The sequence below is a fragment of the Frieseomelitta varia genome, unplaced genomic scaffold (genome assembly GCF_011392965.1).
Source record: "Frieseomelitta varia isolate USP_RPSP 00005682 unplaced genomic scaffold, Fvar_1.2 scaffold_173, whole genome shotgun sequence".
Lineage (NCBI taxonomy): Eukaryota > Metazoa > Arthropoda > Insecta > Hymenoptera > Apidae > Frieseomelitta > Frieseomelitta varia.
In genome coordinates, this window is record NW_025109450.1 from 240,224 (window position 1) to 312,312 (window position 72,089).

Consider the following 72,089-nt stretch of genomic DNA (forward strand, 5'->3'; position numbering starts at 1 on the left):
AAACCGTGGTCACTTTGGATTAAACAAATAGGAGCACATAATAATTTTTCCACCGTATTGTAGACAACATTGAGACGAATTCAAAACACATATTATATGACATTTTTATTAACATGTTACTCCATTTACAGTAGTGGAAATGTGAAACATTTAGCTTCTCGTCGTATTTGATTCTAAGACGGTGTAACATAGTTGACCTCAGATTAATGAATATGAACATAGGACTAGAATTTATTTGCAATTTGTCATTGCGGTTCCTTCGTTTCGTATTTTCAATACTTGGTGGAAAGTAATCGCTTGCAACAATGTGTTCTTTTTCTAATTTCGGGAGAGTTGAAATGTTGTTAATTTTTGGCAAATGCAAGAAAAATTCTCGAGAAGGTACCAAAGTGTACAGAGATAGATTTCCGCAACGAAAGCAACCTTCTGAAGCAACGATTTCCACTACTGTAAATGGAGTAACATGTTAATAAAAATATAACATGTGTTTTGAATTCGTCTCGATGTTGTCTACAATACGGTGGAAAATTATTATGTGCTCCTATTTGTTTAATCCAAAGTGACCTCGATTTAGCTGTGAAAACAAACAGTTTTCGAAATTTTTTTATCATCATCTATTGTACATCCTGTACCGTTCAACTTTTGTCAGATGGCTGTAAGTGAGTGAAAAATCGTGCGTCGCGTTACAGGTAATACCCTGTATATACAATTATTATATTCAATTTCAAAAATGTATAAAATAAAAAAATACGCATGAAAATAAATTTCAATTATCGACTAAGTTTATAAACGGTAAACTTCCTTATAGTATCACCAGGTGGCGATGCTTTCACTGTTTCAGTACTCCCATAAATTTTATAAATTTTTGTCCGTGTTTAGTTTTAAGAAAATTAGCAAATTGTAACTATTCAGTTTACAAAGTTTTATTTCAAACTTTTGCATAAAATGATTTAAAAGTAATTGAAATTGACTGTATATAAAATAGTGTGTAACAGAATCATTTGCGTATAATAGAATTCCTATTATTGGAATGTTAATATGCATGTTAAAACTTGAAAGATTAATTTTTGGAGGTTAATGAATTTTTATTAAACATCTGAATGATATAACAGTGAGGGAAAAGAGAAATTTCGTTAATTTGCAGTAAAATAGATTGTAAGTAATAATATAAAAATATATTATAGTTTTATATAGAAATAGTTGTACATACACACACAGATACACACACATATATATATGTAAATGTACTAATCGATATCATATCTAATTATTTTCGTATTTTTTCAATATAATATATAATGAATTCCGTTACAAATAATCGTATATTGTTGATACTAACATTGTAGTTAGTAATTTACGATAGAATATTTTTATTTTTATACATTGAATTTCATATTTCTTTCTTTATATTAAAAATTTCTGTACGAAAGACAGTTCTATATGCGCATGCGCTGCCTAGCGACTGAAACTCGAACTAAGCTTATAACTGAAGTTTAAACTCTTATGTAAAATAATATTTTCTTTCATTCTCACATTTAATATATTTAATTTTTATTATTATACAAATTCATCTGCTTTACAAAAATTTCTAGATATGTATTATGTTTATGTAGGTTTCTTTTAGAATATCAGAAATTTCTATTCGTAGCTATGTTAAACCTACTTTCTCACTGCTCTTGTATTTTATATATATATATGCACTAAGAATACTTATTTAATTCTACAATACAGTACAGTATTATTTAAATATAAATTTTTATACATAATTTAATTTGAGTGTAAATTAGATTAACCATATATCATAACAATTTGAATATCTTGTTATTGTTACAATATGCATACAATAGTTCATATTGTTTCAATAAATTTTAAATTAAATAATATATATACAAATTACATTTTAAAATATACATATTAATTCTATATTAAATTCAATCAATTATCCAATTAAATATAATTTTTACGCATTTATGTACTTGCTAATACTGGTTTTCATCAGATAATATTTATTTACATTTGAAATTTGAAAAAAAATGTATAATGTCAAATATACATCAAATATAATTATATTAATTGTATAAAAAAGTTTTAGATAAAAAGTAAATAATATATTCGAATATATTATTATACAAAGTAATAAAATACAATTTTCTAAATATTAAATTAATATTATTGAACAATAGATATTGTAAATAATTTATAGTTTTTATATAACAGGTTCTGTCTAATGTTTTCAGCAGAGATAATTATATAATTATTATATAAATCTAAATGAACACTCTTGTATATAAATGTTCCTTCAAAATTTGTATAATAGCGTTTAATTTTTATAATATGAATGTATTTTATATATGGATATGAAAGCTTTCTTAAAAATGAATTTATATTTAGGTATTTTCGCTAATTAGTAACTCAAAGAATGAAATAATGTTTCATGAATATTACGGTAATTTTCATTAACACAAAATCAGATTCTAATATTTTTATTTCATCAATTAATTTCGATAATTTCAATAATATAAAATTTTTGGATATGACATGTGTACATTAAGTATGCATTAATTATTTTATTTTATTATTGTAATTCATTACTAGTGTAATTTTCGAATGGAGCATTTGCATAGTTCTCATATGTATTTGACTTTCAATGATTGACCATTTTAGTTTTCAGTGGCAGTAAACAATTTCGTAGAGAGAACTAATTTGTAAGTCCATTTATTGCTGTCTCTGGTCGATAAATGTGCAATGAAGTTCAAAAGACAGAATTTTTGAACTTGGAATTCTAAATTCTATCGTCTAACAAGCATTGAATCTCTTTCATAATTTATGGACGATATGAAAATATAAAACACGGTTCGATTATTTATCGATCGTGTCGGTCAAAGCTGTAACATTTAATAAAATTGTAATGTCGGAAATTAAATATTCGAATAGAATAGAAAATACACATATGTTTGGACACTTTTTTTTTCTCGATTATCCTGCCATAATCTCTCGTTCTTTTGCTCGAAAGATAATTTATCCAGGGAGAGAAGAATATTTCTATTTTTTGTATACGTGAGCGTTATATATAATAGAAAATCAAGATTTGTCTCAATGATTGCAATGTTAGAAATATTTTGAACATTGTAACGAACAATTCTGGCAACAATATCGCAAAACTCGAATCGGCGTGTACAACGTCTCGTAAGAGCAGGAGAGCGGAACTCGAACTGTCTTCTCCTTCTATTTGTCGGACTGTGCTCTTATTTGCTGGTTCTTGCGTCTCTCTGCGACTCTCTTTCTCTGTCTCTTTCCTCTTTGTCGATATCTATATACATACATGTTGTTCTGTCTTTGTCTAGCTTACCTGTATACACGCGTTACTCTTTCTCTCTCGTTCAATAGGGTGAGATCGGGCCACGGACGTATTCGACAGGATTGGACCAGCCTCTGACGTCATTGCGTGGACCGACGTATCTCGTCGACGATTGTCGAAAGCATGCTGTTCTTGCGCTTCTATATATCCACCTACAGCAATCAGCGGCAAATTCAAACACACGATAAAGTTAGATTTCTCTAGAATTGCATTAATCGAACATTACTTTTTCTCGTGTCTGTTAATCATGAATTTACGATTATTTGTGAAAATTAGTTTCTCAACTCCAACGAAAGGTTATCGATTCGTGCAGTTTTTTCAAATTCCAACAAAATCTGAATTTCCCAGACAGAAGTCAGGACAGACTGGTATAAAAGTGGGAAGCAAAGAAAGAAAAGGGACGAATTATTAATTTCTTTTATGAAGGCGAAGTCCTGGTGTTTTAAATATGGATTTTTACGGGTCGTGTATTCTTTATATGTATTTCTCTCGTTTCTCTTATATATACATGTATTCTCCCATTCTTCATGTACCATCTACGTTATTGCTTGTATTCTTCGTGCTACATAGAAGTCATAATATGTTTTATAAAACCGCGGATTCAGCCACTCTTGGTGTTTACTGATATAACGTTTATTATGCAGTGCTAACATTTCATTAATACTACTACTAATTATAAGAGAAATTTCATTTTAAATAAGGAATGTCGTTTCTCCTAGATGAAGAAGAAAATTATTTTCGCTTTAATGATATAATACATAGTGAAATGTTAGTATTCCACAAAATATATTTAAAGATTCGTTCAAAAACTGATACAACGAAATTTATTACTTATATAACTAATATACACTTTTGAGAAATTCGACCAATTAAACATAGAAATGATTTTTAATATTTTTTTATGATTTTCAACAGGAGCTGCTGTGTTTCTAATACTGCTCGTAAGAACATAAAATACCCGAAAGAGAACAATAATCGACCTCGCTCAAGATGAATGACATCGAAGTCTGCGTAAGCGGCTACGTGCTCCGATGTTGAGGAACATCAGCAAGGGCGCTAGCCGCAGAAAACAGTAGAGGTTAGGTACGGCCAGGACGGTACGTTCCAGGCAGTGGAGAGAAGAGTACCCGGAGAGAGCACCCGGGCCGGGTAGGTAGGTAGATATACATAGGTAGGTAGAGCGCAGAGGCAGACGAGAAGAGACGACCGCTTGAAATCCCTTTCTCCTTCCCGCCTTTCCTGCCTGCTTCTCTCTACCGCCCGTCCGCCATGCCACTACGAGCGAGCGAACGTACAGCTAGGCCGGCACAGTCCTGTAGCCCATTTGGCATTTCCCCAGCTATAGCGGCGGTCCTGTAGCCCATCGTTGTTATCGTCCCGCAGCTGCATAAAGTCGGCTCTACCTCCCCTTACCCCTCTGACCCTCTCCCATGCTGTCGACCAACCACCCGTCCACTCCCCTCCTCATTCTGTTTCGCTCACCTCGCTGCTCGACATCAACGTTTCTTCCTCTATCTCTCTCTCTTTCTCTCTCTTCCCTTCTCTCTCTCTATTCTTCCTTCTCTCACCAGCCTGCCGACCTGATCGTGTTGCCCTCCTTCCTCCCCCCAGTCGTACCGACGCTTCGACCAATCCCCTTCCTTGTCGCCCCATGAGCTCTCGTTGTCCGCCGTTCACTTCTCTCTCCCACGAGCCTGCCAGCCTGACGTTTCCCCCACTATGTTCCTACTACCACCAACGTATCCTTATTCTACATCGTTACCACTAACTCGCACACAGATATACCATCAGCAGCATTGGTACCACGTTTCTACAGCGACGCAACGGTGGCGCCGCCAGACAGGGACGCCTCGAAACGTTTTTACCCTCCCCCCTCTCTCTCCGCCCGTCTGATCCAACTCCATATACCGCCGACGACGCCTGATGCTGCTGTGCTGCGGTATATACTCGCGCACCGTCCTTGTCGTTCTATCGATTCCCTCCCTTCCTCCTTCCTCTCTTACCCAACCCCTTCTCATCCTACTCGTCATGTGCCCCCTCTTTCGCTTTTCTCTCTGCGTCTCACTGGCAGCCAACTTGCCTGTCTGCTTGCCTGGCTTGCCTGACTGCCTTGCTCGTTTACTTACTTGCTTGCATGCTAGTCTGCCTGCTAGGTTGCTAGCCTGCTTGCTTGGCCCGCTTGCTTCGTTCAACCTCTGCGTCGGTAACCTTGGTGGAGAATAACCCGCCGTTCAATTCAAGGAATTATGACGGCCTCTCGATTTTTTCTTTTTCTATTTGCTAGCCCCTCTTTTTCGTTCTTTGTCACTAGTTTCTTTCTCCATCTTTCTCTTCTGCTTCGAGATGAGCAGAGGGTAAAGCCAGTTCTTTACTTTGCTCGTTGGCGCTCATCCGTGCTGATATTTACGCGCCTATGGGCCCCGTGCAGCGAGCGCCGCCATTACCAGAACTGCAGCCATGATGTACGAAGCGAGTTCTGCGTCGGGAGCCAAAGATTATAATTACAAAATCATTTATGATATTTTTCGAAGTTGAAACGACAAAAAAGAAACCGGATAATTTTGAAGTTGAACAAATACAGAAGAGATATTTGTCAAGTATTACGAAAACAGCGCCATCGTTAGATGATGGTGCGCACGAGTAAATTGGATACGATTCGAGGTTAGGTTCTTGTAAGACAATTCTTGCTATTCGATTTGATATTCAGCATTGAATATTCTGAAAGAAACTCATATTTATCATTGTAATAGTTTTATTCTTATTTATTGATCAATTCTATCTTTTGTAAGGTAACGATGAATAATGGTCGACCGGTTTGAAGGTTAGATAAAGAAGCTATAGCGGAAATCAACGAACATTAACGAACACAGAACGAACGGTGGCGAGTGTGCTGTTCGATCGTTAATTATAAATACCATGTATGTACCTCATAGATTCTTATTTTATGTGTGTGTATCTTGAAAATAATTGATGATTATGTTGAATACATTTAATCTTTACATTTATTTTTATTAATTTATTTGTACAATACTGTATAAAATCTATTTCATTTTCGAGCGACCGAGACAATAAGTACTTTTGCTATACTTTGCTATGTGTAAACCATAAAAGTTTGTCTTTGTTATGCTTACACATAATTAGATGCATTGTTTTCTTATTTTTAATATATGAAAAGTTTAATTTTTATATAAATCTTTCTACGATTGGTTATTCAATCTTACGTAACTATTCGTTGATTTCGAGTGTGTCATCGTGTTTGCCTCCTTTTTTTTTATCACATTATACAAACATATGTTTATTTCGCGATGTCGATCAGCATCACTCTGCATTTGTAATGTAATTACACTCGATGTACATATTCATTACAATGAAATTTACATTATCACAAAACGGCTGCGAGAAAAAGCAAAAGTTATTTCGTACTTGAACTAGTAAACGGGGAAACATGGCGTTTTAGGTTAATCCCCGTTGCTAGACATTGCTTGAACGGGCGAAGTACGTTGGCCGTATTTAAACGAAACTTTCACCGTAATGAAATTTGAATTTAATTAGGTAGAATGAAAATTTAGTTTTATTAATTATTTGAGTCGTAACTGGAAAGTAACGGCGCAATTTCGCCGTGCTCATATCATGCCGATATGCACGAGCTCACTCGTAAGTGTAGAGATCGTAGCAGAGGCATGAACATGGCCGTGATCGCGTATATTACTTCGAGGAATAGGTACAGCAATTATCGCTTCACGTTAATTTTTGGTTGCTTTATAGGTGGCTACGTTGGCGTAACCAGTCAATGATCGATCGGATGGAAATCTCGGCTACGGTATATCGGCCGGAATTAACCCTTGAGATGCACTCTATGTGTCTCACGGGCCCTTCAGTCACTTGAAATTATCGGCGAGCACGGTGAGTAATTGCACTTTCAATTGGTAAATTATTAACCCCGTCGCATCTCGTTTGTTACGTTCGCGTTTTGATTCTGTTATTGAAACCCACCGTGAGTTTCATCCTTCCTCTGTTTCCTCTTTTTTTTTATTTGTTATTTTTTCAATAATCATACATCCAACCGTATTCACCGGATTAATAACAACAACGATAGACTTTCGAGTTTCAGCTTTTTTTTCTTCTTCCTACGAATATATATTGAGCGTGTTTTTTTTTTTACGTTTTTAATTAACAAATCTATATCTTTCGTACGAACTTCGAACACTAACTTTTTAATCGAGTTCAGAATCGAGAATAGAGCATTAAACGATTTCAAAGCGTCCTATTACGTTTTATGAGGAACGTCTAGAAGTTGTTTTACTGTTGCTGATATTGAGGTTATGCGAGTACGCGGTTCAACGCTGGCTATCACAAGTATTTTAATACGCTCGTTATTCTGTTCTCTGTCTGGCGGACCGGCGCATAGAAATAGCGAACGTATACAATATTTTTTTTTTTTTCATGTTCTTGACCTTTCGGGAAAAACGATCGACCTCCGTCTCTCTCCCCACCTCTTTGCGTTCCTGTCGATGCAACCCTGTCGGGTAGAGGATGTAGGATATCGTTCGCGCGACATCAGTGTCAGTCACTTGTTGAATGTCGGCCAGCACGTACGGATGAGCATCCGGCGTGCGTCCTTGCAGTGTTTTTCGCTGCAGCCGCGCGCATTTCTCCTCTCCGTTCGTCTAAGGTGTTGTACGTTGCCTGGTAAACTTGGGTCGCCGTATAAATACCGGCGCACATTTCCACGAGGCAACCAGCCTTGTGAAATGGAAATAATTTTGTCGGGAAATATTATCGATCCTTTGAAATATAATACAACAGTAGCGTAGCACGTACTCTTCTATTTGAACAAAGTATATATCTCTTTCACGTCGAGTTAGAGTTTTCAAAAAATATAAACGCGCGTTGTCGCGAAAATGTCGGTAAATAAAATGTGCATATGAGTCGTCACGTTTTAGAGGGGAAGAATTTAAATCTATAAATCGTGTGCTGTTTATATTTCAAAGAGAGCGTATGTATATAGGATGGCGGAATGTTTGAATATGAAAAAAATATTCAAATACATTTTGTCCACAGAACGCTGTATATTACAGTTTATATATAAAATTATACGAAATGAATTCTCTTCTACTTCTGCCGGGTTATGGTTCTATGTGAACGTTATTGAAATCGTCATCGGTTTTTGATTCGGAGTTCAGCTTCAGAGGGAGACTTGAAATTGTCCATTTTCGGAAATGAACGAACATCATTCAGCTCTCGTTGATATTAAAAAAAAGATCAAATATCGAAGTTGCTAACTCAATCCTGTATTGTAAAAAAGAAATATCATTCCTCCCGCATCCAAATATGGTGTCATTTATTGTTAACAGAAAATCCAAAAACAATTTATCTATCATTACGCTCGTAAAATGCTCGATAATTCAATAAGTAACACCTATGTGCGATTCTTTTGTAATTCTTTGAACAATCTTAGGCAGCGGATTAATGTTCGTGGATCATTAGCCAATGCTAATCACGATTTTACGTCGATATATTATATATCTGTGTGTGTGTATATATATATATGTATATATATTTCGAAGGATAACTCGGTGGATTCGTTATTAATTGATTTCGAGAATGGATCGACCGCAAATTTATACGGGCAGATGTAATTCGGGCTTCTGAAATTGAATCAAGACCGCGCGATTCTATTTTTGAACGAACGTAGCGATGCACTCGGACGACGACGAGAAAACGGAGAGTTTCCGTCTTCGTCGCTCTGTACGAAACCTCGAGAGTTCACGATGACGTTCTACGATTAGAGATTGGATCGAGTAGGTATACCTCGCAAGTAAGTTCGAACCTTCAGTCCTTGGATTCGAGTCTTTCATAACTATTCCCTTATAAAATATTCAATGTAACGTAACTTGACTTGATCGCGATGAAATATTAGAAATTTTCATTCTATTCTGTTATCGTTTAAATATCATCGAGCATGAAACTTCACGTGATAATTAATGAACGAGAACATTGAAAAACAATTGACAATACGTCTTTTAGTTCGAGGAATCCTTGAATGTTACTGATGAACGATTCTTAGCCTGATAGAGATTTTCTTGCTTTAATGATAATGTATTCCTGTTTTTCAAACTTTTTCTCAAATGTTGCTGGACGAAGCTTCAGAAAATACAGAAAGAACTTGAATATCATCTTTTTTAAAATAAATCTTTTTTAATTTTATCCAGAAGCCAGAAAAAATTCATTTCACTTAATAATAGAACCTAATTTCATTCGAAATCGAAAATTCATTCTAGTATAAAATCAATGCATTGTGAGTGCATCAATTGAAATATTTTTACTTTCGAGTAGCATTTGAAACTCATACCTTGACTCGGATTTGCAAGTACACATTGAACTTGATCCCATGTCCCTATCTACGATGTCTCTGCTTTTACAGCAGTTACATTGATGACGAGGAACGTGAGGATTTTACAACTGGAAAGATTAAGCGGGATCCACGGCTGATTTTACGATTACGTTAATGATCCCGTCTTCCTCCCTTCCTTTCCACTTTCGGCGAATTAAATCTTAACTCTCTGCACTGTTTGCGTCACAGGGTAGTTCAACTCGGGCTTCCAGCGACGAAATTTCTGTCTCGTCTGTCGAAAACGCCGGGTTCGAGTTTACGTAAGAGAAATTTCAATCGAGATAACGTGTTCGATATTCGTTTAATTAACCCGAAAGCTTGTGTCTTAACGCGAACGTTGTATCGTGACGTTAATTGCGCCTCTTTTCGCGGTGTATTCCCTTGACAAAATTTACGCGATGAATTTAAGAGAGTTCCCGATCTATTATTCGATTGAGGAGATTCGAACTTTGAACCAACACTGACGCAACGTTCATGATAATTTCCTTTTGAATGAAGCGAACGTCAGACCAAGTGCATCTTTTTTTCTATATTTTTTCATCTAACGCTTCCTCTCCTCTACGCTTCGTAATAGTCGATTCATATTAAAGATCAAATCAACGTTTGTACGTTTCGAATCTTTTTTAAATAATTACTAGGTTGTGAATGCTGCAGGAGATTCAAAGATACAAGAAAAAAAAATAGTATAAACAAGATAAAAGTACATATGACATACAGAATACACTGCGCGATATAATTATTTAGAGGCTGAAAAGTATCTTTGCTTCGCCCCTTATTGCTTTCTATTTAGTTTCGTTTGTAAAAATGTGAATTTTCGTAAATATCCACGGATCTAGTAATTATTTTTATAATTTTCCGCGCCGCGTCTCTCCGCGTGTCTACGTGTCTTTCTCTCCTCTCTCCTTTTATTAATTGCAACGCATCAGAATTTACGAAATGTTCGTGTTTCATGTGAAATATGTTCCCATTCCTTTTAAACAGGACTTCATTAACTAAAGCGTTAACGGTTTGGTTAATTTAAATAATTATATCTTTATCTCCGGGGGAAAATCACAAAGCTTTGAGCTTCGTTCTCGTAGAACAAATCCAGGAGATCTCGTTTTTATAAATTTCCTGTGTTTCGTGGAATTTTTTTAAACGACACGTTCTGTAGCTTGTCTTTTGATAAATTATTTAAGTAGTGGAAAGAATAGTAGTTAATTGAGTATTAGCCTGTAGCGTGTAATGGAATTTCATTCAGCTTTTACTTTCAGCTAAACGTGTGTTAGGTATGTATGTGTGTATGTATGTATGTATGTATATATGTATGAATGTTACTACGGGGAGAAAAGGTGAAACTCTCTGTTGTTAATGTTGCTTGTTCCACCCCCGACAAAGGGATATACCGTATTTTGATCTTTATTTCCGTTAAAGGAGAAACATTGCAAGCAAATAAAACTTTTATCGTAAATATTACAGAGCTACAATTCCGACGAATATTTCACGTATTTCGCGACTTAACATCGTAATACACTGAAAGATGCTTTACAATTGCGTAAGCAGTTTTATAAATTTATAAATATGAAGGAATAAAGGAATATACGATTTCTTTTATAATTTGTATGTTCACGCAATGAATGTGTCTTTTAATGATAAATATATAACTTATATGTACATATTAGCTATGAATTTTGGAAAATGAAGAAATAAGAGAATACACAATTGTTTGTTTCTTTCTTTCTTTCTTTCTTTCTTTTCTTTTCTTTTCTTTTCTTTTTTTTTCTAATATAATCCATAGTAATCCAGCTTATTTTTCAATATATAATAAATACTTACTGATTTTAATATTGCGTCTTCTCTTGTTTAATTTACCGCCGATGACAAATTGTGACTTTCTTGCATTTATTTGAATGAATAATGTTCACCTGAATGAAGAGTAATGTACAAAGCAAACTCGTTAATTATGACCGAGACCTATGATTTCCTACTTAAGAATTTTCATAAACTACGAATGCGTTATATTCAAGAAAGTCGTGTATCATTCTAACCTGTTCACAAAAATTTTTTGCAACTGTCGGTACATTTACCTAAGACTATCTCAATACACTTTCTTTAATACTAATTCTTTCAATTTCAAAAATTTCTACGGCGTTTCCAGCAAAGACAAAAATCAGTTTTATTCTAACTGGTCGGGTAGTTCTAGCATTAACTTAAGTACCACTGCAGTGCACATCAAACTAAATGCGAGACCTTAACATAAATTACATTTAGGAGTTCCAATCATCGAACGTTCGATGGAAACAGTCGTGACACGTCGGATCAACCAGTCGATTAAAATAATGGTGACGCTGTCTCGCTAATGTACACCTCGATAATCCATAACTTTACCAAACGCAACACTAACGCGTACCTGGCACGATACGATAATTATGTATCGACGAATCGACTGGTCTATCGGTGAACTGAGAAACTTATGGGGTGGGGGCAGAGCGTTGTACTTATTTGAAAGGAAAGGGGGTTGCTGGGATTTTTAGCTAATTACGGGAGTCTTTGTCCCTTGTTTTGTAGGTGCAAAGTGGCTTAACCGCGGCTTTAAAGGATTCTATTGTCACCGAGGGTTGCACTTGTTTGCTGAAGTCGACCTTATTCCGACTCGTCCGCTTTTTCAAGGTATATGTGCGTAGACAGGACGAGAGAAGGGACTGCGTAACACGAGCTCGACTTTAATGTGACCTCATGACCCTTTAAAAGGAGACAACCTCTTCCCTGCGACGCGAACTTTGATTTCCTCTTGCAATCGCGTAGATGGATCCCGAGCGACGACGGATTTTTTTTCTTTGTCGAGAAATTGTGACAGATTTTTAGCGACATTATTTTTGCAGGCTACCGATGCGAGGGAAACTTTTCGTTATTTGTGATTTTTGCTATTAAAAAAGTGAGGATTGGTTAAGAACAAAATAGATCAGTCAACTTTAAAAGTACCCTTGAATTTGATTCAGCGTCAGTTAATTATCATTATTATTCGTCTATTACAGCTTCGCAAGAACAAGTTTTCCTTGGCGTTAGTAATCAATTTTTAATTTTTTGGCGAATTAAGAATTACTTACTTTCACAGAAACGGAGAATTCATCGATTTAATAATGAACCAGATATTAAGTAAGAAAGTAGATGTTCCTTCTTGAAATTTCAACCGTTTTTCCACTGAAATCAACGGTTTCATGACTAAAGGCCTAAACTTTGAAATGCTGCACGACCTACCTGATGCGCAGGGGTCGAGCATTTACTTCGAAATATGGGTGCCCACTGGCATTTGTAGTTTAAGTTCAGAGAGCCGGGTTCAAACAGGTCTGAACCCTCGGTCCCATGGCCCATTATCCCAGAAGGGCCTTGGAAATTCCATTGGCCTGGTAGAATTGGTGGAGTCGAAACTTTGTGTCCCTGCATCCGGTGTGGCCTCGACTCAAAAGATGTTTCACGTGTATAAACTTTGGAGTAATATATTTAAGCCTTCGTCTTCTTCTGGTTCTTCGTCTATGAATTACTTTGGTTGAAAGAATGCGCCGAGATCATATTGATTGATTTAGGAAACATTCATGTGACCAATATAACTCTGATCTCTCTGTCGTTTGTTTCTTAATTAGAACATTAAATTTCTGTCAAATGAATTGGAATGCAAGGAGTAAAAGAAAGTTCATGATAAAATGACAAACACAAACTTTTTTTTTATGTATTTCATCATTTAAATTATTCGAATTTCTAAAGATGCACTCCCTACGATATTTCTGCGAAAAATTACAAATTAGTCGTTCTGATCACTCTGATAGTTCTAATTTTAATGGGGATTGTTACGAATAATTTCTTGTTTCTTATTTTTTTGTCTAATCCTTTCTTTTTATGTCGCTAACTGGTTTTTTTTTACGAATATATTGTAAATTTAAGTATACGTATTGTAGTATAATACGGCTCTCATCTCTTCGTTATTTATTTCTGCATTAATAGTTTTTTATTGCATATTTTTTGTTATATTTTCATTGATGTTTTGAAGCGTAAATTTAAGTGTATATATTAGGAGCGAAAGAGATCATTAATGTTCTTTTAGAATATAGTAAAATGAAATGGTTTTGCTCTGAATTGTAGGAACTGTATAGCTTTGTCTTTTTTCGGATATTTCCAGCAAAGTAGAATCAAGATTTAATTCGTGCCTGATTTTAAGGAAACAGATAGCTTGAGATTAATGTCGAGATTAATGTTTCGATTATTTTTGATCTTATGTCTTGAACAGTATATCTTGATTAATTTACTCGAATAATTCCGTTTTTCGGAACTATATACGTAAATTATTATTGTAAAAATTCATTACTTACAATTTCTTAACAACTTTAAGAGAAATATCAAGGAATTCGTCAGTAACAATTATTCCTTAGCAAGTTTTTCGCTTTCATAATAGCTGTATATAATAAATTAAAGAATTCAGTAGTATGTAATACTAATTATTTAATTTTACAAAAACAGTATACTGTATCTAACAATATTTTCAATAACTTGATTTAGTTCTCAAATGTGACGTACATACATGCGTCTGTATATGATGAGGATATTATATAATACTTTTTTTTCATTTCGTTGATTCAAAGAGCTAAGGAATATTTCTGATGCAAATTAATATGTTTATGTAGCGTTAAATGATGACCTACCGTTGAAACATTGAAAAGTTAAGACACTTAGCGATGATACAAAGACGAACTCGCTTATCACTGTGCAAACGTTTGCGCGCGAAGTGAGAACTAGGACGCGGCTCGCGGGGAAAAAATCACTCGTGTCACCGTATTACGTAGCGACTACCTGTTCTTTACGTAATATGTTACCATGGTTGTGTCTCAGAAATCTGCAAGAAACGCTGGACATGTTTCTTCGTAACAAATGATAGAATAACACCAATTTCATTTCCGCCATTATAACTCAAAATTATTTTATTCTATTCTATTTCTTTTTATTCGTTTTATTAAGTATCGTTTTCTTTTATAACTAAGACTAAAACTCGAAGTCTTAGTGTTTTGCAAGCGTTAGATTGGAATTATGATATCAAAATCTTGGAGAAATTATGTCCTGACAAAATTAAAGAACGTACGTGTTGAATTACGGCAAATATTAATTTTATTATCATTTGACGTTATATGTCATAAGTTGTCATAAAAGTTTCGCGGTTTTTATAGAACAAAATAGTGAAATTGTTGTATAGATCGATTACTTTATGGTTTAATCAACACGTGGATATTTATATTAAATTTTCTGTTGTTTATTTATCGTTGTTTGGTCTTACGCGTGTTATAAATGATCCCGCAAGATTTTGAGCATAGTATTTACAAGAATATACACTTTACTTTTTGCATAAAAATATCGAAGAATAATTCAATAGAATAAACGTCGATTGTTTTCACGCGATCTTTTATACGACGTTGAACAGTTCATTGTCTTCTCTTTTTTCGTATATTTTATTTCTTCTTACGCGATCGTACGCATTAGGGTTAGTAGGGTGCACCACTTTGTGTCACCATCTTGATTCATTACGCAGGATTCCCTGATTCGTGACTGGCGGTCGTTAGCACGGGAGCCTGTCCGCGCTTTTGATGAATTATTATTTTTTTTTCCATTAATGCTCATTCCGACGTTCCATGCAATGAATACGAAATGCGCTCGGTTCAATCCGAAATATACGCGTGCTGAAATAATTTATTAACCGCGTGGAGCGCGGGATATCGCGCTGTGCAAAAAAAGATTTTAATATCCCACCGTGTCGAATTAAAAGAAAAGGCTCTTAAACAAACTTGAAATTTACCGCGAAAGGAAGAAATCTTTATTTACGCGGTATTGTTAAACGTTGATTCTTTTCCTTTCATTTTTCAATCTAGAGACACCGAAACATTTATTAAACTCGATCGAAAGTCGATGAAACAATAATTCAAAACGGGCGAATTTTTCACTCGAGTCGAAATCGCTAGCGATCGATTTGTACGAGCCGATCTGTTATCGTAAATTCTCATTCATCCGGCGGCAGTATTCGAATCAAGCCGGTCGGCACGCGTAAATCCGAAATTTAGTTTTAATCTGAAAGAACAGAGGGAGAAAAAATAGAAGAGAGAGAGAGAGAGAGAGAGAGAGAGAAGAAAAGGATTACAGAAAAGAAAAGAATCGCAGTTCTTCGTCATGCTTAACCGCGGCAATTTTTCAGGAACACTTTCTGGGTCAGAGAATTTTCTTTCCGGCTTTGCTTGCCACGCGGTAATTGCATCGTAGTCGAAAAGTCAATTTAATTAAGGAACAACGAGCGGTTGATGCAAGGCAACGAGATCACTTGAAAAAGAAAAAAAGAAGAAGAAAAGAATGTTTAAATTTTCATAGAGGCCGCTTTAAACCCTCAATTTTCTGCCAATAATATCGTCAACCCCTCCAGCATACTGCCGCCCTCGTACAACTTTTCTCATCGTGGATAGACCGAAAGATAACGATATTCTTTCTCTTCGAATTAATTTCGAAGGACCCTTAAAGACCGGCTGAAACTAGCCGGGAACTAGCTCGAAACTAAATAAAGCAGGGCGAACCCCCGGAAGAAAGGAAGGGTGGTATAATTTTTGCAAGAAGCCGGTTTCTACCCCTCGAGGGGGCGATGACGTCACGCCAAGAGAAGGTGACTAGTTTCACCGAGAGGAAAGTTTCCCGTCGATCGCGTCCCCCTATGTCGGTAAAGCAGCAGTGGCGGCCAGGCAGGAAGTTATAAGGGGTAGAGAGGAATCCCCCTTTTTAGGGTGGTCGGTTTTAGGGCGGCTGTTGGGAATCCCGAGGAGCTTCTCGAAGGGGAGTTTTTTTGCCGCGTTTGTATTCTCGCGCGGCGCCGAGGGGGCGCTTTTTAAGCACGGTCGACGTGGTAGGACTGCAACTAGAAATCCAGTCTTTAATCTGCGTTACCAATTTTTTTTTCTTCCTCTTTTTTCCTCGCTCTAGCACGAAGCAAGTTGGGTTTAGATTTGCGAGATGATATTAACGAGCAGCGTGATCGATATTTCTTGAATTCCGTACATTGTGCGCGAGAAACAATTGCGAGTCTAACTTTCAAACTAATGGAAATTCACAATTAATTGAATGAATAGAAGCAGATAAAAGTTGTTCGCGTCACGTTGATGATCGTACGATGAATCGATCGATAAATCGTTCCTGCTGGATTCCTTTGCCACTAATGAATATGAACGGAACTCGATATTTCCAAGCTACAGTGTATTTTGCGCAAGTTGAAACTATTTGTGTAGAAAGTCAAATTTCTCAGAAACACTGAAAGTAGTCCGATAACCAGTCACAGCTACAAATTTCCAAAAATCCTCTGGAAACAAGCTCGCAGTCCTTTTTCCCGAAAATCGTGCACAGTGGACGTGTACGGGGAGGAAAAAAGTTCCTTATTATATCCGGCACGAGCAAGAGAGGGCGAGGCCTTGTAACTGTTGTAAATTCTCTGGGGTTGCGCGCGGTTCACGAGCTAGTTGGACTAATTTTGTCTGGTGTAGCTGAACGAGAGCTGTATTAGAATAAACCCGTTTGCCCGAAATTGCAGCGTATCACGTACGGGCGCGTCGCATGCCCGCGCGTAATCTATGCATCGGCGCATCTTCTCTCTGGCAATAACCTCGTCACTGGAAAAGGGGGGGGGGGGGCTTCCTCCTTGCATTTAGGGGCTCCACCAAACGGCATTGCTATCCACGTGAAACTGGCTTCTTGTAATTTTCGATATTGTCGAGGGTTATACCGTATCTTTCTTGAAATTCCCGCGATTCGCGACTCTCATTCGTCTCATTTCCGCGTCTCTTCGGCAACGTCCCCCCTAGGAGCAGTCTGCTAATGTGTGTTATTCGTAGACCATCGTGCAATCACGTTGGATTTGTTAGTTGGAAAGTATTAATCATATAGTTTTATCGGGATAATTAAAGGTCCAGAAATATCAACTTTCGGTTTCTACGATGCTTCCAGGATAATTTCATCGTTTCGTGTTAACGTGTCTCGTTTGTAGATCATTGCAAAATGGCGTAGATCGGTGACTAGAAATATTATAGAGCGTGTTGCTCGACTATAATGAAATACAAACGCTGTTTCGAATAAAAAGTTATTCGATAAATTCACAAGAAGCTGTGGCTATATTTAAATAAATTTTGCAATCCGCGAACCGGTTTCTCAGCGTTAACTTTCATCATCTTTCGGTGAAACCATCCATCATCAGCGGAGGTTAATACGCGATAAGATTAAGCATTAGACAGCGCGCCAGCCTTTTTATTTCTCCGAGAAATCGATACGACGGTCGACGCTGGTCATGAAAGAAAGAAAAAAAAAAAAAAAAAAAGAAAGGAAGGAAAAAAACGGATTCGTGACGCGGAAGCGTTTTGTCGCCGTTCGTACCGGCGGCGGTCAACGACTTAAATATTACGAAAATCGATACAAATGCGAGAGATCGCCGGTTCGAAACGTACAGCACGCGACACGCTGCTTGCGGCTTTAGATTCTTGGCATCCTCCTCCTCCTCGCGTTTCCCGCGCAGGCTTTTAGATTCTCTCTCCCTCTCTCAGGCTGCATCCACCGTCATCCGAGGCAAGAGAGGATTCGAAGTTGCATAATTAATTTTTCTATAAATCTCTCGCCAAGGAATATCGCGAAATTTCCTCCCCGGGTAATATCAGCGGAGCTTAGCGGGCAGAGGAGGGAAAGCTCGAGGAGGGAAAATTTCCCCTTCCTCGTGTGCCTGGTAGCGCACGAGGGGCTAGGGCGAGCCAAAGAGAAGGAGAAAGAGACGGAGAGAAAAATCAAGAGAGAGCGAGAGAGAGGGAGAGAAGCGACAGAGGGTGGCAAGGAACAGAAGCAGAAAAGGAAAAGATCGAGGCTGGCTTGCTCCGATCGTGAACGAGAGAAAGAGAGAGGTGGAGAGACGAGGTTAAGATGAAAAAGAAAACAGGGAAAGAGAGAGAGAGGGAGAGAGAGAGAGAGAGAGAGAGAGAGAGTGAGGGAAGTAGAGTTGCAGGGTGGAAGAGGGAGATAGACTGGGGGTAGATGGAAGTTGAATCGGGAGATGCTTCTTCCACTCTGGTCTTTCGCGTCCTCGGGTGCTCCGGCAGTACGATTCTACGGAAGGAAATAATATTCTTAATAGAATATGAGAAAGCGTGCATTTTCTGAAGATACTCGCGAACGACTGACTACATTTTAGAATCACAATTATTTCTGGATCTAGCTGGTCGGAATGACGGGAGAGGGGAGGGGTAGGTGGGTGGGTGGGTGGGTGGGGTTGGAGGGGAGAGGAGACCGAGAGTCTCTAGACGAGCCGGGAACTTTTACCACGGGAAAGTCACTCCGGCGGGCTTTTTATTCTCATCGATAACACCGGATTAGGGCAATGGAATTAACGTTTCTTTCGTTTCGCCCATTATCGTCGTCCCGTGGCTCGCGAAAGGCGGCTCATATTGAAATTAAGGGAAAGAAATCCTTTCTGCAAGATTGCGTTCCCTTTAGAGAGCAAGAACGAGATCTCCGATCGAGAATGACCGAGTAGCAATTTCGACGCGTGTAACATTTTCCTTGAACCTTCTTTCTCTTATCCTTTCTTCCCTTTTTTCATTTAGAACACACTTTGATAGTCGACGCCTCGCCGTATAATTGACCCGCTGACTCATTAACCCTATCACGCCAGGACCCGTTGTAGACTCGATGTCACCCCGATTTTCGCCTCGTTTCATTTTCACCTTTTTCTCTTCTCTCGTTTTTTCCCCTCTCATCTCTGGCTGTTCTGGCCGCGCGTCAGCCTTCGTTCATCCGTGTTTACAGTCTCTTTGCACAATGTGAGCATGGAACGGGGAACACGCGGGATGAGGATTTCTTCTTTTTTCTTTTTTTTTTTTTTTTTTTTTTATTACTTTTAATTGCAGCCTTCATTATCCGATGCAAATTAAGATAATTAGGCGGCTGAAGAACGCTTTTATTTTTCACTCTCCAACCTGTATCTCTCTCTCTTTCTCTCTGTTTATCTCTCTTCGTTTTTGCGGTCTGCGTTCCTCTCTGTTCGTTGCGTGCTCGTTGTTCCCGCTTTCACTCTGCCGCTCTCGTCACCCCTTTTGTTGGACGCGTATCACGTTCGTTTCTTTCTCTCTGTTTTCCGGTACCGTTTCACTTCAACCGCCTCCTACTATTTTTTTTTCCTTTTTTTTCCTTTTTTTTTTAACTCCCTTCATCTCCCCCCTCCTCCCCGGTTTTTGTATCTTGTTCTTTGGCGGCGCGTACAGCGCTACTATTTTAATTCTCTGTGTTCCCTCCCCGCGTTTTTCTCTTCTTATTCCCAGGCCGACGACGACGCAGTGTCGCCGTACTTTTTACGCTTTCCCTCTTTCTCTCTCTCTCTCTCTCTCTCTCTCTCCTCTCCGATGTACGGAGCATTCAGCGCCACTTTTACCGACGCGCGTTTCTGTTTCAAGCGTTTGTAACCTTGGTGCGACTGTTCCCCGGTAAATTAGGGGTTTCATTCATCCGGCACAAGCGGTCCCGTCTTTGGTCCTTTAATTTTGTAATTAGCGTAGAAAGAGCGAGGTGAAACGTTGCATCGGTTTTCTTTCTTCTTTTCTATCTCTCTTCTTTCTTTGTTTTTACGAAATGCGACAACGCTTCAAGTTGCTCCACGTGTTGGTTAGAATTTATGCGACGCGCTCTCGAGCGTTCGATGCGCTGTATTTGTGGAAATAGAAATTCGGTCCTTTCTTTTTTTCCACCGATTTGAATCTTAGAGCGACAATGTGAATTGCCTGCGATTCTATCGAATTTTTGTAGATGTATAAATGAGCATTCATGTACCCTCCTAATACGTGCAATTTATAAAATACGTGTTACAAGTTTTTCGCACATTTATCTGCGCATAGTCATATCGTACGTATTGTCTTTACAATTATCTTTATAAGTCCTCGAGTATTCCATCAGAAAGTTGATGTTTCTGTTTGTTTCCATAGTTGCAATCAACGAACATTCTTCTAGCGTTAATAACAACTTATTAAAATTAAGATCATACGCTTTGCAAAATTTCTGAAAGGAATATAGGTGCTCGTATCATTTAAATTTCATATTCTAATACCAGATGTGACCTTATGAAATTTATATAAATTTTTCGAATTCTAATGTTTCAATATTAAACACTTGCCCTGGCAACTGAATGCGGACCATAACGAGTGACCAAACCGTATACAGTAATTCGTCATTTTCTCTTTCTTTTGAACTCGTCGGTATGATATCACTGAATAGGAATTATTGAGAAGTAAAAAATTTATTATTTGTTTTGCCCGGTTATATTTAAATATACTTAAAGCTGAGAAAATATTACAATTTTGGGACATTATTCCAGCGCAAGAGGTTAAACACTCGTACATAAAATCGTTCAACCAAGATTGAATAAGATCACCGCAAGATCTCATAATCTTCAACTTCTCCTTCAATTGTAGCATTCTTATTTATAGATACTTAATTGATATTAGCTGTCCTACTGACCCTCACATGTTACAATTAAATTAAAAGGATTCATTTGAATCGTATCTCATATTTACAATGATTTGGAACTGTCCAAATAGTTACTATGCGCAGCCTCTGCTAGATTGCGAAGATAAAACAGTGTCGTTCGTTAAAGGGTTTTGTTTCCAAGTTGAAAGTTTTCGAGAGTTGAGTTACCTCAAGTGAGTCTTCTTGTCCTCTTTATGCCCGGGTTATTTCATTTCCCTCGCTTTCCCTTTTCTTTCTTCCTTCGCTTTGTCGTTTCGCCGCGCCGCGCCACGCCGCGCGTTTTTGCTCTGTTTTTCTCTCGCTGCGACTGTCTCTTTTGAGCCGTTTGTCTATGAATACAAAAATGTTACCGGTTAGCCACGATTTTTCTCCATCCTGCCAGTTTCGTTTGTTGAGTTTTCCTTTAGCCAGAGATCGTCAACGGGACGTGTTTGATATTCCTTCAGAGGCGAATGAAATAGTCCATGCGCGACGAAGCCAGCTTTATCATCGTTCGCGACAATGACGATGCTCAGCGTTGCGGCTTGGTTCCTCTCGAATGATGGTTGCCAAAGATGTGATATTTCTTTTCTGAAAGAACATGACACATGTGGAAATACGTATAGACGTAGTGTTTTTAGTTATTAGTAATTTTTTATTATTTCACGTCTTATTATCTACTCTTTGTTATTCAATTTGTCTTTAGTATAACAAATATTAATAACAAACAAATATAATATAATATGATATAATATAATATAATATAATATAATATACTATAATATAATAATAAATATTAGTTTCACGTTAGATTGCGAATTTTTATGTATTTAAAATTTAATACGTAAAACAAAGTCTGTTAAGAGTTCAGTGTACTCTGTTACAATATTTAATAGACGAAATCTTCTATTTAAATTCTTATATTACGCTAATGAAATTTCAAAATGTTTTATGTAATACGTAGAGTGAGTTAGTGCATGCGATTTTGTACAGTTTTTTCTTATCCAACGAGGCCAAAGAGTTTTACTTAATATTTTCGTATCTTTGTCAATTTCTCCTCGTCCCGTTCTCGTGATTTTTGGACTCTGAATCTTTTCAAGGTTTCACCTCAAAGTGATCGTCGAGTATCGCTTTTTTTTCTTCTCCCTTTGCGCCAAGCCACTTTCTCCTCGCTTTTTCAACAAGTGCTTGCAACACTACCGTGTAATTATGTCTACGATTATTCGAAATGAATAACGCACTCGGTACAACGTTCTTGTGCACGGTTTATTGGACGTTCGAGCACCATGTTGTTGCTCTTTGCGTATTTTCATTGTAGCGTGTTTTTCGCGGTAACGTTTTAATAACCGATGATGCACAATAATACGGTAATATTCGCACGTGGTGTTGAAAAAGAAGAGATCTGAGATTTGGAGAGATTATATTATTCATCGAGAGGAGATAAAGAATTCTTAATCGGCTTGGATTCTAAAATCAGTGTTCCCTGTACGTGATGGGATTTTGTAGTTGGTCGCGGGAATATTCGATGTGTTTAATTTACTTGTTTGCAATACAAAATATATAGTTGAGTTGAAAACACTGTCCAGTTGTGGAAAATTTATGGACCGATATAGAATATCAAAATAACGAATGAAGTGAATATAATATTCAAAAGACGAGACAAATATTCTCGTTCTGTCATGTCACGCGGGGAAGGACGGATTAAAAGTTTGAAAATTACAACGCGGCAATACGAAATCAAAATTCGACCGGCAAAAGAAGACGGTGTACACGTGTTGCCTATTATACAAGTAATCAATATTATGTTTAATCTTGGATCAACTTGTTATGAAACTTTAAGCTACTTAATGATAGATTAAGTGTCGATTAAAATCAGATTAGTCTGTCATGACGTTTTAAGCTAGCTCAGATCGATATTCTCGGAGGAGAGGGGGGGGGGGGGGCAAATTCAACTAAATTTTTCAATATTATTTCCACCTGAATTAAAGTAACAAGTAAGACTTGCATTAATTTATCTCGTAGAATACCCGTGCACTATGTTGCTTCGTTATTTCGTTAAAATATTACGACTAAATGAAATCATTTCAATTAAACGGACTTCGTAAAATCTTAATTAAACGCTGTTAATATATCCACGAAACGTAAATTCATTCTTGATATCAACAATTACTTTCGTAATTACAGCAATAACGATTGAAATTATCAGTATGTTATTTGTTGACGATTATCATCGTCATCAGCATCATCATCGTTATTATTAATACTACTATTGTTCCGCGTAAAATTCAGATTATTATCATTGTTGTTATTATTGTCGTTACCGTTGCTCGTGAAATAGCCATGTTTATTGTTGCACCACGTGCCGATGCAAATTGCGCTATAAATCGGAACTTTAGCGATAAGTCGACGCTAAAAGATCGGGCGATCTCGTGGCATGCTCGTTAACTTTCCACCAGTCTCCACCTTGTCGTACGAATGGCCGACGACTTCCGGTGTCGTCGGTCCCACGAACGGGTCATTACGCGTGAATACGAGGTGCAAAACGCCTCAGTGATTTGATCGTTAGCCATCTCAGTCCACTGCCGGCGACGACTTTCTAATTTCGTATATATATTTGTTATTCGGATCGTTTGCGCATCTATTTCCTTTAATTTTTTCCCTCAATTATCTACCTGTAGATTAATGGAAACGAAAATTATAACCGGTGCCGTTTCTTCTTGAAAAGCACCTTTGTTATCCGTTCGGAAATTTAATCGAATAAATTGCGTCGTTGAAACTTATCGAATATACTTTTCGTTTTATTTCCTGTTTCCACTCAATTTCTCATCGTGTTATCATAAACGAAGTCAAATTTGAAGCTGATGGTTCAGTTCGTCGTTCGTTTGTTTCCTATTCGAATTAAACGTCCTTACCCTTCACACCGTGCGATCAACAGATATTTATTAATTGAAACCGACACAGCCAGCGCGTTAGTTCGTTTCGTCTATCGTCGATTTTGCTCAACGCATTTTTCGACAATTAAACTCATCGAGTAAAAAGCACACTGCTCTTTGGTCGTTATTTTTTTTCGATCAGTCGAAATTAATTGATCCAGTTGTATCATCCGCGGTTAAAGCGAGAAATTCGCGGCCCGACGTTAACGCGGGAAAGTTGCGTCGGAAATATCCCCCCCCCCGAAAAGTATTTATAATTATAGTTGGCGCGCGTTGCAACAGCGAAGCCAGGTAGATATTTGTTACGAGGGCGAGCCGTTCACCTGCCGAAATTTATGAAGCAATGCATTATCAAAAGTTTAACGAACGAGCACGTTAATGTTAAATTAAAATCGATACGTGGAAACCGCTTATTTGGCTCGGCCAACAGAGAGGGTGGACTCGCGAATTTTGCACGGAACTCGTGCCATACGTTTCAAGGTCAGCCACCACTCGCGTTTCGTCGCGTCTTTTCTCACGGGGTCCCCTCCCCTCGCTCTACACACATATCGCTCTTTCCACCGATGCACTCGGGATGTGCCGTGACTTCCGGCCAGTTTTCAAAACACGCGACAACGCGATAGTCAACGCTTGGAACATCTGTCACCTTCGCGATAATTAACCTTGCGCGGTTTCATATTTTTATTAACGTAGCTACGAACATACAGAAGTTGAATTCCTTTCTTTCATTATCGTTTAGTATATTGCTCTTTGAACTTGTTGCACTAATTTATAGAAAAATATATCGTGAGAATGATATAAGTAACGCTATAAATATCACAGTACATCTGTAGGAATAGTTAACAAAGTATTGACATTGGCAAGTCGACGTCTTCAATTCGAATCATATTTTATTTTGGAGTATCATCTTCGTAGATCTTTACGTAGTTTCATATTTTGATTAACATAGCTACGAACATACAGTTAAGTTTCTTTCTTTCATTATCGTTCACTGTTTTACTCTTTAAACTTATTGCAGTAATTTATAAAAAATTATAATGTGAGAGCAATGTATTAGGTATCGCTGTAATAAATGTCACAGTATACTTGTAATTGAGAAACTATTAACAAATACAAGACAATATCTTCAATTCGACCAAGTCATATTTTACCTTGAAACATCTATCACCTTTAACGTAGTTTCATATTTTTATGAATACAACTACGAACATACAGAAATTGAATTTCTTTCTTTCATTGTCGTTCAGTATCTTATTCTTTGAACTTATACTTAGTAATTTATAAAAAAAACTATATTGTGAGAGTAATATATCAGGCATGGCTATAAATGTCACAGTATACAAGTCAGTGTCTTCAATTCGATCGAGTCACATCTTGTAAGTTATCCTAGAATGTATAATGACCTCGTCACAGCGATTTGTATCGTTTAAAACGAAAAGAAAAACACGGAAACGTCAAGTGATACCGATACAGCAAACGCTAGCAGCAAGTACCATTCTTTTCCGAGTAGAATCGTCCTGTTACCATTCTGACCGGCTAATATTTGCAAACGAACCTTTAAACTTTTAAACAACCTTTAAACCACCGAACGAGTTCTTCCGTCGTTGCGAAACTATATTTCCAATTTTCTTTCAGTCACGGGCACAGAGCCTGTGGCGTGCGTTCCACTCGAGGGGAGCGCAGCATCGTCGAGCCTCGCGCCCGTTCGAATTAAAAATTAAAATTAAACATTATCTGCTTGGCGGATCGCCGGCTCGAAATAATTCCAGGCTGGCTACACCCCGGCTGCCGCGTATCGAGCGAAAAAAGGAACTTTTTTGTCCGCACTCTGCGAACGATTGATAATTACAACGTGTGGCCTTCTCTGACCGTAAAACGATTTCACGAAGCGACTACTGAAGCGCTTTACGGAAATGCTCGTTGCGTTGTTAACGGTTCGATACGATTTCACGAGGATCGCGAGATAAAAAGAGACGGAGTATATTACGCGTGGAGGAAGAAATGATTTCGCGACGTGACAGTGTGCGGATGATTTCGAAGGGAAACGTCGCAGGGACTAGAGATGGGATCGAGCATCTCGCAAGGAGATGCGTGGATTTCCTATAAGCGTGTGCGTCAGAGATTCGACTCAGCACATTTCCGTGCGTTTTCAAAAGTTGCTCGTTCAGTTGCTCGAACTCTGTTTCAATTAATGAGGAAGGATAATTGAAAATTAGCTGTTTCTGTTCCCGGTGGTTCTCAATTTGCGAGTTTTCCAAAGAAAGAGGAACTTGAATCCAAAATTGGAAACAATTCGTTTCCACACCCAACACGGTCTCCTAATCTATACGTACCTACTCATTTCCGTCACTTTATTACCAAATGAGTATGCTCGTTCTAACGTAAAACGAATGCATCGCGAGTGTGAGGCTTGCTGAAATATTTTTACACTCGAGCGATAGTGTTCGAAACCCGTGAAACGAAACTTGACTCGGACTTGATCCCATCCGTAGAGCAGAGACCGGTGGTTCTCGCCGTGGCAAGAAGCTCGAAGCTGGATGGCTCGGTGTGGGCGTCACGCATCAGCTCCCAACAGGAAGCCATGCCTACTTGCACCGAGTTGCACAGTTTCCCCCGTGGCTCGTAGCTTAACTCCGTGCGAGCCCTTCCTCGTGTCCACTGCACCTCGCCCTGCAACCGATTTAAAAGTTAAACCGGCCACTTTCTGACTTGACCGTGAACCAGCAACGCTCTCCGCATTTGTGTCTGCATCTCCATCGTCGCCGTGGAAGTAGAAAAGTCTTTCGTTCTTCGAGGATCACGTAGAGGTCACCTCGATTTTCGCGGTTCTTGCAAATATGGTGGCATCGTCGTTTTTTTTTAAAAGACAGTTTTAACCGATGTATCACTATCATTTAGAAAATGACCGTAATAATTCGTTGAATCTTTTTTTAATCTTTTGGTCAGAAATTTTTACAATCACGGGGTCTTAATTTCGAATTTGAAGTAGAAGTAACAAGGTCAGAGAAAGTTTCATTGTATCAATGAAATAGAGTAAAACAACTAAGTCTAACTAAGTAAATATTAGTTATTCCTAATACATTTTTTCATACACGTTCAATTTCCTTCTCCCTTGCTGTAAATGTTTTACTTCAATTCACGGTGTGTGTGTGTGATAGTAACGGTTGAATCTTGGTTCTGAAACAAACGAGCAACATCCTCCAAAGGCTACTAATTGTCCTCGTTGTATCCTTACGTGGCTGGTTTGGTCCGCGGGACTTGAAACTTGGACTTGGAACCGCTTTATGGAATTGCTTTTAATTTCTTGCTTTTAATAAATTTATTATTGCTTCTCAATAATTTCTATCCAGTGATGTCATACTGACTAGTTCAAAAAGAAAGCGATGTATTATTGTATACAGTTTGGTCACTCGTTATGGTCCGCAATTAATTATCAGCGCAAGTTGGTTAAAGAAGCTTTAACCTCTTGCGTTGGAATGACGCGCCATGCACGTCGAGAATTTTTTGTCCCAAAATTGCAATATTTTCTCAATTTTAAGTATAACCCAGGCAAAAACCCAAAAATTTATTATTACCTCTCAATAATTTCTATCCAGCGACATAATATCGACGAGTTCAAAAAGAAAGCGACGAATTATCGTCTACGATTTGGTCACTCGTTATGGTCCGCAATCAGTTGCTAGCGCAAGTTGGTTAATGGCTTTTCTTAGCGATTTAACGAAAGACTATCGTGATATTGTGGAATATCATCGAAACATCGTAATAGTTTATTACGCACACGAGCACGCGTTCGTTAAGCGCGAGCACATAAATTTGGAGAAGTTCGCGAAGCTGTTTCTAAATCACGCGAGTCCTAGTCAAGCGGTAGCTATCTTTGGACCACCTAGGTCGTGCATCGTTTCGAGCCTAACGGTGAATCCTTCTCTCTCTCTCTCTTTCTCTCTCTCCTCTCTCCTCTCCTTTCTCTCCATCTTCCTCTGTTACCAGGCATTCCTCTCTCTTCTCTATTCATTCTCTCTCTCTCGTTCTATCGTGCTCTTCCTTTGCATTCTTGTCGCCACGCTAGCTTTCCTAGAAATCGGCCTATTTCAGAACGTCGCGAGACGAGTTGGTTTCATTTTTAGACGTTAACGCGCCGAAGGGGAATTCCGACGGGAATCTCGCATCGAGGATGATCTACATGAATGACTGCTGTGCACTACAACTTTATAATATTTATTCAATAATATTTATTTAATACTGGATCACATGTCTGAGTTGAAAATTTTACATTCCTGCATTTTTCTTTTTTTTTTTTTTTTTTCATGAATGCGACCCATTTGTAGTGTAAAATAAAGTGTGGTGTCTTATAGATAATTTTGAAAATCTTTGGATTCGAAATTTTTGAAAATTCTAGGAAAGGAAAATAGGAATTTCGAGTCTTCGGGGACGGTAGTCGCAAGTTTCGTAGAGTAAAAAGTCTTTCGATGTAGAAATTTGAAATTTTTGGGGTCGGAAGTCGGGAGAAGAAAATTTGCTAAAAATTTCTTAGGAGCGAAAGTTCAAAAATTTCTAATGTTTCATCGAAAAAACGTCGAAACTGCTACTGTTTCAAACTCTTTCAAATTTCTAGCCTTTCGTTGAAAATTAATTTCCTCCGAATCGAATCTCCTTATCTTTCGTGTCTAAACGTGGTGTGTTTTACCATTCGAGTGAGAAATTACAGATAGTGAATCGGTAAACTCCGGGCGCATGAACTTCAGTTATATGAACTGTTTGTCTCCCAGCGGGTTCACAGTAGAATGGGGCAGGTCGGTCGTAATCCGGTGCAAAAGTTCGTGCAAATATTTGACATCCATTAAAGACCCGTGATATATGAATTTTTGCCTTCGATAAAACTCGCAGTCGCAGATTTATCAAATTTATATCCCCTCTTATTGAGATAAACGACCTCGCTTGATTATTTTATACGACTCGCTTAATCGCCAGTTCTGGTTTTTAAAAGTAGAACTCTCGTCTTATGTTTATCAGCGAAACGGAGCCCCGGCACTGTCTTAACATAATGAACTTTGAAACTTTAACGAACTCGTAACTCTTTAATGGCACAATTATTCTTACAGCAAAGAAAAGCGACTTGATCCTCGATGTTTCTTTTTTTCTCTCTTTCTAAGAATGAAAATATCGATTACTTAACAACTTCGTCGGACATTTTATTCTTCTTTTTAACCTTGCTATCCAGATCTTTTTCGCGTTCTAATGACCTTCCTATCTTTTTCAAGGATTTTACATTCACCAAAGAATTTTCCACTAATGCTGTTAATAATATTCCACTGAAAGGTCGTTTGTTTTCCAAAGAACGTGTATCAAAAAATTATGCTCGTTACGAAAATTTCGATGTCTACATGGAAAATTCTCAAAAAGAAAAAAAAAAAAAAAATAACAAGAACAGAAAATATCGTGCCAAAGCAGAGGATTATGGCAAAATTAATAATTAAAGGACGTTCACAAGCGATCCTTTGGCAGAATATTATTTCGATCAATGTGTTTGTAAGCTTATCGCTGCAGATCGTTGAACGCATTGAAACCAGGTTTATTCATCTTCGTTCGTACAGTTCGTATTGGCGGTTAGCTCAAACATCGATTCGCTATTTGGTAATCTTTTTTTGCAAAGAAGAATTATTATAAATGCCTCTAACAGTTCAGATCCGTCGGAAGTTAATAGTTACACGAGGCAAGTTAATGGACTCCGCGTAATTCCTCTGTAACAGGAATTTAAGTCGGGTTCAAAGCGAACGTAGAAACGTAGTAATTACGTGGTAAATTATAACGATGCGCGGTATCGATGCAAAAACTGGAAAAGGCTATGTTAACGAACGCACTCCCTCTCTATTTATGTAATAAGTATCGCGAGGGTTACTTCAATGATTTTTGTATCAGATGTAATTTCAGTCTTAAGAAAGCACGAGATTTTTGTAACGATGGGAAAACAATTATGAAAATTATTTGTTAGAAGGTACGAGATTAATGTTCTCATATTTTATCGAAACTATCGACAATTGATTTGAGTTGTTCAGAAAACGAAAATAGCAGTGAAAAGATATGCAAGGACTATTTGCCAATTACAAGAAAAATCTGATAAATTATTCTATGAATTATTTTTTAAATTATTATTCACAAAATTTCATACAGTTTTGCACGAAATTTCAGAGTAGCTTACCTAAGAATGGAATTCAAATCTGGATAAACAAGGACAAATATGAAAATGATTTAGTAATTTTTCCACTGTTAGTTAACGGTACTGCACTATATAAAAAAGTGACAATCTTCATCTATTAATCTTGAAATAACACGGGATATTAGTTTCTAATTAATTTTTTCATTATTTCCTGATCTTCTTGTTATGTATATTAAAATTAGAATCAATCTTATCGAGTGTGAACCAGTTTATCGTTCGATTAATTAATAACGTTTAAAATATAATTGAATAATTTGCTTACACTCAACATCGAGCACGAAGATTTCCCTTGTCGAATCATTTCTAATCGAGTTTGACTTCATTCTGTTCAAGTATTTTGATATTTGATCATATGCACACGCGCAATGTCTTGGCATATTTTTATTCTTTCGTGCAAGAGGATTAAGTGCCTCTGCGAACCCTTCCTCGTGGATCGTCGACCACGTACCATTTCCCGCGGAAGGATTAGGTTCGAAAAATCGGGCATTCGATCAGCATCGCGAGGGAATTCGATTACGAAACAACGCGAACTGCAAAATTCCCGATGTAATCGGCTGGTCTTCTTATTCCGTCGTGGCGATCGGACGATATATATTGCTGACTATCGAGACACGAGACGGAGAAGAATTTATTTCGTGACACGGTCGTTTTATCCAAGAGCTTGCCAGATTCAATTCGGCACCGATTGTCTAACTCCATGCTCTCTGTTCTTAATCTGCGAATCGCGGCTTCTAAATAAACGATACAAAATAAGCGACTTTTTAGCGTGTCGCAACGATCAACGATCAAATGGTCAAATTGATCGATTTATAAAGAATTTTTTATCTTTTTGTATTGCATCTATTTTTGTATATATTGCCACCTTGTGTATCACAGTGATTTACTGTTTTTACTTGCAATTAACATTAGAACTATGAGAATGGTCGAAATGACCAATTGGCAATTTGTTACCAAGTAGAAATTTTATTGATTTATATATTTGGAGATTGCAGTGGTCTTCTGTGGAATATATAAATCGAAGATTCTTTGTAACACTTTTCCTATTCTTTGCATTTCAGTTTTATACTCCAGTCATCGATCCAACGTTAAGTCGATTATGTAGTGAAATTAAACGTTCTATCTCTATTAAGTTCAAAGCTAAATCACTTAAAGATAATTGAAGTTTTATCGTTAGATCTGTAGATCTTTATGCAAATTCATATTTAAATATAAAAAAAGAACTTGAAATATTTACTTGCGAGGTAAAAAAGAAAAGAGAAAGAAGCATAAGAGATTTAAAATATTTCAATAATGAAAAAATGCCAAGACATTTCGTGACTGTTGTTAAAAAAAAAAAAAAAGTAAATTGTAATATTGTTACGTTCCCAGAAATCAACTTTCTCGCGTTTCTATCCCTTTTGTACCTCGTTCTTCCTTATTTCTCTTTTCTCTTCTTTTCGTTTATGATGTAACTGTTTCACGTAACGGAATGAGCATTAGTTTGACCTACGCGTGTAGTTGCCCCTCGGCGTGGCTCATTATACACACGGTCGCGTGAGTGATTTGTAACTGGATGTCGCGAGCTGGTTAATCGATAACTATAACGTTTCGTTTGCATTTTGAACGCGCGTTTTGTGTCCACGCGAAGCTTGGCTTCGTGACAATTGAAATACATCCGAGATATTTGCAATGACTCGCTGCACATAGTAGCAGCTTTTTGACACGTTCTCCTTTTTCAAAATTATTCATGGAATTCCAATGGCGCGAAATTAAAGGTTGAAATTGTTTTTTTTTCTTTTTGATATTTAACGAAGCTTCATATTTCATTCGGTTACAAAGCGAATGCTTATTATGCTTATTTGTACTATAAATTTAAATTTTTTTTGAATTTTCAATATTATTAAAAATCACTAAAATAAAATAAAATACTATTAAAAAATTGCTTAAATACTACTAAAATTTGGCTATTAAACTTTAGCAACTTTCGTAAATTGTCTCCCAATTGGTTACGTCGGTTGATTAACGATAACAATCTAGATTAGGTTATTTAATTTTATGCTAAATTTTACGTTGAATATGAGGTAAAAATCAATATCGCTCCTGTGTATAAATGTATAATTAAACTTAAAATTAAAGTTAACGAAACTTTGGAATAAAAGTTCATTGAAATTATTATGCGTTTATTATTAGTCATTTATGATCCAAAGGTAGCAAACTGTGATTAGAGATTTTGTAAGCAACGCGAAAAAAGTGTGTAGTTGGTGACGAATGAAAGATAAAAAATTCAACTCTCTGATTGGTGCTCTCAAGGAATTCGACGCATTTTTTTACTTTTCCTAGAAAAGAGAACAAGAAAAGAAACGAGGAATATTTCCATTATTTCGAGCGCCAGCTTTCACACCGTAGGAGACATTTCGTTCGCGTTACACCTGGTTGAGCGCAAGCATTCCAACAGGACAAGGTTTGAACATTATTAAGCGTAAGCGTTGCGTGGCGAGTTCAACCATTCCGTTAAAAGTGTGTTTTTCATCAGCGACGAAAATTTCACCGAATTTTTACGTATTAAATTGTACATTCTACGAGAAAAGAGTCTCTAATCGATTTTAGTAACATTCTGAGTAGCTACGTACACGTATCGATAACTTTCACCGAACGGTTTATAGGTTTATCAGTATTAATAAACTTTTAGTGCATGCGCGTGTGTTCGCTCACAGATATTAAGCTAATCTGATTATAATCATTTTACTCTAATAATTTACTCTAATTATAATCATATTGTTATAATTATTGTAATTATTTACTACAACTTGTTACTATTGTAATTAATAGTTATTTTACTGTTATAATACTTTGGATCACGAGGAATGAAAAATTTTACTAGAAGTCTGAAAAAATTTTACTAGAAAGAATGAAAGTAATAGGAACAGAAATCTACCGAATTTGTCATTCATTTCGTAATTCGCTAAGAAATATTACTGAATAGAATCTTCTATAAAAAAATGGCGAACATTGTAAAAAACAAACAATTCAAGAAAGCATCGATTAGGACTGCTAATTTCGAAGTTTAATTTAGAATGTCGATCGTTTCAAAAGTCCAGAGTGTTGCCTCGTGAACGGGGGAGTTAATTGCTAATTGGAAAAAATGTATGCTTCTCGCGAGACTAGAGACACGCGTGTACACAAGAATCGGACAGAAAGTGGTGAAATCTTGGTTCGCGATAATTTCTGGTAATCACGTTTAACGTTCGGTTAAAAAGTGGGCAGAAGTTCGCGTCGTTCAGTCGGTAAATATCCCCTTTATTCCTTTGCTCGTTATCGTATTAATCATCGGTGTTGACGCGATTTCTACTGGCCATCCCCTTCGGAGGAATTCGCTTTCCCCTCTTTCTATCTCCTTCTCTCTCTTTCTCTCTCTCTCTCTCTCTCTCTCTCTCTCTCTCTCCCCCTCTCTAGCCGCTTTACCGTGGATTTTCGCGCGATCCGCTGCAAAATACACGCGGCCTCGGTCCTTGAACTTTTCCTCCGCAATTAAGAAGTCGCAACGGGAAGTTAATTATGCCAGTTTACACGGAGCATGAAGTTTTCTTCGTTGAACTGCGGATAAAAGAGGCGCGGGGGGAGGGGGGCAGAGTGTTGGAGAGCAAGAGAGGAGAGAACAGAGAGCGAACGACGGGCAAAACTGCGGCGTGGAGACGGGCTGTAGAAGGGAAAAGAGAGGTTGAGAAGCGACTGGTGTTAAAGTAGCTGCGGCCGAGTAAACGGGGATCGACGATCGTTGAAAAAGTTTTTCCGGGGCGAGTTTCGGCGGCCTCGCACGGGTAGATCGTTTGTGTCTGTAATTTCCTTGCGGGGTAGGAAATGCAGTCAACAGGTGATTCCTAAGGAGGCGTCTGGTATTTAAAGTGGCAACAGGGTCATCTTTGTCTGCGACGTCGGTAAACGGAACGATCGGAGCTCGGGGGAAAAAGAAGGAAGAATTCTCTCGAGCGCGCCAGCCACAATCCTTTTCGTCAACGACGTTTTCTCCTCGTCGATGCTTGGTGACGTTAACCACTTGCGCTGGCAACTGATTGCGGACCATAACGAGCGACCAAACCGTATACAATAATTCGTCGCTTTCTTTTTGAACTCGTCGATATGATATCACTGGATAGAAATTATCGAGAAGTAGTAAATTTATTATTTGTCTTGCTTATTAAATATATTTAAATATACTTAAATATACTTAAAACTGAGAAAATATTGCAATTTTGGGACAAAAAATTCTCGACATGCGTGACATGCAATGGTAGGTTGCTGGCGCAGTCGAACACTGGCTATAGACACGTGCACGTTCTCGGTAGGGAAGGTATTAGGTATTTTGTATTTTTGATTCTCTTTAAATTGCCGTCGCTTTTTCGCGCTCCGTTTTATGTTTGTTCATTTTTCTGGAGCAAGCGTTTGGAAGCGAGTCTTGTGTTTATGAAATGTTTCATTGTAATAGGTCTATTTATAAAAAAGAAAGTTGGAGATGTTAGAGTGAAAGCGTAAAGTTTAGCGAATGGATACGCCCGGTATATTCATTTTTACAAGAGCATCGATCAAATGTAAAAATAATCACTATTCGTAAATTCACTCGTGTTTATTGCGCATTAGTTGGAAGAACGGGACACGTAATATTATGTTGCGTGGCTCGAAGAAAGAAACATTGCGTAATAGATTTCAAAATGGTCTTTCAACCACTTGCGCTGGCAACTGATTGCGGACCGTAACGAGTGACCGTATGCAATAATTCGTCGCTTTCTTTTTGTACTCGTCGGTATATCACTAGATAGAAATTATTGACAAGTAATAAATTTATTATTTGTTTTTCCTGGGTCGCTTACTATTTAAATATACTTAAAACTGAGAAAATATTGCAATTTTGGGACAAAAAACTCTCGATATGCATGGCACGAGGCTGAAGCACAATTTATATAATTCGTAATTATCGACCCGGAGGAAAAGGTGGTCACTAAGGGTTAAACTATCTGGCATGAAAATTAAAAAGTAGTGAACAATCGACTTTTTAAAATCAGATACTATTCAAACTATAAATTTATGATCAATTATTATTCGCCATTTTACTTATTAATTAACAGTACACTACATATTACTTATTAATTAAGAATATAAAAAATATGAACAAAAGTGCAGAGTTGCCTCTTTCTTGTTACCTTCAATTGAGAAATATCATCTTACGATAAATATTCAACGAGCAATAAAACAGTTATATCGTCGGTCTTAACATCGGATACTCGTCCCATTTGGCGGACTCTGTTTTCGTCGTATCAAAAGCCGATGTGAACCGGGCGTGCATCGTGCGTCACTGGAAAGGTTTATCCTTGGCCGTCACATTCGAACTGCCGCTGTTCCAGCCTGGACCAATGGCAGGGTAGCACCACGCGGAACCGTCCAATCGGAGCCACTCTGCGCCGGAAGTTCGCTGTTCCTCACCCTCGTTACACAGGCGGGGCATCCCCCGAAAATGTAGGATCGATTCCCGCGCAAAAAGCCGGCCAATCGCGTGGCCGCCGCTCTCCGAACTACCGACTAACAATCCGAACTGTACTTTTGCTCCGTTTCTGACCGTTTGGTTGGCTGCTCGTCGACGTGTTTTCCTGGACGGCGCACCACCGTCGAAACGCGCGGCATTAACATTAATTAGGAGGAGCAGCGACGTTGCTTTCCAACCGGTGACTGATGCCACCCGCGAGTCCCTTCTCTCGCGAATTGGAACGTTCGATTTCGTCGAGCTTCTTCCTCGTTCCACGAAGTCGGACGATCCTTCCTCGCCCTCCCGAGCGAGACACTTCGCGAATTTCTTCGCCCGACAATTTTTGCTGAAAAAATCGTGGAGTCGTAGATGACTATGGTAGATCGCGTTGGATTACTCAGATCTTTTTTATTATATCTTTTGTCATATATGACTAAAATAATAATTTATGCAGAATTAGTTAGAATTGAGAGTATCACGTTCTTCGTGATAGAAATTAGTAATGAAGTTCGATCAATCTCTTTTAATCGGAGAGGATGAATTCATTTGGGTTTCTAGTTTTTAATTCTTTTTATTTATAGATTTCCTATTACTTTACACGTATTATTATTTCGATTAAAAATCAAGTCACGTCATAGCTTGCGTTTGCTGTTAATAACTCAGATTTGGAAGTACGCTGGCTTTATTATTTTTTAACAAGAGATTTTGGTCAATAAACGATTCCGTTAACAAATTCAATTAATTATTCTTAATCGACCAAGAGAATCAAACGATTTACTAATCCCTGTGCGACTTTTCTTCAAAAGTTATTTCAACGCAGTATTAAATTTCATAACGTCGACTTCATAAATCAACATGCGTCAACTCGAAGCTACAAAAATTATTACTAAATATAATTATTATTAATCGTGGAATTGAAACGTACGAAGATGAATAATTGGATAAAATAGTCAACGATACCAGCGAACGACGCGCTACCGAGTGGAATTCGAAATGGAGAATTTCGCAAATCGCGACACTCACGATTTCGGAAGATGGTTGCCGACGATGCGTCCAGAGTTGTCTGATAATTGATCAGGGACGTTGCATATTGATCTTCATAATTCGTCAAATTTTCCTGTGTCCATAGCGCGGAGCACAGCTCGTTAACTTTAATCAATGATTAATGGACTGCCGTCGCTTCTCGATGCCCACCAACGAACATCGCATTGATCATCGGCACGCTGCTCTCGCGGAACACTTGTCACGCTTTCCAACCGAACTTGTTTCTTCTTCGTTGTGCTAATTCTAACGATAAAAGCGACAGTGGTCGAGTAACGTCCCTTAAAAGGCGCTCGATCGTTTCTTTTCTTTCTTATCTTCTCCTCTCTTCTCTACCGTAATTCGCCACATAACATGGTGACGAAACTAGATATTTCTCTCTCTCTCTCTCTCTTTACTTTCTCACGAGCAAAATGCGTCGTAGCGAAATACGAAGCACTAACGTTAATTAGGAGCCACGGTGTTACTCCGTGACGTAACGTTGCCGACGAAAGCTCCGTTTCTGCAGCGACTGCCTGTTCACGGCTCTCCTTCGAACGATTATTGGATATCGGTGTTTTGATATTGCTCGGCTGGCAGGTCATTGTAAACCGTGCTTAATCACGTGACTGTTTTGTCAGAAAGGAATAGAAAACTTGCGAAGGCAAGCTGCGACAACTTCCAGTTGCGGTAAGAATCTATTAAAAATCTTCCCTAGACACTGTTGGCTGAATCATTGTGTTCTTCCAAGATCCAACCAAATATCTCAAGCTCGTCTTGAAAGTTTCTCAATTTTTCTGTTAAACTCAGAACGCTGAAAGATCCCTTCTTCATCGAAAGGAAGAACGAGAAGTATAAAAATTCGAGGATCGCCTTTTCTCAAGCGTTACCGAAGAGTTAGAATAAAACAGTTACCCGTTTATCGATCGCCTCTTCCGTGTCGTTCGATTTACATTCCTTTGAATTAAATGAAAAATTCACGAGCAACTGCTACAAGTGGATATATTTTCATTTATTGTAATTGTTTCTTTTCTTTTTTCTTAAATTACAGTATTTAATTTCTTCCACGAGAAATTTGTCGATAAATTAGGCTCGAACATATTTGCCTGCAGAACAGCCGCATTAACGGTATGACAGAAGGGTAGGAAAAGCAACTGTTATTCACTTTTAGCGGTCATTCGACATTAGCGCACGATAAACAAAATGGCCGACCCCTTTTCAGACCCCCCTTTCCCGGTCGCGATCGATGAAAATGGTTGCCTAGCTGCGGCCAGAATTTTGCTGCGCGATATTCCGTCCAATATTTCGACCTGCATTCGCTCCCCTTGCTCCTCTCTCGCCTCTCGCCGCGCTCTTTTTCTATTTTTGCCGGCTATGATTTAATTACGATTCGTAACCGTCGTTCCTCGTTCTTTGTGCTAGACTATCGTACTACTTAAAGGCTAGATTGAATTTTACCCTACTCACTCACGTGCATGCTATTCTCTCGCGTGTTCCACGTTTCTCTACGCCGACGTCCTATTTTTTTCTTTTTCACAAATTTCCTCGAAATGTCAATCATGAAAAACTAATTATAATATGAATAAAAATTCAAGATCTTTCATTAACATTATCGCATCTGGATCTTAGTTTTTTTTAGTGACGAGTTATCTGTTGATAAAATAAAATGCGGCCGCGGCTACGAAGTGAAAGAACGCGATTCGAAAGATTCGTTTCGCTGAACAACAAAAATTTTCGCTGTGGAAATCGAAACGAACCGCCTGTCCACCCGGTATCGCGTTTCGAGTTTTCATAAATTTCGAAACGGCGCCACCGCTCGATCGATGGCTGCCGTGAACGGAGCTCGGGCAGCGGTGACGGCGAAGTTATCCTTTGAAAAGAATCCGCGGACCGCTAACGAACCGGACGGATGACCAGTACACAGAATGATTACTCGTAATCACGCGCGACCGACGCGGGATAGCGAAAGTCATTAATCGCGGATTGAAATATATCGCGAATCGCCTCCAAATCGAATGGAAATATTAATCTGTGCGGCGGCGGCCGCGCGTAATTATTCCTGCGGTCGAATTCAACTTCGTAATAATGCTCCAATTTCGGCGCCGACGTGGCACGTTTGAAGTTTCGAACCGGTGCGGGTGGTGCTTTGCTGCGCGTACAGCCGCGTGCGCGCGTGCGCCCTAAGCGTTACTCGCCCTAACATAACCCATATCTATACGTGCACCTAGGTTTCTATGGCCGATCCGCCCGGTCGAGGCACTACTTCTGGGCTTTTCCCTTGTCCGGAGCATAATTTCGCGACGCGAAAAAGTTGTATGTCCACCGACGTAACTGATAACCCACGAATTTATTTCTGTGTAATGAGATCTTCTCGTTTCGCCACCTGTAATAATTCAATCGAACCGGTAATAAACAAATGCGATCGATCGATCTGGTTCACACCTACGACTGTACTTCTCTGCATGGTTGGTTCATGTCGAGAGAGAGAGAGAGAGAGAGAGAGAGAGAGAGAGAGAGAGAGCTGAGAACTGGCACACGCTCGAGAATATCGGTTGCAGTAGGGTGAGCTAGATTTATTCGAGACGAGTTGAGCTAATCGTAAGTAATTTGTCTTGCAATTTGCCGGACTTGATTTGTAGAAAATTTTTCGATGGTCTATGTTTCGGGAGGGACTACGTGTTCGATTTGTTGCCGTTACAATTTCTAATTTAGTCGCAATTACATCACAATTTATTGTTAACGTGTATGTATTGTCTCAATTTTAGAAATTATTTTGTTAGTGGACTTGACAAGTTTATTTTCTCATTCTTTCGTTATTAAATTGAAAAGTTACGTTAAAAAGTAATACAATATTGTCGTGTTGTGTCAAAAAAAATGTGAGACACCGTTGTCCGATACACATGTACAAAATTCGGGATTGATTCCCGACCAAACCTCTGTATCGTTCTAATTTTAAGTGGAGAATAGGTTCTCCAGCAGGCCGTGCGCCCGGTTCGCGGGCGCAGCGCTTTAATTGCCGGATGTATCTTTGGATACCTTTACGGTGGAGATTCTGGCCCGGCTCGGGTTATATATATAGCCGGCTGGCAGAGAGAACGGGCCGAGAGAGCGCTGTTCAAACTAAAGATACCGAGTTGCTATTTGAGTAAATTTCCGGGTCAACTTCATCTTGGATTGTTTTCCATCGCGATGGATATTTCAGCCGCGTATAATTTCGAATGTGCGCCCTCCTCTCCCCTTCCTGCCCCCCCCCCCCGCGCCCAATCCTTGCTATCGCCCTTTCGTCGAGGGTTGTTGCGGAATCGCGACTGATTGCGGTCTTCGCGATCCTTCCTCGCGATTCTGCGCTCGCACCGGCGAGGAACGAGAACGGATCTTGCTCGGTCGTTGTGTTGTTTGTTTGTTTACGATTCAAGAAGCATAATGAACCCCCTCGCTGCTGGTCTTTCATCGCCTATCTCCTCGGTTTTCTTTAACAGCCGTATGTTTCCCTATCTCTCTCCCTTATCTCTCTTTATTTTTCGAAAGTACCCGGAGTACTGCGAACAAACAGAAACAGTAACAGAGAGAGAAAGAGAGAACGCGTGTATATATATATATATATATATATATATATATATATATATATATATGTACATATCTGTATGCACAATCCAGAGAGAGAGGGAGGAGAGGAGAGGAGAACTCCACTTCATCGACCGTGAGTTCGAAGTGGGCGAGGGGTAGCGACGACGAACAGGCGTTGTGTAGATGTGTTTCCCTACGTGTGCGCACTTGTACGTGTCTATATGCGCGTCTGTGACTGTGTGGGTAGAGCGCGGAGGGTAGTCGGGGGTTGGAAGGGGAACGTAGGTCGCCATCTTCCTTGAAAATCGATCCTTCGACCTGACACGAAGCTCCTTCGCCGCGTTTCTATCGCGGCAACGTTTCCCTTTTGCGACCTTTCTCCGCCTGTGCGCACCGATTCTCCGCGACCTGCTTTCCACCACCGCTTCCGATCTCTTTCATTTAAATTTCATAAACGAATAACGAGGAAATTTCGAGAGGGCGTAATTTCGTCTCTCTCTCTCTCTCTCTCTCTCTCGATCTTTCCCGAAGCTTCAACTAGAGCAGGGATTAGTAGTAGACAAAGGAAAAGAGGTTGGAGAGCAGAGTGTAGGAAGAGCAAAGGATATTAAACTGAAAAGGACAGGGGGTAGAGGGAAAACGGGGCTTGGAAGAAACACGGGTTGGTCACCACCGGGAGCGTCGCAAGAAAACCGGTGAAATATAGGAAATATACCAGGTCGGGGTGGTATCGTTCAAGAGAAAGATACGAGGGTGGACGTGGTGGCTGGCTGGGTCGTGGAAGCGTGGAGGGTGGAAGAGAACGAAGGCGGTATCAGGCGTGATGGTATCGTTGCAAGTAGCGTCGGTAGCGGAGCGGCGCTGGTAGCGTCCGCCAGGCTTGGGCGCCAGTTTCTATCTGACAGGGTATTTTTGTGGGAGCCTGGCTACCACCGTTTTCCAACCCCCCGTTCGCCTTTCCATCTCTCTCTGTCTCTGTCTCTCTTTCTCTCTTGGTTCGCATCCCTTTCGTATCTCCTCCGAGTGGTTGCTGCCTGGCCTCCCCTCGTTCCTTGTTATCCTGCCGTTTTCACGTGACGTCAGCGGCCGACGTCGACCAATCGGAGCACTGACTGAATTATGGAGCGAGACAGAGGACGGAGAACGAGCCGAGAGCGAGGCAGACGGGGAAGGGTGGACGTGGGTGGCAAAGGGGAGTCTGATGCAAGCCGGATTACGCTACCCTGGACTCTGGACAACGAGCAACCCCTCGACGACGACGACGACGACGATGACGACGACGACAACCGGCGATCACGTCGAGGACGATGTACAAGATTTTACCTCGCGTTACCGAATTACGAATGTTGCTTTTTTCCTTCGTAGCTATTAACCTCTTGCGCTGGAATGACGTGCCACGCACGTCGAGAATATTTTGTTCCGAAATTGTAATATTTTCACAGTTTTAAGTATATTTAAGTGTAGGCAAAAATAGGAAAAACCAAATAATAAATTTATTGCTTCTCAATAATTTCTGTCCAGTGACATCATGCCGACGCGAGTTCGAAAAGATAGGGACGAATTATCGTATACGATTTGGTCACTCGTTACGGTCCGCAATCAGTTGCCAGCGCAAGTGGTCAAAGAGTACGTAGCTCCCGATGTAGAAAAATAGATCGGTCGATCGATCGCATGCTCGATGATGAAACGAGCTTATCGTTAGGGAGATATTCACTCGCGTATACACTCAGGAACTCGGGTACAAAGAACTCGAAACAAAAAAAGAGCAACGAAGGATCTATTCTGGGTATTAAAATGAGCACGGGGAAAGACACGCGGGATGTACACGCTACAATCACCTTTCACCGTGACTGCTTTCACCGCTACGTGTGGCGTAGATAGGAGAAAGAGAGACGAAGAGAGAGAGAGAGAGAGAGAGAGAGAGCGCACGTCGACGGTAGGACAGGGGAAAAATGAGGGAGAAAGAGACAAATAAAGCTGCTGGTTACGTGTGTATGCAACCGTCGAGTAGCTTCGAAAGTCGCTTCGCAAAAGGCGCCGCGCGTGCAGACCGCGAGAAACGAACGTGATCATCTTTTTTTCTTCGTTCTTTTCCCCCCTTCCTGTACACCCTCCGACCGCTCGGTCCTTTGGTTCGCGTGGGAGAACCAGGCGTTTCTTGCCGCTTTAATACGCGACCGTGCACCGCGGTGTGTGCGTATACCGCGATATATGTGAAGAAGATTTTCTCTTTCTCTTGTCCCTTCCCCGATATGCGTGTACGTACGCGCAAGGGAAAACGTCCTGTTCCCGCGTGCCGGCTGATCACCTCGCGCGTTCCTATCGCGCATCACCATACGTCTGATTAAGTTCGCCGACTTTCCCTTCGTTTTTCCGCGTGTCTCTCCGCGTGTGTTTCGCAGCGTGGTCTGATCTTCGATTCGGAAATTCGTGCCCGGCGACCGTAATCTGTCGCGTGTGTGCGTCGCCGCAGTCGATCGGTCCCCGGGTAAATCGATTTTCCTCGTTCGGTATACCTGGCTCCCCGAGTCTCTCGTCTCGCGCGATCGTTCTGCTTCGCTACGTGGCTCTGCTGCTATAAATATCAGTTGCGTAATATGACGAAGCTTTCTAAAGGAATGTTGTTAATGATTTTACTTGCGATTCCTTTTTAGAGAGAGAGAAAGAGAGAAAGAGAGAGAGAGAGAGAGAGAGAGAGGAAATTTGCTTGGCGCGGTGGTAATAACAGGAAAAAATGAATCGTCTCGCTATAGTTTCCGTGAACTACGGTTTGCGAAAAGTTTCAAATTTTTTCTTTTTTTTTTTTTTTTTCAAATTTTCCGCTCGGCGAACTTCCCTTGTCAGACGCGTGGCGGCGGCGCCGGGTCAGTTAATTATCGCGTCGACTCGGAACGAAATTAAACTGCATGAAAACTAATATCAAGCTTCGAATAAATTTAGGTCTCGTCGAATAACTAATTAAAGCACCTTTAATCATGTAATTTAAGTGCCGCGCAACGTGCACCCGGGGACCTCGTGGCGCGGCCACGCGTCATCAAAGGTGGATCTCTTTTTCTTGCTCGTCCGCCGTTACACGTACACCCGTTTTCCAGTTTTCGACGACGGACTCCGGTCTCGGTTCTCGACAGAGACGGACAAAAAAACCCGGAGGGGAAGCAACGGAGATGGGGATAGATAGAAATTGAAGCGGAAGGAGAGAGCAGGGAGAGAGAAACGGGTGAAAGGACGAGAGAGAGAACGAGCTAGCGTGCTTGCAAGCGTAACCCGGTCAGAGGGAGAGAGAGGGGGGGGGGAGGTGGCAGGCGTCGGTTGCCTGAAGAAGGATCGAACATAGCGAACCAGAACCATGACCGTATCTGTCCGTGTATACATGTTTTGCTATAGCACTCTCCCGGTATTGGTGAAACTTCACTGCGCCACCATATACGCTTTCCCGAAGCTTTATCGCGCTCACGCTCACGTGCGCGCCCGCGCTCGCGCATACACACCCCTTCTTCGTAGCGATGAAGCTTTTTCGTTTAAATGTGCCTGCAAAAACTTGCCCCGTATACATGTACGCGCTCTCGTTCGTACATGTGTATGAACGTGTATACGAAGAGGCGGGACGTACACGTGCAGTTAAATGGGATTTCAGAGTGAAGCTGTGCGAGCACCAGACACAGTGAAAAACGCCTCTGTGCACGTGTGCACGGACTCTCACACACGAACGTGCAAGGGAGCGTAGTTTAGTATGTATGTACTTGAAAACCGATGGTCGTTCGAGCGCGTGCGCGCGTGTGCGTGCCTGTGTGTGTCTGTGTGTGAGTCGGTTTGAATTCGGCAGAGGATGGGTGGAACTCGCGTAAAACACAAGCGCACCGGCGCACACGACGGAAGGTTCTACGTATACACGGATGGAGGGGTGGTTTGGGACGGGGGTGAGCGAAGTAGAACCAAGCCGAAGTGGAACGAGGGGAAACGGAAGGAGGTGGAGGAGGAACGAGGGGAAGTAGAAACGGGCGTGGGCGGGGGTGGGTGGGTGGATGGTGGTGGTGGTGGTGGTGAGTTAGGTTCAGAGGTAACGCGAGAGCGAAGCGAAGCGACCCACATAGTGGGGGTTGCGGCGCGCTACCGGGTGGTGGTTGACGACGACGAACGAACGAACACCGATGACTTATTAGCAGAGTGCAAGTTGGCCGCGTGTTTGTGAACTTTCGAATAAATGTACGTACGCGCTGCCTGCCACCGCTGCCTCTCTGCGCACGAACGACAGGGAGAAAGAAGGGAAATAGTCGCGGCGCTGCTGGCGCTGTGTTCTCCCTCGTTTTTTTCCACCCCTCTCTCAGTATCTCCCACCCGCGTCTCCACCGTCAGGGGACCCACCACGAGAAAACTCCGACGATCACGCGCTTCGCTGCGTTTTTTTCCTTTCCTTTCTACCTTCCTCTTCTCCTCCTCCTCCTTCTCTTCCTCCTCCTCCTCCTCCTCCTCCCTTTTTTCCACCCTCCGCGCTTCTCTTCTTTCGTTTTATTTATTCTTTTTCTTTTTTTTGTTCCCCTCTTCTTTCCTTTCTCTCCGTCGGTATCGCTCGTGTGTCCCTGTATACGTTTACAGACGAAATTCCATGTATATTTTATACGCACGTATACACCCCGATCAAACCCCTTTCCCGCATGCACATATACGTTTGTTTGGCTAGATGTGAGAATTGTTATTAATACCGGGGGGGCCTCGCCTCTCTCTGTACAATGCGCGACGCTTTTCCGTGTGCCTGGCCGCTTCGTGCACACGTATCCTCCTTGCGACTGGTGCTTCGGCCGGGGCCATTGATCAAGTTTGTCTCGTCGAATGTACACGGAGTTACTGCTTCCATTCCCTGTCTTTTTCCTCCCCCATCCCTTCCCACCTTTCCCGAATCCGTCTCTGGTTTGCTCTCTCTTTTTCTCTCTTTCTGCGTTTTTTTTCCCCTTTCCTTTTTTCCTACGTGCTCATCTCCGATCGGATCGGCTGTGAGATTAGCGGCAAGCCGAGAGAGAGAGAGAGAGAGAGAGAGAGAGAGAGGGAGGTGGGGAGAGGGAGAGAGTCGTTTCGTTTTGTGCCGGTGCAACGATGAACGGGGTGAGAAACGGAGGTATGATTTCTCGCGGTTTTCATGGGGTCTCGTACCCGCGTTTCCTCTTTTCCTTCTTTTTATTTCAATATGGTATCGGCGAACCGTTAGCCGCGATTCGATACGATCATGGTCGTCGGAGATGGATGCTATTTTCGGGCAGGCAACTCTACATCGTACGAAAAAATGATTTTATGGACTGGTCGACGAATTGGCAATGCTCGTAGGTGTTGATTAATGACGAATTGATTAAATTAACGAAGCGATTTAATAATATAATGCGTCATTGATATTAACAACGCATATTGCGCAATGGAAAGCAGACGTTAATGTTTCAAAAGAAAAGGTATCACGTGTCATTTATGGGATAGATGTTTACGAAAGCTTTAATCTTCTTGGTGTTTAAAGGTTTCCTATTAAGGAATCTATAGAGATTTCGAGTGGAGAAAGCTCTTAAAAAATCTACTCTTGAGAAGGTATTCAGAATCTGTTCTTGAAAACGATTTTATGAAATGATGGACGTTTCAGTGAAATTTTGCGAACACTTATTTAAGAAGCCAATGTTATATTATTTATCTAGGAGCATATCTAAAGTCTTCGATATTATTAATGGTTCTGAAATTTCCACAGAGAGAACGTTATCAGATATAAAAGATGATTTTGCAGGACGATTAATGAGATATGAATACGAGTATAATTAATTATGCATTGACATTTTGACAGAATTTTACAAATACTCCTTCAATAAAGTAATGCAACATTTGTATAAAGGATAGATCTTAAATCTACTTGGTAGATATAATCAGGTATATAATCTCCTTTATCCCTCCCTTATCATAAAAGAATGTTATCAGACACGATTTCAAAAGAAATGGTAATCTCGAAAATGAGATAAAAATAATTGTACGTGAGAATTGATGACGTACCGATGCAAATATAATTTTGAAGAATTTTTGCATATAGTTCTTCAAGAAAAATTTGTACAAAAGATAGAAACCTGCCTGATGTATTATCAACGTCTCCTTTTTCTTCCTCCCCCGTACCACAAAAGAACGTCATCAGAACGATCTCAAAAATAATTCTACGCGACGATGTTAAATACAATTTTAATACGTTTGTACGTTCGAGAAAGTAATATATTATTTACGGAAAAGAGAGCAAAAGATGTATCATCGACCTTTATTCCGAATTTCCTCTACTCCACAAAAGAACGTTATCAAACACAATTTGGAATAAAGAGAGCTCTGAAAAAGTCTACCGTTGAAAGGGTAGATCGGTCCGGAGTAAAGACGCTTAAAGGGGAAACTCTGGTATCCAACAGCCAGAGAATTTGGTCAACGATTCTTCCGGCGGGCGTCTCGGCTGATCTGCAAGGACAGGGACACTCGAGGGTGGGTTGGGTGGGTGGTTCGGGGATTCCCCCGGCCTACGATTAGGAAACTTTGCCGAGACTCCATGGACTTTGCGAAGTCGCGCGGGGGTTGGGGCGTGGCGCCACGTGGAAATCGTAAACAGTCTGTTCGTACCTAAACCTCGCGGATGATCATCGATATAATCGTACTGTTGGATACAAGAAGAACCTTGGGAACCATCGAAATGTGTATTCTAATACTAATAAGTTACTCGGATTGTAAAACTAATGAAACTGTCGTTAGGAGGAAATGTGAAATTTTTTAATATTATAGACAGTCTTGCAATAACTTGTATAAAATATAAGTTATTATATAAAATTAGTTATTATATAAATTATATAAAATGCAAGTATTAGATTATTATATAGGAAATGGTCGATTTTACAAAATCATTTGGATTTTAGGAACTGAGAGTGTTGATATGTAATATTTGTCAAACTCGAGGTTTTTGCCGAGTCGCGTTTTTAAATTAATTATTCAAAGATCAACGTCTCGTTACGGTTTAGAGCGTTTCTAACGCTACAACGCTCTAAAGCTTCAACTGTTTAATTAAAATTAGTATAGTCCGTTTAAAGGTCAACTAACTTTCGTCACTGAACAACAAGTAAGATTTACGTATCCAAATGATTCACCGAGTTATTTTTCGTTACGTCGATACACAACGATTCTTCAAAGAGAAAAACCAGCATCGTGGCTGTGTCTCGTTGTCGAGTCATCGGCGACCTTCGACATTTCGTAGATTCGCACGAGCACTCTGGTATCGATCGATACGCCGGTTCTATTTCGACTGTCGTGTATTTCCAGAATGACGATTTTTAGTCGAAGCAGTGGACGAAACGCCTCGCCGGCGTTTTTCTTTTTTTTTTTTTCTCTCTCCCCCATTGGTCTCACAGTGTCGATGTAACGATTTATGGTGTCCCGTCGATACCTCATTGGTTATACCGTTGAATGGACCGTTGATTAATGGAAGCTCTCCAGGTTCGCCGGGAATTAACAATGCGACTTGTATCTCGATCTTGTGGAGGGCTAAAATTAATTCTACGTATTATTAGCCCTTTAACCCTTTGTAGTCGTACGCTTCTCACCTTACGTAATCTGACATTGCCGCTGGGAGGAAATGCCGGCCTTCGAAGGTAATGCTATTAATACCTCGACGCGTCTAACATTGGATGTTTATGTTGTTTAATCATTATTGACTAAGGGGTTGCAGTTTATTGAGTAAAACAGAAATATCGATTACATCAAAAATGTAAAAAAACATCTGTAAAGATTTTGATATTTGTATGAAGTCATCTCTCTGTTTATACTTTAATTTTTTGAGTGTAAATTTTAACGTGAACGTGGTTTAAAAAGTAATCCAAAATGTTAAGAATGAAGTGTTGAATTATGTTCGAGTTAATAGAGAATTTCATTTTTTAACGTCATTAATTTAATACAATAGCTTCATTAAAAATATCATTCGATTAAGGTTGAGCCTTCTCATTAAATTGTCGATAGTTCTCTTTTAAATCTACGATAATTTTAAATTGTAGCTTTATATATTAGAAACATTAGTATCTTTCGATTGAAACATTAGCAAAAATTTGTCTATTTGTAAATAAACTTACTTTACATTACTCCATAATTATTTTATGCCAAATCGAGTAATAAATAAAAGAAAGGATGGAGAGTTCATGTCTTTTTCACGGTGCATGAATGAGCATTCAATAAAATAACTATAAGTGAAAGTACGTGAAATAAAAAAGATTAGTGAGAAACATGGAACATTCAAGTCATCGTCACCAAAATAAATCGATAGGTACAAATGTAGAAAGGAAATTGTTTTCAAGAGCTGTCGTATAAAACGTCAGAGACTCAATTTTAATTTTTTCAAACACGTCGGTGGCAATGTTTTAAATATTCGTACAAGTGTAAGGAAAACGTGTGCTGGTACATATACGTGAATAGGAAGGGATGAGGAAGGTGTAGGGTATACTCCGATGCATTTTAAATGAGTCTAAAAGCGATTCGGCTGCCCGCGCGCACGTTTCGTATATATCGATTACCGAAATGCGCGATTCGAGAAGCGCGCCAACAAGACGCACTATCATGTTTTTTTTTTTCATAAATAAAATCTTTCATCATAAAATATTTTAATATATTTGTCGCTATAAAAACACCTTTCTATTTTATTATTTTTGTAGAACATTTATTACAATCAATTCAAATGATAACCAATTTCATTGGCTTTCAAAGTCATGGATTTATTTTTTTAGTACAGCGCATTCACAGTTTTAGAAAAACTTTAGAAAAACGTAGAAATGGAAGAAGCAAAAGTCGATAAAATTATTAGGATGTATTAACAATACGTAGATACCTGTGATAATACATGAATGTGTCAGCCATGCAATTTATACAATAATTTGTGCAGTGATTACAAATTAATTTAAACGTACTTATACCAAAGAGAAACTGCTTTCTATCAGTTTAGAATAGGAATTTTCATTGCTATTGTAAGAAATTTGATGTTGCAAAAATACCAGTGTACATACTCGTTATAAAATTCCATAAATAATTCAATAATAATCTTCCACAAAGACATTCTAAAAGCTTATTCAGCTGAATTTGATTCTTTCCCTTGTATTAATAAAGCCATGAATTTATCTAAATATCCACAGTCAAGCCATCGTTATTCTTGAAACATTTTTCTCGGTTTCTTCTAAAATTCAGTTACTTCTGACAACTGCATGAATTTATATAGTTTCCTTGCATGCAGCTAAAACGACACTTACCATAATCTTGCTCGTGAACAGGCCCGATAGGCGTGTAATCGACGAGACATTTATAAAGCCGTCTCGCCATTTACCGTTTTACTGCGTGCATTGTTTTTGGTATGGAGACGCGGCGCATTCGTAATTCACCACCCCTATAATTCTGACCGCCGGTCATTCGGCTAACCCGTTTCCCATTCCGATGTCCGGCCAATGTCCATGCGCCCCATCCACCATTCTCCACTCACCCTACACTCTCGCCCGTAAGCACTTTCCACCTCGGCTGAGTGAACCACGTGTTCATACACTGATTTCGGTGCAAACGTGGGATTTCACTAATTTAGATTTTCCCTTCTCGTCGATCCAAAGCTGCGCAAAAATCGAGAATTCACGCGTTTTCCGCTTGTTTACCAATTTACAGTCGAATCGAGTGTCTAGGTTGAGAATATTTGTCAGGGTTGACAAGAATTTAAGTCTGTTTCCAAGAATAGTAGTTATTTCCTTATTGATCAGACAGACTCTGCTTTCCATACTGTTATTTCAGTATACGTATATACTCAAAAGACTTAATATGCTTTTTATTATTTGTACATAATCGTACATAATCGTATCGTAGATAATAAAATTCTTCAATTGCACGTGCATTTTATAGCGCAATTTTTAATATAGTTAACATTTTAGAGATTCTCTGTTGCACAAAGTTCCCCAATTTTGAAATAAATATAATTGTAAATCCTGAGATTTTACAACGGAATTAAAGAAGTACAAAATAATCACATCATTTGTTACGAACACTGTTTTTAAATTTATCACAAAATTTACTTGCATACTTCCGCCATCTTTTTCTGATAAAAGAAGTTTCTCGAAAGCTAAACATCAATCTTCTATTTGCACAGTAAAATTAATATAACAAAGCTGTTTTACAAATAATCACGCTGTCTGTTTCTAACAGTGAAAAGTACCAGAAATCAAAGAAACGCCATAACTGACGATGATACTTCTTCGAGCAAGGAGAAATACATTTTTCACTGTTTCCTCGAATTTTTGTCGGCTGTTTTACTGGCGGAATGCATTTAATTAAAATACACTAGAAACTAATATCGGTAGTCTAAGGCAAAGTTTGTTTCGAATTTAATTAGGTTTATGTAGAAGGGGTTAAATATAGATACAATCAGCCGTAACGTTTCGTCGTCGGATTCGCGCACACAGCGGACCCGGCGCAACAACTATTGATCACGTCTAACTCATAAAAGTGAATTCCGCGAGATTGTCCATAATTTGAAAACGCGGTCTTGTTATTTTCACGTGGAACAATATTCTGGCGTCGGTGTGCGCCGGTCGAGAGATCGCGCGCTCTTCCCGCTCGATCGATACCTAAATTTATTATGCCCCACTTGCCGCCGTGGAACCGTGGTATGTTACCGCCATTACCTGTTTTGACTTTGTGCCATTCAAAATTTCACCATAATGAAACGTTTGGTTTTCCGTGAAATTGAACTTCTCCCGTTGTTTATTAATTCGGCTCTCACGTCGAAATAACGTTTCTCATTTTCTTTTATTTCATCGCGTATTTTTCTTTTTCTCTCTTCTTTTTTTTCTTTCTTTTTTTTTTGTTTGTATTTTATCGTTGTTTTATCGACGAAAGATTACGATGAACATTTTCAATATGAGCGAGAATTCGAGATTATTAACGTTTATCGGAACGTTGGATCGTGTGTATATTTTATATGTACCTATTTACGCGTTCGTGATTCAACGCTCGCAGCAGGTGAAATTTAAATGTTAAAATAACGTTAGGTATAACTTTTACAAGTTTATGAAAATGTATCTTGACAATATTTTACTTATTTAACCAGCAGAATTCTCACGGGAATAGATGATTTTTTTTGTTAATATTTGAGAATTATGATGTTATGAGCCAAGAATATGAATTTAATCACATACGTATTTCTGTTTTTCAAAGGTCTCGTTCTTTTAGTTTCGTAATTAATTGAGCTGTATCTTTATTTTCCAGTATGATACGATAAAAGATGTAATGAATTTCCTAACAATATATAAAACTATGAAAATACACGATGGTTTATGAAAGTTAATTAGCAACTAATATTCACTATTTATCGTAGATAATAAAATTAAAGATTAAAGTTTTCGTTATGCAAAGTATTATTTATCAGTTTTGAAGCGAACATAGTATTCGTTTTTAAGGCTTTTTAGCAGAGGTGTACGTATATTAAAAGTTGGAAGTAATCGTATAGATAAACAGAAAATTCCTAGTGAGAAGGTAAACGACGTTAAACGCCGCGTGCTCTTGAAATAACAATCTTGCTTGGGCAAAGTCTTAGAATTTAAGCAGGGAAAAAAGGAAATGTGCAACAGTGAGCTTTTCCACGAACATTTAAGAATTCTTGGGCAACATCAAAGGCAGGTGTGACACGTCCGGAGTGCTTTTCTCGCGGCTGAAGAACAATGCAATTAGCAAACCGGCTAAAGCGCAGAACGTAGGAAAATCTGTTCGGCGAGTCGTTTAACGCGATGAGTCTAAACGATTCTAAATCCATCTTTTTTTATTAATTCGAGTCTAAATTCTGCTCTGGTATGATCTGGTACCTATTAAGAAGAGTAAGGTCAAGAGAGATGAAGAGAATTCGAACTTCCATTCTAGAAGCATCCACGACGCGATGAATTTAAACGAATCTAATCAAATTCAACTGAGTCTAATCGAGTCTCTTTTATTAATCGCGGGAGAAATTTTAAATAAATTTTAATCAAAATCGAAGATTACTCGTTCGAATTACGCTGTGAATTTAAATAAATCTAAACTGCCTCGATTCTACTGTGCGTGCAATAGTATTATACATACAAGAGGATCAATAAGGATAGAACGAAGAGCAAGAGACATCAAAACAATTCTATATGAATCTAAATGAATTTCTCGTTTTATTCATTTCAAACTGAATTTTACTCAATGTTACCGGTATAATGGTACCGTTCATGGGATTAAAATAGACAGGGAAAGAGAGCTCGAGACCTTTGACGATTCAAGTTTCCATTCTTATTCGAAAAGTGTCAAGTGTCGGACATATACGCGGAGATATGCGAGGAAATGTGTTCTCTAATTAGGGGGTTAATTTAGAAGTTCTACTATTCATAGAAATATCTAACGGAAATAGAATAAAAGTGGAGAGAGAGAGAGAGAGAGAGAGAGAGAGAGAGAGAGAGAGAGAGAGAGAGAGAAAGAGCGAGATCTTCAAAGATTCGAGTTTNCGCCGCGCGTCGATGCTGATTCAACCCCCGAGAGAGAGAGAGAGAGAGAGAGAGAGAGAGAGAGAGAGAGAGAGAGAGAGAGAAAGATCGAGATCTTCAAAGATTCGAGTTTCCATTCTCGTCGTTCAAAGAGTGTCAAGACGAAGGAAGTCGAAAGGGAGGAACGAAGATGAACGTAGATGGCGAACATAAATGCGGGGAGGTGTGCAAGGGTATATGCCGAGAAGGGTAGCGTTCGAGTAGCGAAACGAGTCGCTGCGAGAGACAGCAGGGGAGAAGAGCGTGGCGCCCGAGAGGCTATAAAAATCGTATTTTGGCGGGAGCCCCACGTTTGTAGGTTGTATTTTCCCTTTCTATGACCCAATGCAGCTTTATCGGGTCAGTTGCATTTGCATTGCGATGCGCACGGCGTTCCCGTTTCACAACTCTCTCACGTATTTTCCATCCTTCTCCCGCCGCTGTCGCGCCGTCCTTGCTTTTCCCTCGCCCCCTCTCCTCCCCCTTTTCGTCTCTCGTCCTTTTTATTTCCACGTCAGTTTCCTCTTTTCCATCCGCGTTCCTGGCCGTGCAACCGTTCTCCGATGGACCGTTCCCCCGGAAAATCGCCTGGCATTCTCTCTTTTAATTCGGAGAAATATCGCGAATATCGCCGATGTTATTATTCCTGCATCCTTGCCCCGCGATATTTTATTGACGAGTGGCAGGACACGCGATCTCTATTTTCGAATTGTTTGAGAGTTGAACTGATATTGATCTTTTTCTCTTAACGTGAGGTGATCCAGACTTTCCGATGAAATTTTGTCAATGTGTCTGATTAATGCAGATAAAGAAAGAGTATTATGTACACGGTGGAAAATCTGTTAAGACTTTTTGTTACTAGGATATTTCTGCAGAAACGGACAGGATAGACGTAATAATTAAGAATATATCAAATATCAAAAGTGGAATATCTTTTTACAACATTTAGCGGATAATACAAATTTTTAGTTAAATCCCAATTTTAGCAGTTGTGTACATAAAAGTATAGAAATGCGTAAACATTCATAGCCTATTATGTATAAAAATATGAAATAGGTTATAATAAAATATTTAATCGATACAAAGTTTAGTAGTAATCTAATCTTGTATGTGTACGATCCCTTACCCTGAGAGAATCCGAAAATAAAAAAGAATTAACATACTTTGCGTACTTCGTTTCCAGAAATTTGTACAGTTGATATAAACCTAATCGCGAAGAATTTAAGAGAATGGAACGTGTAGCGAACAAACTACTGACATTCTCATGGTTTACCAAGCTCTATGCATTACTAATGCTTAGTTAACCGACAGATCGATTAGATTTCTACATTAAATGTGCTCGCGAACACGTACTGGAGAAGTGTTACATAAACATTTAAAATTAACATTTAAAATTACGATTTAAATCGGCAGAAGAGAAAAAGCCACATTTAGCGGTGTTTTATACGAGCCGTGATAGTACACGCACATCGCACAGGTGACATACACGCAGCGAGCTCTTGGTTCCTCCCTTGAATGCGAAAAATAATTCAGGCGGTCGGGAGCTTAAATCGGGATCACCGGGTGATTTAAGAACCGCGGGGTTAGCAATCAGAGCGCAAAGCGGTCTCGTGCTCGGAGTCTGCTAGTCGCTTTTGCCAGCCAAACCTCCACCGAAAGGAGACCGAACACGCTGCCGTAAACAACCCTGATGGATGGATTGTTTTCGCGCCTTTGGAGAATTGTTGACCCGCCGCAACGACGTTTAACTCGGAAAGAGAAAATAAAAGCGAACGAATCGCTTGCTCTTCGGCGAAATTCGTCTCTAACGTCGAGTTGTGTAACGTTGCAAACAGGCCCCTATATAAAGCCCTCCGCGTTATATGTACGTTTGAAGTTTTGGAGTAGCGTCGAATTAAAGGGTGCATTTTCATTGTTGGAAAATGTTTTGGTCGCCCCGTTGGTAACCCTATCCGGTACCAGGGCCAACGCCGTGGTGCCGCGCTGGCGTCGCTGCTGCCGTTTATCTCACGAAACTCCATTACCGACGTTTTCTCTGAATTCCGCGCTAAGCAGACGCGAGAGTACCGTGAGCTTGACGCAATGAAATTTGAACGCGCGGTGCGACGGTCTCCTTCCATCCTCGCCTCTCCTCTCCTCTCTTCTCCTCTCCCCTCCCCTCCCCTCCTGCATTTCCTCCCCGTCTGTTTCCATCTCTTTCCTCTTGCCACTCGACTCGCTGCCCTTCTCCTTCTCCCACGGTAGTTGCATCGTCATAGTCCCTCTTCCGTCTTTGTTTTATTCCTGTTTTCCTCTTTCTCATTCGGGCTGGCGGCAGTGGGGATAGACGCCTATCGTGTCGGGCGTAGGGGCGTGGTGCGAAGGGAGGGAAAGCGCGAGAGACGTGGCAACGCTACACGACGACCATGCTATCCCAGCAATAGCGTTGGATGTGTGTATCGGCAACGCAGCAGTGACTCAGCAGCGGGTAGCAGCGCTGTTGCTGCTGATGGTACTGGCGCGCTACGTTCTGCGTCGGCTACGTGATATAAGACAACGTCAATGTAGACCTTTTACAACTCGGTTTTGTAACTCGATTCTGTATGAATACACCGGACCAGGCGTCGTTTGCCCACGGTGTCACGATGGCGCGACGCCGGGGACACCGCTGATGGCGACATGTTTGCCAACCGAGTCCACTTTCGTGGAACACACGTGCCGAAAACAGCCGGGTATCGAGCTGCCTTCGAAATCAATTCGAATTACAAATCGATTAACGCGGCGTTGATGATGATTCGTTTGAAATGAAAATTCACTCGCCGGCTCGAAAGTTCACGACGAAATGAATATGCAGTATATGAATATCGAAAGTCGTTTTTTTCCACGACATTCATGAGTATCCGTCGTAACAAGGCACGTGTACGTAATTTGAAATATTTGAAATGCTAATACGAGTTCAGCAATCTGTTATGTCTTCCACTATTTCTTGCTTTGATATACAACGGTTAAGGTAACTCGAGCGAGTATCCTACTAAGATACCATCGAAATTTTCGACGAAAGGTTATATTTGTGCTATTTTTAGTATTTGGAAGTAATGCCGTTGGGAAACGCGGCTTAAGTGCCTGAGTACAGCGGCATGATATATCAGCGGCCGATAAAGCAGAGACTCGAGAGGTAGTATTCCGCGAAGATGTCCTCGTAGACAGTGGTTTTGTTATATCGTGACGGTGTTTAGAATTTCGTGCGAGAACGAGCCCCGGGAGCTCGTTGCCTGCATCGATGACGAAACCGAGGCGCAGAAGGAGAGAACTCTGGACTCGAGTCTGACTTGGTGGGAGCGGCCGAAGGCCGGCGTTTTGTAACAACGAACATACCGGGCTCCGGAACGCCTACGACGAAATTTCGGCGCTGCTCACGGTTCGATTAAGCAACATTTTCTTTTATATTTGTACCGTATATCTTTTTCACGCCTCTATAATTTCAACATAATTTCTCTCCCGTAACGTTTCTACGTAATCGTCGGGCTTCTCGTGAGAACGTGCTTGTAAATTGGTCTTGCGTATAGATTCCCTCCGCGTTAAGATCTTAGTGTATAATATACGAGTTAGGTTATGACAAACATGGCGGAAGAGATACGAAATTTCGCTCCAACGCATTGGGGGTTGAATGCAATTCTTCTTTTATTACGCGATACAGGCATGAGCATTTGAGAAAATTATTCGAAATAAGAGAATTGTTCATTCCCTGTGGACAACTATAACAGGACAGTCCTACCAGTCCCAGAGACATGCCACGAATTTTCCGTAGTTCTGTTAGAAATCGATTCAAGCTGACGCTAAATATAATTGCAGTTCGCGTATTAAATTTTCAAACGGTTCGAAGCGTCTAGCGGTCGCTCCCAGTAGCGTACTCTAATTCAGCCTTGCTATTTTCGCGCATTGAAACCTGCCTCTTCGATTATTAATTATTTGGTTTTCACGTAATTTTTTAAGAGAATGTTCAAAATTGCAAAGACTCTCTCGTTGTCGTTGCGTCTCGCGTATCCTTGAAATTGTTAAGAATTGAAGAGCGTCACGCGTACGGTCGAACAACGACGACGAATTGGACGCGTGTTGCCTACATTAATACATTCCGATTGCACGTACAAGTAAAACTCTATTACCGCTGCAAACATGGTAGATATGATAAAGCGTAAAGAGAAATAAAACAACGATGAAAATAGAAGGATGTTGATGAGGGAAACGCGGTGTAACGAGAGAGCTGGATCGACATACATATATAGAGGGAGCGTTAGCACGGGAATGAGAAAGAGGGAAAGAGACGAATCGAACCTCGTATAAGTTCGTTTGCGTTCTCTCTGTCTCGCTCGCACAGGGAGCATCTATACTTGCAAACAAAATCGTGGGATCGCGAGAAAAGCCGGGAATAGAAGGTAGCTGCAATATCGGCGATACGTCAGGATGTCGAAGAGGGAACCAATCGTTTCTGGTGGAATTGGGCTCATAGTATGCGCATATGCATCCGTGAAGGGAACTGTTTACCGACCGCGATTCGGTGAACGCGGAAAGTTCCCCAAAGAGGACCGTCGTAAGGCACTTGGGCTCGGACGCGGATGAGAATACGAAAATAGTGCGAGATGCTGCGTGATACACATCACGTTCGCCACGTTCGCCACGTTCGCCACTGACACGCTAATTATGTCTCTCCGATATAGGTTCCACCGGTCTTCTATATTCCGTTTCCCATGTCCTGAATCTAATAACCTTATTTTCACGAATCATCGCCACCTTGATAATCTCGGAATATATATAAAAATAAAGGAAACACTTTCGAAACGTTTCTAGGATCTCATTTCCGATTTTGATTACGAAATGGAAGATTCTCGCCTGTCTCTTCAACACTCTCTCGCCTTTTATTTTTCGTCAATAAAATTTCCATTCTTGTCCTTATCAATTTTGCTCGCGATTGCGACACACACCGGTGCAATATTCATCGATTGCCGACAATAAACCGGTATCTAATCGGCGGGAATAATATAAAAATAGGCGATGATTGAACGTCGACGTTCGATACCTTACGATCTCGTTGAGGTCGTAAAAAATACGTTATATAGCCTCGCTGCGAATTCCTTCTCGATCGTTTCCTCGATCGTTTCCTTACGTCAGGTTGATCGATTGTTTCCTTAAAGTTTCGAGTCTAAAACCTTCGGGCATAAACTTTTCGCGAAACTTATTCCGCCACTGTGCGTTCCACTGATCCCGTTTCGGTTTTGTGCTTTTTACCGTGGCCTCGTTATTCGTTGCGAGGCGAACGCTCTATACAGCGGCGTTGATCTAAGCACGTTGACGATCGCGAAACTATTCTCAAGAGCAACAATCACCAGCCCCGGGTATATAAGCGCGAACGAGCCGGCAAGGTGGAATGCACTCGAGTTGAATTCTGCGGGGAGAAAGTATATGCGATAGGGAAGAAAGTGACGAGAATGTCTTTTAGCCGCGAATGTCCCGACACATGGAAACTCGCCGGAGTTTAATACATACACAGTTCCTTTTTCGCCACAGTTCTTTTTATTCGTCCACCGTTCGGTTATGTGCTCCACATACGAGTTCGCCGATGTACAAGTTGTCTCTTTCACTTTGCCTTGATCTCTAGACCGAGCTAGACACGCCGCGAATCGTCGCGTTTCTTTTTTTTTTTTTTTTCTTTCTTTCTCCCCCTTTCTTTTTCTGAATTTTCATCAAGGACACTCGTTTAAGTATACAAGACGATAAAGAAGAAAGGAAACTGGAAGCCTTTGAAGGCCTTTAGTTTTTGCAGGAGGGAGACAAAAATTGTTGAACGTCGATATTTTTGACCTAAGATGTGCTTCTTTGTTTTCTATGTACGACGTTGTGAGTAATTAATTTGCGAAAGAGGACACTAATTGTAAAAGGAGATTGATAATTGTGAAAGGAATTTCTTTCTTAAAATAGTTTTTTGTTTTTGAGTGGCTGAGAATATTTAATGTTTATTTCATTGCAAAAATTATAGTTTTATTAAAACTATACGTTTGATAAAATGTAGTTGATGTAATGAGCTGTGAAAATTGGTGCGGGCATCTGTGCCATTTTCATAAGTGGAAAATATGAAAATGCAAGAATCCAGAAAATGCACGTAACATACAGAAATAAGTAAAGTAAACTTGTTATGGTAGAAATGTCTACTTTAGGATCCGTTTGTTTAATTGTGTTCATAAAACTATGAAATTATACATATAAAGATTCACAGTTTACGTATCATATATCTTCTATGAATGTTCTACCTCGAGAATCTTAGACCACATTCTTTTTTTTTTTTTAATCACTCTGTACGTACTAAGCGCACGTATGTATTAAGATTCTAGCCTTATCAGATCGCTTAGGTAGCTAAAAGTAACTGCTACAATTACTTTTGCATTGCATGAGGCAGAGGCAAGAAATTCGCTTTTTATTCGTAGATTTCTGATAGTCGCTTAATTAGTTGCGAACAATAAACCTGCTTTCAGGGATATGATGTTGAACTTTCTTGCGTCTAAGCAAAAATATCGAGCGTCTAATTGGATAGAATTAAAATTGTAAAAAGGATTCGTTCGTGTGGAATCTATATTATGATCTTTTAAATGGAGAAATCGATAAAGCGAATAGTTGATGAAGACACGTTTATTATTAAGAGCATGATAACAGGAAGTGTAAGAGATACAGAATTCAACGACGTGTATTTTAATCTACCGTCTGACCTTTCTAACATGATTTATCTTTTATTTATACGTTAATCACTTCTTACATAAAATATATGGGATGAAGTGTTTATATGAAGTTGAGAGGTGTTGAGAAATATCTAATCAATTCTCTAGTATTTAAAAGGAATTATTTCGTTGTTAGAAATTTAGGAAAGACAGTTCAAGTTTAATTTATTGCTGAGGCTTGGAGGCTAGAATCTGCTTATTAACTATAGAAAATTTATATATAACGCGATAACTGAAATCTTATACACCTTTTTTTCCATCATTGTCGTCACAGAAATAGACTTCGCAAGATATTTGTACTTATGATTTCAATATTTAAATGTCTCTTATATCACTCGCATACAGAGTGAGTTCAAATTTACAACTATAAAAGGGTATTTACAATATATTAATTGCATAATCAAGGTGCATGAATTGTCCACAATTAGTATCTTCGTACCACGTATTTCCTTTACGTAAATTTAAAAAGAAATGGGTGGGAGGGAGAGGAAGAAAGCGAGAGAAGGAAAGGACCAAGAATCTAGTCTCTTGCGGCAAGGAGAACGTTGAATGCGAGTGTACACGAAGGGACAGCTGTGCCGGAGCACATGTGGGCCTGTTCGAACATCAGGCCCCACTCTGTCGGTCGCTTCGATGCCGAGGCTGTAGCGCGGATGGCACGACACTATAGCTGTTTCCGGTATGCTCGTCCTTTGTACGCTTTCGAAGCGGCTGCTTCGACAGGGAGGCAACAGACTGAACAGCTCGTACGCTCGACCCTCGAACCTTCACTCGATACAACTAAAAATTTTTTTGAATTTCACGGACGTGGAACGGTTCAGCGTACTCTCGTGCAATTTTTACGTTTACTTTCTACCTGAGGAAATGTTTATTTCCTATGTTCTTCTTTACAGTTTGCACTTCCTCTTTGCGTTTGCGTTTGCAGAAGCGTTGAAACTTCAATCCTCGATTACGTGAATCTTGTTACTCTTAAAAAAGATTTTCAATCACGCGAATCTTTTCACTCGTAAAAATATTTGTCTCCTTTACTCTTTCACTATTGGTGATTAGTTTGCGAGAGATTGTAATAAATTGTGTGAGAAGTTTGTAAGAAGATTGTAATAAATTGTGTGAGAAGTTTGCGCAGGGAAGCAGAAACGGAAATCAGATGAAAGATTAATTAGTCGTATTTTGAATTACGGGGTTTCGGTATGAAATTCTCAGCGACCGAGGGGTTTTTCTAAACGATAATCTATATAATAATATTTGATGGTAACTGGGCGTTGGAATTGAGAAATTTTCTAACATATTCTCACAGAAAGCAGAAAGGAATGTTTTATGTTTCCTCAAATTTTTTTCTTTTATCTCTACATAATACTTTACGTTTCATTTCGTTTTTGCAATTTTTTTTCAATCAATCTACGTTTATCAGACTTCATTTTTTAGCATTGTAATTTGTGCCAAATAATTCCAAGATCCCAAGATTCGTTTAATATATCATCACGTCTTCCATCTATTCTACATCTACCCTAATTTTATAAAATTCAAATTATTTGCAACTACATAGCTAGAAATAGATTAGAAATAAATAAATCATCAATACGTGGTAAACGCTTAGAGATGAGTCTATAACCAACAAAGTGCCACGAAGAACAATTGTCTCCTTTCAAATTGAAACTCTTCATATTGAAATATCAAACACACCGTTCCGTCCACTCCGTACGATCGGAGCCAGTTTCTCTAATTATTTCAAGCAACGAACGTCCACGCGTCCTTGTACACACATATGCATACGCACGGTTCATACCACGTCGTTCGATAATTATTCGACACTTGAGTAACCTTCGGTCTTCGCTGCCAGCAAGTCCGCTTCTTGTACGGCCAAATTGCAGACCCTTATCTTCTCTTCCTCGATCAATTTTCGATTGATTCCAAGAGAGCGCGCGCAGAGAGAGAGAGAGAGAGAGAGAGAGAGAGAGAGAGAGAGTGAAAGATAGACGCGGGCAAAAATACAGTCCAGAAGTAAGAGAACATTGACGCATTTATACCTGAAGTGTATATACACGGGGTGTTTCTCGTCCAGCCGGCTGTTTCACGCAGCTGCTCGGCTAGCTGGCGGCTAGCTGTCCGCTCGGCTCGGCTCGTCGCGTCTTGACGACGACCTCCCTCCCTGAACACGCGTTTCGCTCGAGGAACGCGAGGGCTTCGTTAATTGCGCTAATATAATTACGCACGCTCGTAAGGAGATAACGCAATGATTAATTTTATTGTTCGATGTTTTACTTTAATTAAAGATTATTCCTTTAATTAGGGAGGGACTTAGTTAGGGAGGAATCCATGGCGAGGCAGTCTAACGAGACGATAGTGTTTTAGGCTTCTTTTGTAATTCTGTAATTGGTGTATACATTATATTTATTATGAGAAAATCGCTGGGTAGTTTCGCTGCAGTGATTTTGTAATTTTTTTTTTTTTTTTTTTTTTTTGAGGGAAAAAGTTCTCAGCGAGAAGCTACAGCTTTGGTTCTCTCGTGAAAATTCGGTGTTTTTAGTTTAATATAAGTTGAATGGAATTTTGGAAATTTTGGAAAATTTCGAGAAGATTGAAATGTCAAATTGAAATTCTTGTGGGATATTTCTCTATACTTTTTGCTAATGAAAATAAGATTGTTGATACTTTAATCTTGAGAGAGGCTAGATTATCTTTTTCACAGGGAAATTTATTATTTTGCTGATAGACTGATGGCGTGGGAAGAGGTCACCTAATTTCTAACAAGAGAAAAACTCACTACTCTCGCCGAACTTTTGATATTCCTTTGCACTCACCTTATCCAGAAACCGTAGCAAATAAATTAACAACGGTGTAATGAACCATAAGCCAGCAATGGTTCAACAACTTAACGTGAAATTTCACGCTTTCATGCGAAAAATGGAAGTGTCGTCTCATTGAGAACCAAGCGATAAATTCATCACGATATTATATGTACATACTTCAATTTTTCGAAATTTCATAAAACTGTAGAATATAGGTGGGAGACAATGACGAGAAAGTATTAAAAGACTCTCTTCGTAGCTCCAACGTTTCAAAAACTGGATTTTCATAAGATCGATGGAAAAGGGTTGCAAATGAATTGCTGTGTCAACGTAACCCGAGCAGATAAATGTATTCAAGCAGATAATTTCATTATCGAATTTACTAGCTACTTCGTTCAGAATATCTGGACAACGAAATTCATCGTAATTAACAAGATCGTCTGTTGGAGCTGAACGTAAAATATTCAATAACCGACTGATGGTCGACTATTTGGTTCTTATTGGTGTACGACGTTGGTGGACGTTTATGCGACTTCTGCGAAGTGACGTTGATTTTCGCTTTTTCTCTCTCTGGAGCTTTCAGGCAGTAAACTGTTAGGCGAAAGACCGTGTAAAACATCGAAAGATCGTTTCTGTTCGATTGCATGCGATTTCGATGCATTTAAAATGCGTATGAAGATATACGGCCGAGGGAAGGTAAAAAGCACCTATTATACCGTGTAATTTTATACTCTGTTATTTGCGTTAACGAGAATACAGAGCGGCGAGTGGCAACAGGCTTATTTCAAATACTCGAATCAATGGAAGGTTTAATTTAAAACCAGATCCCCGTGGATAAGAGAGGAATTATTCCTTTGGAATGTTTAATTACTGGCTAATTAATTAGGTATATAAGCGTGGCTAATTAAAAGAGAATAAAATTGTTTCTTGGTTCTCAGTACGTCGTTGGCACGTTGACAAATTTTTTTTTGTTTCGTTTCATGTTCTGGCGTACGTTTCAAAATTTGAATGAATTTTTATAATTAAACAACCTGTCTTCTTTTCTCTATTAATTATAATGAGCGGATGATGCTGAAATTTTGATTTTAGGACGAATTTCAATTTCAGATCGAGATAATTAATTGAAATGAAATTCTCCAATTAATTTTTGTATCTTTGCACGTATAATCATTTCCTCTCTCTCTTTTTCTTTTCGATTCGTGAGATTAAGATTCATGGCATAAATTGATTTTAACGACGTTTCGGAGGATCGAATTTCTTATTTATATTGTTCAACGCAATGAACAGCCGAAAGATAAAATTTACATGCATACGAATCACCATCGCGCGCAAAGCTGATCAAAGTTGAACACCGTAACGGGGTTAAAAGCGTGACCATAGTGATAACACTGTCATGACTATAAATATTTATACGGTTGAAACCATGGACGGTCCATATTTTGTCTACAGTGTACAATTCATTATTACGTGAGCTGCCTAAGCTGTGTTTTATTTCTATGAAACTGTTACACGTCAATAACTATCTGAAAAAAATGACTGCATCATTTTTTGCCTGTGTTGTATAAAATTATAACAACGTTTAGGGTAATGTCCATTAGTCACGGTGTATTTCATAAAACTAGCGTTTAGCATGCCATTTTACTTTATCAATATTAATATGCACATGAACACGTGAACACGTGTATAATATTTAATAATAAATAATGAAATCTGTAAAGTTGCTTTTCTGACAAATACGTAATATCGTAGGTACGTGATGCGTGTAATTGAAAAATTAGGTTTTTCTCTTATTAAATACTTTGAGCTTTTCAAGTTAGTCTAGGACATAATAATAAGGCAAAAACATATTTACAAATATGTACTGCCATGAATTACTTTATTAATATGTTTTTATTTTGACAGACATGTTAGATTTTAAGTAACTGTAATGTATGATAATTCAAAGAAAAAAACGTATTATTAAAATTATGTATATATTTTCTTTCTCTAGTTTATAATTATCGAAAAAAGAAAAAAAAAAAGAAGAAATGTATACTTATTAACATTATTATCGTATCGTTACTGCGATATATTTATTTCTTCTTGATACCATCAAATCGTTATAGTTGATATGTTTATTGCAATTTTATTATGACAGTTAATTTATTGCAATTTTATGCAAAGTACGTCTTCCGCGATATACTTCGTGAAGTTATCTGCTCTACGTGTAGATATAACAACAGTTCGCCGTGTTGTTTGCCCCCCCCTAACATAACACACTAACCATAACACACTCTTCGTCAGAGAATGAACGCTATCTGCGTAACGGGCGTAGGAAACGCGAAAATGTCTTTTAAAATGCATTTGCTTATCTCGGTTGGCGATGTACACGAACGATATGATGCTCCAAATAATTCCAACGTGGCACAGGGAAGTCCACACTGCATCGCACTTTCCTGTTGCGTCACGCATGCCAACGCATAACAGTACATACTACTTAAAGTCTCCCACCGAGTACACAAACGTACGTATGTATGTATAGCTGTGCGAGTAGAGAGTATATGTATAAGTATGTACACATGCACGTGTAACATCGTGCTTGACCCTAGATAGGATACGTCTGGGATAGGGATCGCCGATCTCGCATGATTTAACCCTTTAACCCTCGATCGGTGGTGTCGTGGTCATTTGAATATATATATAGAAGAAGGACGATTATACGTATATAAATTAAGCACACGTTCGATAAAAATATACGAACAACATTCGTGTGAACGTGTTTCCACTTTAATTGTCATGTCCTAGAATAAATCCAAGAATAATGAATGAAATATTCAACGAAAGAGACAATCTAGTATGGAAATTTGCATATTATCATTTGCAATTGTAATTGTTATTTGATATTTGATGTTGCATCGGTAATGCTTTTCTTTTTTTTCATTCGGTTGCTATATTCTGGAAATAATTGGAAAAGCTAAAAATAGGTGTTTGATAAAAAGAAAATAATGCTCGGATGAAAGTTCCGAGAAACAGAAACATAGTTTTTAGCCAAATGCTTTCCATAAGAATTTTATAAATTTGTAACATCCGTTCTTTATTGATTATTCTATTTTTCTATATGAATTTTAAATTAAATAGATGTTGGTATAGAACAATACACGTAGGCGATTGTTTCTTTGGATATTAAGTATAGGGAAGCTTTTTTTAGCGCTATTTTAATAAATAATAAACGTCAGTAACGTGAATCAATATAACGAGAATTTATTGAATGAATAATACGCTCGTGTAGGTGGTATCTTTTTATGAGTGATTCATAAGTATAGAAATTATTTATTACTATCGTTTTTGCAGAATATTACAGCTTTCAGTATCAGCAAGTATGTTTGGAATTCACGTAATGAGACATTGTTGAACAAATAATAAATGTACAATGTAAGTGATGATATTTTCGAAACATATCTTTTAATTTCAACCTATTAAAAAAATCAACGTTTGCGTAAATTTCGTTTGCAATTTCTCTTTTATTATTTCGTTGTTATTATACTCTATTGAAGTCATTCATTCAAGTCAATTCAGGATTACAGTTTCCTTTTTGTGTCTTCAACTTACATACGTACTTATGTCCTATATTTACATGTAACTCATTTACATTTTAAATACTGCCTAATTCTTAACTGTTAAAATAATTAACTTTCCAATTCTTAACCCTTGAAATAATTAATTTTCTAGAGGTTCAGAGAATATATCGAATAAATGTGTCAAAAGATGTGTATTTACTTACGAAGGCACATTCAATTTGTTACATGCTCTTCATTCGACAATCTTATCTAAACATTCGTTTACAAAACGTCATTAATTGCGTCAGTTGTCGGGATTATCGTAAGTTTCTCTACGGTGAAACTTCCACTGTGACCAACGCCACGTTCAAAACGTTAATCACTCGTCGCATCTCGCTACTGTTTTTAACGCGTTTTAATGCACATTACGCGCGCAATCGGTCTTCGTACACGCCCGGCGTGAATCTCACAATTTTCGAGAGGAAAACGAAAAACGGAATCTACGTACATACGTGGTATACATGCAAAAAGAAATGATGACTCCGAGTCTCCTTGCTCTTTAGAATCGCGATTCCATTGACGTCCGTCTATTGTAATGATCCTCCCCCCTCCGTTCGTTACCGTCATTTTATTTCCCCGTAATTGCAGACCCGCGTGCACGCCGGTTTCGTAATTAAACCAGGTATTATTTCCCAAACAGCGCAAAGCACATGTTCCATAAATTTCTGCGTATGCCGGTAAAGGTGCGAGTTCGTCGTTCCGCCGCGATAATTAATCACGCCCACGCCCATGTATCTGGCCGCAGTAATTAACTTTTGTCGGGTGGGAGCACCTCTCTCTCTCCCCCTGACCGCCCAACCACCCACCTACCCACCCTCTCTTCCCCTCTCCACACCACCCGCGAACGAAAGTCAGAATCTGGCAACGCTGATTACCAACTTCATTAATTCGATACATGGAGAATAGTATGTCGCGTTCCGGGCCACGTTACAATTCCACGTTTTACCGGGCACCGCCGATACACACCGCTTTTATTTGACCTGGCCGCAAGTTAATGGAATTAATTACCCCGAACGGTAAAATGCGGCCAATCCATAAACAATGATATTACGACTTCTATAGAGCCGGTGTAGAGCAGGTATAATGCCTTCAGAAACTGAACGAATGGCGGCTTGCTTGTATCATACAAAGGAGGGGGAGGCACGCGTTTAACGAATGGGCAAACATCCGCGGTTCACGTTGTCACAAGTTATTTTGTACGTGGCGTTGGTTCACGTTGGCTCTCGCTGTTTCCGCGTTTGAAAGCTGAAGTCGAGGCTGGATGAATTTGGATGTAGCGTTTGAACTCTTGGCTGTCGTCCGCGTTGCGATTGGCTCGCCACGGTTTTAGGCTTCGAATCTGTGTTTGGAGAATCGAGAAGCTAATCGACGCGAATCACGTGCTCTTAGTTTATTTTTTGCACGCGGCGCGTTGAGTTGAAAACAAGGTGAGATTTGGATACTCTGCGGTAGTGTTGCTTCGGTCTGTTGTTAGATATTTTTGTTGGAGTAAAAGAGTTTGCTTGTCCATTCAGAGAGTTCAGAAGCTTGTAAGTTACTTTTTATTAAATCGATGAGACATTAGTTATTATTACGTGATCACTGTTGGATGAAGAAATAACAGCGAGATTATATTATAATATCAGAGAAAGATTGGATATTTACGTATTATTTAGCAATATCTGTCAAGGCAAAGCATTATTATATATATACATTCACATTCACAGATATTAGGAAACTCAGATTAATGACTGAAAATTTTCTACAACGATCCAAAGTTCACACTAAAAACTTGTAATAATTATTCGTAAGAATGAAAGAAAAATAAGTATATGTTCATAATGCACAATCAGACTTTTATATTTGTATTTGTAAAACAGCTTTATTTTGTATTTTCGTTTTATTTTTTCATGTTGAAACGCCTCTTCTTGTCTCGTATCGACAAATTATACTTTTGCAATTAGTTTAATTATACTCTTGTTTATTTAGGAATATTACCCAACGTGTTAAAGTGAAATTAGTTAGTCTCTTCTATTTCAAATTTTTCGATTGAGAATTGCAATCAGACCGCGCCAAACCATCCCATTCTTCCCATTCACGATCATTCTCGAGTTTTCCATTCAGCACTGTGCAATCGGAGAAAGTGAAACGGTCAGATTGTAATCCGGCAGCTAATAGGTCAAGAACAGCAGGCGGAATTCCACGATGGTCGTGCTCCCATACGGACGTTAAACTACTGGTATGCGATCAGTACATATTTGGTTCTATCATCTTTATGCCCTACCACGTACACCCGAATCTCCTTCGTTGATCCATCACTTCACATATCCACACCTATTTGCTACATGGACTATAACTCGTATTGCAGTACAGGTGGAGCGAGGAAAGTGGTTCGAAATGTCGACCCTTCGGACCGACTATAATATCTCGTTTAAAATGATCAATCAATTACTCTCGCTCAATGTTTATTGTATTCGTTTCGAATTAATCCAGACGTTCGCGACATTCTTTTACAGTAGTCTTCAAGATGCTGACGTTTTTATTTAACCTCTTGCGCTTGAATGACATGCCATGCACGTCGAGAAATTGCAATATTTTCTCAGTTTTAAGTATATTTAAACGTAACTCAGGCAAAACAAATGATAAGCTTATTACTTTTTGATCATTTCTATCCAGTGATATCATACCGACGAATTCAAAAGAAAAAAGAAAGGGACAAATTATTGTACACGGTTCGGTCACTCGTTATGGTCCGCGAACCAGTTGCCAACGCAAGGAGTTGATACCAGAACTACCGAAGTGGTCAAAATGACTAATTCATAATTTTTTTTAGATACATTACAGGTGCAGAACAGTTTATTTCTAGAGGTTGATTTCTTATAAATGATTTCTTATAAAATACACGAATAAAAGTTTGTGTATTGTATTGTATTTTTATTTTTTTCACTTTAACATCTCTGATGAAAATTCTATGCTTTAGTCCTTTAGGTAGTTTTAGTGCATATTTCATAATTGGTATTTCGTAGATTCTCTAGATTTACACATTTGAATGATTTTTCGTGAAAGACTTTTTCCCATTTTTCTATATTTTCATTTGTCTGGTACTAGTTGGTTCATATTTTATTTGTCGATCTTTCGTCTTATTTCCAATCACGTTTGTAAGACGATTTTGTTTCTCGGACTTTTTATCTCGATCGATATTTCCGTTCGACAGAATATTGAGGAGAGATCGAGTGTATTCTAGAGTGAAGGAAAACTCAGATGTTGAACGATCAACGTGGTGTCACCTTTCCTGTCGTCTTCTTTTTTCTCGCTCGCTCTCGCTCTGTTCTCCGCAACTCGTTCTCTTTTTTCCAACAACAACAACAATAACAACAACAAGGTCGCGTGTATTCGTTTCCCTCGCGTCCTGGCTCCCGCGGATGCTGGCGGAAACGCGGAAGAACCTTGGCATTGGTCTTCGTGTTCCTTCCGCTCAATTTAATGCACGTCCAGCGGCGGTCGGCCGACAGCGTTTGCGATTCATCCACGTGGAGCGAGGAAGGATGGCCTTGAGGTAGAGACAGAAAGACAGGGTGAACAGAGAGGGACGAATAGAAAGATAGACAAGGCGAGCAGTGAGGGAGGAGCAGGAGTAGGAGAAGGGTGGTCGAGTGATAAAAGGGGTGAAAGATCGTGCCGGCACGGCAGAGAAAAAGGAGGCGAAGAAAAGGAGAAAAAGAGAAAGGTGCATCGGAGCTTTGATACGCAAGGGTGAACCTAGCCTTATGTACGAATATGTATGTATAATACAAGTACGCGCGTATACACACGTAGAAAATTGCGTGAGTATGTACGTACGTACGTGTGTGTGTGTATATGCACGAACCTGTTGCTTACTCCGTTATTCCCTGTGTTGGTAGTTTTCATGTACGTATATACGTGTCGTTCCTCATCTACCACCCTGTGCCTCCCTCTCTTTTCTCTTTTCCCCGATACTTGCGGTATGTACATACGTACTTACTCTCGTGGCTATCGGCCACTCTTCTCTCTCTCTCTCACACACACATACACCAAATCGCCCCTGCTGATCCGCACGGACACACGAAACATAAGCAAAGTATATTTACGAAGAAATATACACGATATGTACACGGTTCGTTCGCCTATTACTTGAGACTTGAGCCATCGACATGCATGTATACGAGGACCTGCCACGAAGAATTACATACGTGTACTGATAAAACAAAAAGTGCCTTATCTGGAGACCTATTTTCGATAGCTGGTTGGAATAACGTGCCGCGTCGAGAATTTTTTGTCTCAGAATTGCAATATTTTCTCAGTTTTAAGTATATTTTTTTAAGTATAATCCAGGCAAAACAAATGATAAGTTTATTACTTTTTAATCATTTCTATCCAGTGATATCGTACCGACGAGTTCGAAAAGAAAGCGACGAATTATTGTATACGGTTTTGGTCACTCGTTACGGTCCGCAATCAGTTGCCAGCCGCAAGTGGTTAATATTGGAATGTCACATCACCGGAATGGAGTGTCTTCTAGTGACAGATGACTTGGTGCAGCCTGAAATTAATAGTTAATAAACGAGACGATTCATCTTTTAGTACAGGGAATCTTCGAAGGTAGATGATTTCGACAAAGATTTCTCAGGCAGTAGTAGACATTCTAACATCAAGGAAAGCAAATATTACGAGGTACATTTCACTGCGTTTCACACAACATGTGCATGTATCAATCGTCCAAATATGCATCTGCTACAATCATAGCCTGAGACCATACCAGGGTGAACGCACGAGGCGTTGCTCGTGTTCTTCTTGAACACGATCTTGTCGGCCAGATATTTATGTGTTCGTCGGATAAACGGTTACAGAATGAGCAGAGGGTAAGAAAGAGAGAGAGAGAGAGAGAGAGAGAGAGAGAAATACATATGCGGATGACCACAGATCTTGCGGGTTAAGCCGCACATTCATGGTTGTACATCCTTCTTCTGCTTCCGTTCCTTTCGCCCGGCGAATCTTCCAGTTGGACAAGGAGGCCAAAGACAGAGGATACACACCGAGCCCCTTTCTTCGTGGCGGGCCGGCCCTTGTGTGTACAAACGGCGCGTTAACGTTTACGCGAGCCCACGAGAGCAGAAGTTTCTCCATTCATAACCGGTGGAAGTGGATGCCGGAGGAGCAATGGTCCCTTGGCCGCCTTCGGGTTGTTGCCCCCCTTCCTCCTTCTCCTCCTCCTCCTCCTCCTCCTCCCCCTGTGCATGTATACTGGTGGTTCGCTTGCTCTCCTCTCCTTCGATGGTAAATGTAGGTTACCACCGCGGTGACGACTGTTGCGGCTCTTTCCCGTTGCCGTGTTGCTTCGTTGTTTGCGTTCGTGTTCCTCCCCGTAGTGCCCCACGTTCGCGAAGTCGTGTGAGTTATCCGTGTTCCGTGGGAAGGCTCCCAAGGTCACCGGAATCTGTTGCCTCGGCATTCATTCTCCCTTCGGGGCGATCCCTCATCCGGCGACGAACCTCGCCTTTTTCGGTGGAAACTGATTTTCGTCCCATTGATTGGCGGCAAACGCGACATATTCCGATATTCTCGCGAGTTTGTCTCTCGCTGTCGATTGGGACATGGTTGATTTTAGACAATTGGATATGAATCTACCGAACGTACGAGACCGTATATACTCGTTTGACGTTTCGAGCGAGGTTGATGCTCTTTTCGCTGCTCGGCTATTCTCAGTGTCGACCCAAATTCGCATTATTCTCGGACTCGAATGAAAATGCGCACGGGTCCATTGAAGAAAATAAAAGTCAGTTCGGAACGTGGAAACACGGCCGTCTACACGACATTTACGACCGCCGTAAAATGTCTTGGAACAAAAGTAAATTGTACCTGAATCGTTTTTCGGTGTAGTTTAAGGAGTAATTGCTTGTAAAGCTTCAGGCGGCACATCTCCACACGCTT

General features: G+C 39.5%; 1 protein-coding gene and 3 long non-coding RNA genes across 4 annotated transcripts in view; 2 read left to right on the forward strand and 2 right to left on the reverse strand.

Annotated features, from left to right (window-relative positions):
• The first annotated feature begins 794 nt into the window (after window positions 1-794).
• Window positions 795-5,663, forward strand: LOC122538690. The gene is made up of 3 exons (XR_006308905.1): window positions 795-1,155; window positions 3,388-3,547; window positions 4,274-5,663. It is a non-coding gene; the product is annotated as an uncharacterized LOC122538690 (long non-coding RNA).
• A 7,039-nt stretch (window positions 5,664-12,702) lies between these two features.
• On the reverse strand, window positions 12,703-14,575 carry LOC122538691. Its single transcript, XR_006308906.1, has 3 exons — window positions 14,426-14,575; window positions 12,990-13,262; window positions 12,703-12,932 (listed from the first exon to the last, which is right to left on the reverse strand). It is a non-coding gene; the product is annotated as an uncharacterized LOC122538691 (long non-coding RNA).
• Window positions 14,576-47,883: 33,308 nt separating this feature from the next.
• Window positions 47,884-49,842, reverse strand: LOC122538697. Its single transcript, XM_043672993.1, has 4 exons — window positions 49,773-49,842; window positions 49,443-49,531; window positions 48,087-48,160; window positions 47,884-48,027 (listed from the first exon to the last, which is right to left on the reverse strand). The coding sequence occupies exons 1-4, from the start codon at window positions 49,840-49,842 to the stop codon at window positions 47,931-47,933; spliced, it is 330 nt and encodes a 109-aa protein (XP_043528928.1). The 3' UTR covers window positions 47,884-47,930.
• A 6,151-nt stretch (window positions 49,843-55,993) lies between these two features.
• Window positions 55,994-72,089, forward strand: part of LOC122538689 — a 61,435-nt gene continuing 45,339 nt past the window's right edge. The window contains exons 1-2 of the long non-coding RNA XR_006308904.1: window positions 55,994-56,022; window positions 56,096-56,430. This is a non-coding gene — a long non-coding RNA (uncharacterized LOC122538689). The remainder of the gene's footprint in view (window positions 56,023-56,095; window positions 56,431-72,089) is intronic.

What these genes read in the sequence shown, in the direction of transcription:
- LOC122538697 (XM_043672993.1), bottom strand. Translation starts at nt 49,842, where the DNA reads ATGGCGAGACGGCTTTATAAATGTCTCGTCGATTACACGCCTATCGGG. An exon ending in TAGAAAGCAGTTTCTCTTTG is followed by an intron (nt 48,161 to 49,442) that starts GTATAAGTACGT and finishes ATCCAATGTTAG; the next exon opens with ACGCGTCGAGGTATTAATAG. An exon ending in GCAATGTCAGATTACGTAAG is followed by an intron (nt 48,028 to 48,086) that starts GTGAGAAGCGTA and finishes AATTAATTTTAG; the next exon opens with CCCTCCACAAGATCGAGATA.